Below are 72089 nucleotides of genomic sequence, written 5' to 3' on the forward strand. Positions count from 1 at the left end.
GTCTGTCGTCGCGCGCCGCCGAGGTGACCGCGAGCCGTACCCGAGCCGCCATCCTTGTCCGAGCCGAGCCCCAAGCCGAGCGAGCCGCGAGCCGAGTGAGCCGAGCCGCGAGCCGAGCAAGCCGAGCCGAGCCGAGAACCAAGCCGAGCCGAGCCGAGCCGAGCCGAGCCGAGTCCAAGCCGAGCCGAGCCGAGCCACCTAAGCCTTCCTTCCTCCACTTCGGTTCACGGTGAGTCTTCGATAAGGATTGTTTTGATGAATTCCCTAATGTTACCTCGTCCGATTCGAGTTTGAATGTTGGATTAAGATATGGCCCTACTTTTCTCCCTTGAAGGTAGTACAGAGTTGACGCTTAAGTTCTCGGGTTCCGCGGCAGACCTGGTTGGAGATAGCTTCCTTTCCTTGGGTAAGTCAACGGATAACCTTTTAAAACAACTGCTACTAAAGTCACCAACTAAAACTTTCGTGTTTCGTTAGGTAGATCTGTCGAGCGTGGATTTCGATCGAGGGGCATAACCGAGTTTCAAGTAAGGATTTTCCTACTACTGGACCTCGGGTCGAGGCCGGAAACGTAGTAATCCACAGGGGATTACACGTTAGTGATTATATTGGATAAGTGTATCTATGTTGACTGTTAAGCACTGTTATTATGTTTCTGTCTGATGTAACTGAACCGAAATCGCTAATTATAGATTGAAATTTTAGATTGATGGATGTTGATCATGGGATTAGACGGGGAAGGACAGTGAGTTCAGTTGGTTATTTAGCTGTTTGAGACTTGGGGGCTTTTCCATAATGGTATACGAATAGTTGACGCGTATAGCAACTGAGGGTGTAATGGTTTAAGCTTATACTACCTGGCCAGTAAAGCCCTTAGGGGAAATGTAAATGATTGATGATTGTGGTATGACTGTGGTAGACGATTGAGTATAGACCGAGGGGTAACGGTTAGCTTCATCTATGGGGTAGTGTGCCTTACTTATATGTGCATCCTTCGGGAGCACTAGACTGATGTGTGCATCCTTCGGGAGCACTAGACTGATGTGTGCGTCCTTCGGGAGCACTAGACTGATGTGTGTATCCTTCGGGAGCACTAGACTGAGATGTGCATCCTTCGGGAGCACTAGACTGATATGTGCGTCCTACGGGACCACTAGACTGTTATGTAGGGTACCCCCGAATAGGAAGTTAACTGTTGTCCCCTAACGGGCCCAGTAGTGGGTCCCTTACTGGGTATGTTTATACTCACCCTTTTCTCTTCTAAACTTTTCAGGTAAGGGCACAGCGAGGGGCAGACCGACGAGAGGCAGGAAGGACGCGTGAAGGCCATATGGACGCGTCTGGTTTTCTTATCGCTTCCGCTATGTATTTTGTCAGAATATTTGACTTGTGTTTTTGGAACTGATGACTTGAGTTTTTGTTTGAGACTTTTTATGATTTAATTTTTAATAGGGCCCGAAACTGTCTTTTTGTAATGTTTCTAATGCTTTTAATGAATCGTAACTGGTCCGTTTCAAATTTTATGTGAATGGTCGAGTTTTGGTATTTGGTAGTGACCTCAGCTTAATCCGGAAAGTTGGGTCGTTACAGTTGGTATCAGAGCCTAAGTTTTAGGTTCTGTAGACTGACCTATAATGTGAGTCTGTGTTTTGTGTCCTTATGGCTGAAACGATCCTTGCCGCTCGTCAGGTACGCTCTCATGAAAGTATATGTATAACTCTACATGCATTACCTTACCTAAGTTAACTTGCAAATTCAATTATCATTTACGACTAAAGGAATCGTTTGGTGGTTGTTAGGAAAATGCCACCAAGGAGAGGTGCACGTAGGGGTGGCCGAGGAGGCCGAGGAAGGGGAGCAGGACGCGTTCAGCCTGAGGTGCAGCCTGTAGCCCAAGCCCCTGACCCGGCTGCGCCAGTTACTCATGCGGACCTAGCCGCCATGGAGCAGAGGTTTAGAGATATGATTATGCAGATGCGGGAGCAGCAGAAGCCTGCCTCGCCAACTCCGGCGCCAACTCCAGCGCCAGCTCCAGCACCAGTTCCTGCTCCAGCTCCGGCTCCGGTACCAGTTGCGCCCCAGTTTGTGCCGGATCAGTTGTCAGCAGAGGCTAAGCATCTGAGGGATTTCAGGAAGTATAATCCCACGACATTCGATGGGTCTTTGGAGGACCCCACCAGGGCTCAGATGTGGTTATCGTCCTTGGAGACCATATTCCGTTACATGAAATGCCCTGAGGATCAGAAAGTTCAGTGTGCTGTTTTTATGTTGACTGACAGAGGTACTGCATGGTGGGAGACTACAGAGAGGATGCTAGGTGGTGATGTGAGTCAGATCACGTGGCAGCAGTTTAAGGAGAGTTTCTATGCGAAATTCTTCTCTGCTAGTCTGAGAGACGCCAAGCGGCAGGAGTTCCTGAACTTAGAACAGGGTGACATGACAGTGGAGCAGTACGATGCGGAGTTTGACATGTTGTCCCGCTTCGCTCCCGAGATGATAGCGACCGAGGCGGCCAGAGCTGATAAGTTTGTTAGAGGCCTCCGACTGGACATTCAGGGTTTGGTCCGAGCTTTCCGACCCGCTACTCATGCCGATGCACTGCGCCTGGCAGTGGATCTCAGTTTACAGGAGAGGGCTAACTCGTCTAAGACCGCTGGTAGAGGTTTGACATCGGGACAGAAGAGGAAGGCTGAGCAGCAGCCTGTTCCAGTGCCACAGCGGAATTTCAGATCAGGTGGTGAGTTTCGCCGCTTCCAGCAGAAACCTTTTGAGGCAGGGGAGGCTGCCAGAGGGAAGCCGTTGTGTACCACTTGTGGGAAGCACCATCTGAGCCGTTGCTTATTCGGGACCAGGACTTGCTTTAAGTGCAGGCAAGAGGGTCATACAGCTGATAGATGCCCGTTGAGACTCACGGGGAACGCGCAGAATCAGGGAGCAGGCGCTCCACATCAGGGTAGAGTCTTTGCTACCAACAAGACTGAGGCTGAGAAAGCAGGCACGGTAGTGACAGGTACGCTCCCAGTGTTGGGGCATTACGCCTTAGTTTTGTTTGACTCGGGTTCGTCACATTCTTTTATCTCGTCCACATTTGTGTTGCATGCCCGCTTAGAGGTAGAGCCCTTACACCATGTTCTATCAGTATCTACTCCTTCCGGGGAGTGTATGTTATCGAAGGAAAAGGTGAAAACATGCCAGATTGAGATAGCAGGCCATGTGATTGAGGTAACGCTGTTAGTCCTGGATATGCTCGACTTTGATGTAATCTTGGGTATGGATTGGTTAGCCGCTAACCACGCCAGCATAGATTGTTCCCGTAAGGAGGTAACGTTTAACCCTCCCTCGAGGGCCAGTTTTAAATTTAAGGGAGAAGGGTCAAGGTCGTTGCCTCAGGTAATCTCAGCCATCAGGGCCAGTAAACTGCTCAGTCAGGGTACTTGGGGTATCTTAGCGAGCGTGGTGGATACTAGAGAGGCCGATGTATCCCTGTCATCAGAACCAGTAGTGAGGGACTATCCGGATGTCTTTCCTGAGGAACTTCCAGGGTTACCTCCGCACAGGGAGGTTGAGTTTGCCATAGAGTTGGAGCCGGGCACGGTTCCTATATCCAGGGCCCCTTACAGAATGGCCCCCGCAGAGCTGAAAGAACTGAAGGTGCAGTTGCAAGAATTGCTTGATAAGGGATTCATTCGACCGAGCGTGTCACCTTGGGGTGCGCCAGTTTTATTTGTTAAGAAGAAGGACGGATCGATGCGTCTATGCATTGACTATAGGGAGTTGAACAAGGTAACCGTAAAGAACAGATATCCCTTGCCCAGGATTGACGATCTATTCGACCAGTTACAGGGAGCCACAGTGTTCTCTAAGATTGATCTTCGGTCGGGATATCATCAGCTGAGGATTAAGGATGAGGATGTACCGAAGACAGCATTTCGTTCCAGATACGGACACTACGAGTTTATTGTGATGTCTTTTGGTTTGACGAATGCTCCAGCAGTGTTTATGGACTTGATGAACAGAGTGTTTAGGGAGTTCCTAGATACTTTTGTGATCGTGTTTATCGACGACATCTTGATATACTCCAAGACGGAGGCCGAACACGAGAAGCACTTACGTATGGTTTTGCAAACACTTCGGGATAATAAGTTGTATGCAAAGTTCTCGAAATGTGAGTTTTGGCTGAAGCAGGTGTCCTTTCTGGGTCACGTGGTTTCTAAGGCTGGGGTCTCTGTGGATCCAGCTAAGATAGAGGCAGTCACCGGTTGGACCCGACCTTCCACTGTCAGTGAGGTTCGTAGCTTTCTGGGTTTAGCAGGTTATTATCGACGGTTTGTGGAGAACTTTTCTCGTATAGCTACTCCTCTCACTCAGTTGACCAGGAAGGGAGCTCCTTTTATTTGGAGCAAGGCATGTGAGGACAGCTTCCAGAACCTTAAACAGAAGCTAGTTACCGCACCGGTTCTTACTGTACCTGATGGTTCTGGCAGTTTTGTGATTTATAGTGATGCTTCCAAGAGGGGTTTGGGTTGTGTTTTGATGCAGCAGGGTAAGGTGGTTGCTTATGCGTCTCGTCAGTTGAAGAGTCATGAGCAGAACTACCTTACACATGATCTAGAGTTGGCAGCAGTGGTTTTTGCTTTGAAAATATGGAGGCATTACTTATATGGTGAAAAGATACAGATCTTCACGGACCATAAGAGCCTGAAATACTTCTTTACTCAGAAAGAATTGAATATGAGACAGCGGAGATGGCTTGAGTTAGTGAAGGATTACGATTGTGAGATACTGTATCATCCAGGCAAGGCAAATGTGATAGCTGATGCTCTTAGTAGGAAGGTATCACATTCAGCAGCACTTATTACCCGACAGGCCCCTTTGCATCGGGATCTCGAGCGGGCTGAGATTGCAGTGTCAGTGGGGGCAATTACTATGCAGTTAGCCCAGTTGACAGTACAGCCGACTTTGAGGCAAAGGATCATTGATGCTCAGAGTAACGATCCTTATCTGGTTGAGAAACGTGGCCTAGCAGAAGCAGGGCAAGCGGTTGAGTTCTCATTATCCTCTGATGGTGGACTTTTGTTCGAGAGACGCCTCTGTGTGCCGTCGGATAGTGCGGTTAAGACAGAATTATTATCTGAGGCTCACAGTTCCCCATTTTCCATGCACCCAGGTAGTACGAAGATGTATCAGGACCTGAAGCGGGTTTATTGGTGGCGTAACATGAAGAGGGAAGTAGCAGAATTTGTTAGTAGATGCTTGGTGTGTCAGCAGGTTAAGGCACCAAGGCAGAAACCAGCGGGTTTATTACAACCTTTGAGTATACCGGAATGGAAGTGGGAGAACGTGTCCATGGATTTCATTACAGGACTGCCGAGGACTCTGAGGGGTTTTACAGTGATTTGGGTTGTGGTGGACAGGCTTACCAAGTCAGCACACTTTGTTCCGGGCAAATCCACCTATACTGCTAGTAAGTGGGCACAGTTGTACATGTCCGAGATAGTGAGGTTGCATGGGGTGCCAGTGTCGATTGTTTCTGATAGAGATGCCCGTTTCACTTCCAAATTCTGGAAGGGTTTGCAGACTGCTATAGGCACGAGGTTGGACTTTAGTACGGCTTTCCATCCACAGACTGACGGTCAGACTGAGCGTCTGAACCAGGTTTTAGAGGATATGTTGCGAGCGTGTGCATTGGATTTTCCAGGTAGCTGGGACTCCCACTTACATTTGATGGAATTTGCCTATAATAACAGCTATCAGGCTACCATCGGCATGGCACCATTTGAGGCCTTGTACGGCAAATGTTGTAGATCCCCGGTTTGCTGGGGTGAGGTGGGTGAGCAAAGATTGATGGGTCCTGAGTTAGTTCAGTCTACTAACGAAGCGATACAGAAGATTAGATCACGCATGCATACCGCTCAGAGTAGGCAGAAGAGTTATGCAGATGTGAGGCGGAAGGACCTTGAGTTTGAGGTAGGGGATAAGGTGTTCTTAAAGGTAGCACCTATGAGAGGTGTCGTGCGTTTTGAAAGGAGGGGAAAGCTGAGTCCCCGTTTTGTTGGGCCGTTTGAGATTCTGGAGCGGATTGGCCCCGTAGCCTATCGCTTGGCGTTACCACCATCACTCTCGACAGTTCATGATGTGTTCCATGTCTCCATGTTGAGGAAGTACGTACCAGATCCATCCCATGTAGTGGACTACGAGCCACTGGAGATTGATGAAAACTTGAGCTATGTTGAACAACCCGTTGAGGTGCTTGCTAGAGAGGTGAAGACGTTGAGGAATAAAGAAATTCCCCTGGTTAAAGTCTTATGGCGGAATCACCGGGTAGAAGAGGCTACCTGGGAGCGTGAAGATGACATGAGGTCCCGTTATCCCGAACTGTTCGAGGAATAAAACTTTCGAGGACGAAAGTTCCCTAAGGAGGGAAGAATGTAACGCCCCGAAAATTCGAGGTAAAATTTTCTCGTTTTATGTAAATTATTCGGAAATCTAAAATGTTGGTGTAAGTTGATATAATAATAATATAATATTAATTATATTATTATTATTAATATTTATTTTATTTATTATAATATTAATATTATAATTATTATTATTATTTAATATTATAGTAATATTATTATTTTAAAACAATAAACATTATTATTACATAATATTAAATTATTATTTATTTAATATTAATATTATTAATATATTATTATTATTACTTTATTATTATTATTATTATTATTTATATTTAGTATATATATTATTATTTAATTTAAATTATTAATATTATATAATTATTAAGAATTATATATATATATATATATATATAATAAATGTTTTTTTAAAACAAACCCTAAATTCGCGCCGCCTACCCCCCCCCCCTCGAAATTTTTCTTCTTCTCTTCCGTTTCCTCCTTCCACGCCGCGCCACCGCCCCAAGTTTTTCTTCTCTTTTTCTTTCCGACGGCCTCTCTCCCTCCCTTTTTATTTCCGTTTCAGCGCCACCATCACCACCATCTCTCCTTCTTTTTCTTCTCCTTCTTCTTCTTCTTTACAACCCCTCACCGACGACAGCAGAAGCACGTTCGCCGCGGCCTCCATCCCTTTTCCGTTTCGCTTCCATCGGCCGGCGCTTCTCCACCTCTCTCTCTTCGTTTCTACCACCGCCGGCCGTCTCTATCTCTACCACCAGCAACACCTCCTCCTCCGTGCCGTCCGGTGCAACTCATAAAGTCCGGGGTAAGCCGAAGACCGTCGCCGCCATCGCCGGGTTGTTGTGTCTGTCGTCGCGCGCCGCCGAGGTGACCGCGAGCCGTACCCGAGCCGCCATCCTTGTCCGAGCCGAGCCCCAAGCCGAGCGAGCCGCGAGCCGAGTAAGCCGAGCCGCGAGCCGAGCTGCGAGCCGAGCCGCGAGCCGAGCAAGCCGAGCCGAGCCGAGAACCAAGCCGAGCCGAGCCGAGCCGAGCCGAGTCCAAGCCGAGCCGAGCCGAGCCACCTAAGCCTTCCTTCCTCCACTTCGGTTCACGGTGAGTCTTCGATAAGGATTGTTTTGATGAATTCCCTAATGTTACCTCGTCCGATTCGAGTTTGAATGTTGGATTAAGATATGGCCCTACTTTTCTCCCTTGAAGGTAGTACAGAGTTGACGCTTAAGTTCTCGGGTTCCGCGGCAGACCTGGTTGGAGATAGCTTCCTTTCCTTGGGTAAGTCAACGGATAACCTTTTAAAACAACTGCTACTAAAGTCACCAACTAAAACTTTCGTGTTTCGTTAGGTAGATCTGTCGAGCGTGGATTTCGATTGAGGGGCATAACCGAGTTTCAAGTAAGGGTTTTCCTACTACTGGACCTCGGGTCGAGGCCGGAAACGTAGTAATCCACAGAGGATTACACGTTAGTGATTATACTGGATAAGTGTATCTATGTTGACTGTTAAGCACTGTTATTATGTTTCTGTCTGATGTAACTGAACCGAAATCGCTAATTGTAGATTGAAATTTTAGATTGATGGATGTTGATCATGGGATTAGACGGGGAAGGACAGTGAGTTCAGTTGGTTATTTAGCTGTTTGAGACTTGGGGGCTTTTCCATAATGGTATACGAATAGTTGACGCGTATAGCAACTGAGGGTGTAATGGTTTAAGCTTATACTACCTGGCCAGTAAAGCCCTTAGGGGAAATGTAAATGATTGATGATTGTGGTATGACTGTGGTAGACGATTGAGTATAGACCGAGGGGTAACGGTTAGCTTCATCTATGGGGTAGTGTGCCTTACTTATATGTGCATCCTTCGGGAGCACTAGACTGATGTGTGCATCCTTCGGGAGCACTAGACTGATGTGTGCATCCTTCGGGAGCACTAGACTGATATGTGCGTCCTTCGGGAGCACTAGACTGATGTGTGCATCCTTCGGGAGCACTAGACTGATGTGTGCATCCTTCGGGAGCACTAGACTGATGTGTGCATCCTTCGGAAGCACTAGACTGATATGTGCGTCCTTCGGGAGCACTAGACTGATGTGTGCATCCTTCGGGAGCACTAGACTGAGATGTGCATCCTTCGGGAGCAGTAGACTGATATGTGCGTCCTACGGGACCACTAGACTGTTATGTAGGGTACCCCCGAATAGGAAGTTAACTGTTGTCCCCTAACGGGCCCAGTAGTGGGTCCCTTACTGGGTATGTTTATACTCACCCTTTCTCTTCTAAACTTTTCAGGTAAGGGCACAGCGAGGGGCAGACCGACGAGAGGCAGGAAGGACGCGTGAAGGCCATATGGACGCGTCTGGTTTTCTTATCGCTTCCGCTATGTATTTTGTCAGAATATTTGACTTGTGTTTTTGGAACTGATGACTTGAGTTTTTGTTTGAGACTTTTTATGATTTAATTTTTAATAGGGCCCGAAACTGTCTTTTTGTAATGTTTCTAATGCTTTTAATGAATCGTAACTGGTCCGTTTCAAATTTTATGTGAATGGTCGAGTTTTGGTATTTGGTAGTGACCTCAGCTTAGTCCGGAAAGTTGGGTCGTTACAAAATCTATCCGTGATAGACTTCTATCAGTGTTAGACCAACATTTGCTACATAGTCTATCAGTGATAGACTTTTATCATTGATAGATTTTGACAGATTTTGCTATATTTGCAATCTTTTTAAAATGTTGCTATATACTTAACTATTTGGAATATAATGGCTACATTTGCAACTATCCCAAACAATTAATTATCTTCCACAATAATTAATTATCATTTCTCTTTCTCTAAAATAATTATTCTTTTAAAAATAATTATATTTTCCCAAAATATAAATATTTTCCTTTTTTCCCATGATAAATATCATTTCCTCCAAAATACATATTATCTTGGGGTCTTTTAACAAAATATAAAAAAGCGGAAAAATATTTACACTCTATAGAACAATTCCAAAAACGGGAAAAGCCCAAAGGTCCACTGTGTAAAATACCAAAAATACCCCATCAACTATGCCGTCAATAACGAGCTCGTAATATATTTGCAATCGTTTAGATATGGTTCAATATATAAGCGATCATTTAGATATGGCTACAACGCGATCGTTTAGATATGACTACAATTTATTTTTTCAATTCCATCGTTTAATTTTGTTACACAATCGTAAATAATTTTTTTAAAAAAATTTGGTACACGATTTTTTTAATTCTTTTGATACACGATCATTTAGATTTCTTTACACGATCATTTAGATTTATTTATACGATCGTTTACTTTTTTATACACGTTTGTTTACATTTGGCTACTTCAATCCAAATGATTTTTTTTCAAGATTTTTTATACACGATCGTTTACTTTTTTTTAAACGATCGTTTACATATGATTGTTTTTCAAGATTCTTTATACAAAATCTTTTTTTTTTTACAATTGGCTACTTCAATCTAAATGATTTTTTTTCAAGATTCTTTATACACGATCTTTTAGATTTTGCTATTTTGTTGTATACAGTCTTATACACAGTTGCTTAGATTTGGTTACCCAAATGTAAACGCGTAAAAAAATAAAAGAAAAAAGACGATGGAAAGAAATCGAAGCGAAAAAAACGAAGAGGAAAAGAAGAAAAACGATGGAAAGATTAAACAATATAAATAAAGAATTGAAAAATAAGAAAGATGATGGAAAGAAATCACAGAAAAGAAAAAGAGAAAAGAAGAAAAACGAAATCGTAGAGGAAAACGAGGAAGACGAAATAGCAGGAGGAAGACGAATCGCGAGGAAGAAAAGAAATATGGAAGGGCAAACCGGGAATATTTAAAAAATGGCTAACTTTATGGGCTTTGTTACATGCGCCGTAAATAGTTTACAGTTTTGTTACATTTATGTAAGTTTCCCTATTATCTTTTCCTTAGATAATTATATTTCAACAAATATAATTATCTTTTCTTATCAAATATTTAATTTAATTTAGTTTAATTTCAATAACACCAAAAATCTCCAATTTTACTCAAACCTCATAACATACAATTTAATCAAAGTCTCAACAAACACTACAAGTCAAAACCTCTACTTAATTAAATATTCATCCAACAAATATTTAATTAATTTTGATTTCCACAAAATCGAATAATTCTCATTAAATGAATTCAAAATAACACTCAATAAATTAAATCTAATTAAATAAAACTAAGATAATTAACTCCAAAATTATCTTAATTTACAATCTTCCCTCCTTTAAGAAACTTTCATCCTCAAAAGTTATAATCTTCAAACAACTTAGAATACCGAGCTTTTATGTCTTAATTAATAACGATTTCTACCAAACTCCATAATATTTAATTAAATATAACGATTTCTACCAAACTCCATAATATTTAATTAAATATACACACCCATATATATATATTTAATTAATCCAACACAATACACCAAATAAATTCCTTAACTTCGAATTTTAATTAATTTGACACCAAATAAATTTCATAACTTCCAATTCTACTTAATGTAATACCCATAATAAGTTTCTTAAATTAATTTATGGGGTGTTATTGGATCGAAGAATAGTATGATTTGGTAAGGAACTTAAGGTCGCTTTGTAAACTTTCTACCGTGATTTAGTGATTTTTTTCTTTGTTTGATGAAATCAATTTTATATATATATATATATATATATATATATATATTTATTGATTTGGATTGATGTAGATTATTTCTGTTCTTGTCTAACTTATTCTTATCTTAGAATATGGAATAGTTGAGTTGTTTTGGTCAAGGTGAATGTGGAATTGTTGTAGGTTAATGTAAAATAGTTCAGTTGTTTTTCCTACAACTTTTTCAATTATCTTGTAACATCTCAAAACTTCCAATTTTGAAACTTGGAACACTATAAACTCCTATTTTTCCCACCCTAAATCAAAGTGAGATCATTATAGGTGTTTTAGGAGGCTTTTGCACATGTTTTAGATAGTTCTTTTTTTTTTTTTTTAATCTTATTGCAATCTATTTATGAACTTGGTTGCTCTTAGATACTAAATTGTAACCCATGTTTAACCCTTTCTTATTTTGATTGCTTTTAGGCTCTGTTGGAATAGATGGTTATTGTTTGTGTCTGTTCATGAATAGATGCATCATAAGTGGATGCATCAGTTCATGAAAACTAATAACTGTTTGTATTTTTTCATGAATGGATGTATCATGAGTGGATGCATCACTTCATGAAAACTAATAACTATATTATAGAAAAAGATATGACTTTTCGAATGACCACGAATAAGTCTATAATTAAGGTTGTTTTCTATTTAGTTGTAGAAGAGATCATTTCCATAATCCTTTGTCTTCTTCAAAAAGAATTTCTCTCTATTACCCACAATCTTGACGTTCGGTAGATCCACAAAATTTCGTTCGTTGATTTACTAGACGAGGTACTACTCTTAGAAAAAAGGTATTTTTTCTATTCTGAAAAACAATTACTCTCAAAACTTAAGCACCAAGGTGAGTAAATTTATCTTAAGGAGACAACGTGAATTAATTCGTTGAGCTCAGATCTATAATATATATATATATATATATATATATGATTTTTTGTTTGTTGTGATGATAATTTTGATAATAATCTTAAGACAAATTTAATACATCTTCTTTTGTTAAGAAAAAAGCAAATTGGTTCTGTTTAAATTTTTTTTCTTGAGAAAATTTGTATAGTGTTAATTGAAGGTATTTTTTTTTCAATCACTATGGTTTAATTTAGTTTCATATTAATCACAGTGATTTAATCATAGTGGCAATTAGATTTTTTTTTGTTATATATTTTTCTTTATTTCTTTAATTACGAGTACGTAGTAAGTGTTCACACGAGATTTTCAGAGAAATTTGATTCGTGGAGTTGAACTTGTGTTGGTATTGTGCTTTTGTTGATTTAATGCAATGTGGTTCGATCTCTAAAATTTGATACTCTGATTCTCTCTCGGTTCAATGCCTATGTTTGATTTGGAGTAAGCGGAGCACGTAATATTCTTGAAGTTTGAGTCTTGAAAGAAAGTTTGTATCTTCAAATGAACTTCAATTTTCGAGGACGGTCGACTACAGGAGTTTGCAAGTCTTCTAACTCTTGGGGGAATTTTCTTTAGATTTTGTGAAGTCAAATTTTTTTAAAAAACTCTTCTATTTATAGAGTTACCTAGTGGGCTTTTATGGACTTGCGCATTGTCTAGTCCGACCAGACCTATGGGCTCAATCACATAGATTTTAGTCATATTTAACTTTGGGCTAAATTATGTTTATTTTTTGGCTCAATTGAATTTTAGCCCAAGTAAATAATATTTAATTGAACCAAGTTAATTAATTTGATCCAATTGTAATAATAAAGACATGTGACATCATTAGAATTGGACATTTTGTCTTAAAATTTAATTTGGGACACATGCCAATTTTTAGTTAATCCCAAATGCAATTATTTTAGTATATGACGTGGCAATTTGTGATTGATTCCAAAATTTTTTATTCAACTTTATGCATTTATTTTCATAATCTTTTTTATTTTGATTAGAAGAAAATCTAATAATAATAATAATAATAAAGTTATTTGATTTCTGCTCCCATAAATAAAGTTTTTTAGTTGATATTTTCTTTTAATATTTGTTTCTTTTTATTTTTTCCAACCCTTTATGCGACAAGTGTGTATGCTTCTATATTTTTTTTAAGGATCCATTTATTATATATATATGAAGAGATAAAAAGCCCTTTACAGCGGAAGAATTACAAAGATCCAATTTTAATTTGAACCTTAAAAATACCAATACATTGGCAAAAATTATAAAACTAATTTTTTATGGTTAAACATGCTTTGAAGAAAATATAGAGAAGAAGAGCTTACTATCATTGACAACTCTGAATCTACCAAATACCAACTTGGGGCACCACTACTTGGAAACCTTCCTATTATCTAATTGAGATGGTTTGTGGAAACCAAATTGGATTGCAGAAATTTTTCTTTACAGAGAATTTTTTTTTTCAAAGAGAACAGGAGAGCAACTCAGTATTCGCACAACTCACCCCTCAAAATTTTTGTTAAGCAAAAATTATCTCTTCTTCAGAAGGAAGAAGTGGGAAGTTGAGAGAATATATGGAACGTGGGAAAACCACTCAGGTTCCCTATTAATTTAATAAATAAATATTAAATTAATATATATGAAAATAAATAAATAAATAAATAATTAAATCATATTTAATTAATATTTCATTTAAATCATATCTAAATAAATATCTCTCGCATAACCTATAGTTTAATTTAATTAATTTAATTAAATCAAATTAAACTAAACTATTAATTAATTCTCCAATTAATTAATTTCTAAATTAAATATCTTATATTTAATTTAATCCAAAATTTGAATAATATTCAAATATAAATTTCTCTCATAACCCATAGTTTTAATATGTATCACATACACATTAAATTTTAACCTATAGTTTTAATATGAATCTAATTCACATTAAACTAATATTTGAACTCATTCAAATATTTTATTCTCTCGTAATTTAATTTAATTTTGAATCATATCCAAAATTAAATTTATATAATAAAGTTTAATTAAAATATAAACTTTATATTATAATATATCAATATACATTACATTAATTCCCAAAGTAAATTTGAACATTTCAAATTACAACCAATATAAATAAATCTCATTACTTTTATAAGCTAGGAAGGAGACCTAATGAACCTACAGATCAGAAGCTACAACGATATGAGATTAATTAGCTAAACTCATTAACCACATTAATCAATATTTTATACACTCCACTAAAGACTCACAGTTGAACTCTTCTCACTGTAGATATATTTTTGTGTCCACAGATATAGACCAATACCAGTAAGTTAGTCCTTCACAAGTGTTCGTAACACCAGCTGGGTCAAATTACCGTTACCCCTAGGTTACTTCTAGTCCTTAAATATCAGTGCTTCTCTAATGAACAACCTGTTTATGGTCCAACCACTAAACATAAACCCCTCTCGTGCCATAGAGAGGGTAGGACCCTTTGTTCAAGTGCCGGAGACACCATTTAAGGGAACATTTATCTACTTACCCTAAGGTGGGAATGAGTGAATTCCATCTTGTATGATTATGTTCCCAGCTCCCAACTCGGTCTTATCCCCAAAATGATAAGCATATTGAGTCGACAATTTGGCCACTCTCACCCGTACAAATCAAAGGACAATCCCTCGCAAACAGGAGTTCATAATACACTCAAGATTAAGACCAAGTCACCTAGGTCATCCTAATGAAATAGAAATCCAACTAGTTAACGGAGTTACATCTAGTGTTTACTATTTCGTGGTCCAATCTTATGCAAACTCATTGCATAGGATACCCACACTCGCATGTCGCATACATGAATGCATTGGATCAATGTATTTGTATCAAATACAAAGTGAGTCGTATCCATAATGTTAACAGGATAAGGTACCCAACCTTAACCCTATACTATAGACCCTTTAAGCTGATTTTGATCATTGATCCTCGTATATCTCTACATACTGTTCAAGACTCATCAAACAGCTTAGGATGTTAGTTTATTAGATTTAGGTTATTAAGACAAAACTAATAATATAATCAATAACACTTATTGAAATTATAATAATAAAACACTTTATTAATGACAGTGAATTGATTATTTTTACTATCTACGAGTTTTAGGACATAAAACCCAACAATATATATATATATATATATATATATATATATATATATATATATATATATATATATATATATGCTTAGATTTGTTTACTTTTATTTAATATCACAGGAGCATATTGTTCACACGAGATCTCAGGGGAAATTTAATTCGTGGGATCGAACTTTGTATTGATTTATGTATTGCGGATACAATCTCTAATATTTACTCCTTTGATTCTTTCTCTCGGATACAAAAAGTAAAATTTAAGACTTCGTGGTCTTCGATCTTCAAGAAGTTGTAACTACAAGTCAATTCGAGCTTCGATCTTCTGGAATTCAAGGAAAGTTTGATCTTCCAAGTCTTCGATCTTTCAGAAGGTTGATTTCGAGGTTGATGATAACTTGCACGTCTTGAGAGTCTTCAGAAGTTTTTGTCTTCAATTCTTCAGAACTTCGATTCTTTTCTTTAATCAAAGGTCCTCCCAAATGAATGGTAGATGTCTCTATTTATAGAGAAATTTTATGGGTTTTAAGTGGGCTTGGGCCTATTTGTTTGTTAGGCTTGGGCCTATCTGTCTGTTGGACTTAGGCTTGGCCCATTTGTTTATTGGGCTTGGGCTTGAGCCCACCTGACACTCTGGGCTTAGGCCCATTTGCTTGTTGGGTTCGTGTCCGGGCCCAATTGTTTGACGGGCTTGGTCCATTATTTCTTGCCTTAATTTATATTTAGGGCTTAATTAGATCAGGTACAAGAAAACTTAATTATCCAAACCCAATCAAATTATGATTATCACAATATTTATTGTGATGACATGGCGGAATTTAATTGGCCAAAATTTGTTGCTCAACAAATGCCCCCTTTTCGAGATTCGTACACCTGCATGAGTGGATGAATTTTGAAAACAATAATCTGAGATAAAAAATACAAGCGATTTGTTCTTGATTTTGGCTCCCATCAAAAATGTCAAATTAATCACTATGCATTTGGATATGAGTCATTAAAACACTATGTGAAATTTAATTAATTAATTAATTTATTATTATCATTATTTTTAAATAGTAATTGGAAGATTGAAGCTTAAAAGTAATAAAATTGGAATATTGCCAATTCATGGATGTAAGTTGTTTATTATTATTATTATTATTAACTCTAATGTTAATTTTTTTTTTTTGTGTAAAAGAGAAATGAGAAGGTAAAATTAGTACTTATTTATTTATTTTATTATATTTTCTACATATTCAGAAGAAAAGAGAAGAAAAAAAATAATAATAAAAATAAGAAAGATAAAAATGTGTATATGAATGACGATCATTCTTTTTTTTTTTTTTAATTTAATATATATATGTATATATCTTCCTCTTTTGAATTATTATTATTTGTATAGAATATATAGATACATATTTTCCAGAAAACGGAAGAAAAAGAAGAAAAAGATAAATAAATAAAATCTCAAACTTCTCCGAGATTTTTTAAAAAAAAACTTTTTTAAGATTTAGATGAAGATCTCAACAATTTAAATGTTTTAGATGAAGATCTCAACCATTTAAATGTTAAATCTCACCAATTTAAATATTAAATCTCAACAATTTAAATGTTAAATCTCAACCATCCTAGATATGATTTATTTTTAGTCTCTATAAATACGTGAGCCTATGGTGCAAAGAGGCACAACATTCACATTATTTATTGTCAAAGAGGGAGGAAGAAGAAAAAGGTTTTTCTTTGTTTCTTTTTTTTTTTTTTTTATTTTTTTTTGCTGATTTTTTTTGCTGGCTGTACGCAGGTTAGTCCGCACCGCCGCTCTTTTTTTTTTTTAATTTTTAGAGTAAGTTGAAAGAGGGAGAGAAAAAGAATGGGATGCAAAGAAGAGAGTGAAAAAAAAAATACAGGAGGGATGTAGAGGAGAAGGAAGAAAAAAGAAAAGAGGAAAGGAGAAAGAAAGAGAGGAAGAGAAGAAAAAAAAAAGAGAAGAAAAAAATAGAAAAAGGGGGAAGAAGAAGTGGGGAGAGAAAAGAAAAGAAGGAGAGGGGAGAGAAGAAGGGGGGCGGCGGCGGCGTTCTGTCTTTTTTTTTTTTTAATAATATTTGTTTATAATTATTTTTCCTTTCTTTTTTTGAATTTTTTTTATACATTTTTTTTACCATTTCTAAAAGAAAGATTTTTCTCTCTCTCTCTTTTTTTTCTGTTAATCTCTCTCTTTTTTTTTTAATATATGATTTCTAATTTTCTTTTCTTTTTTAATTTTTATTTTTTTCATAAATGTTTATTGCTATTATTATCATTATTGTTTTAAAATTAGTTTATTCCCCTTTTTTTGTTAACTTTCCACTTGGTTTGCTATATATATATTTTTTTAGTCTATTATTTATTTATTTATAATTCTTTTTCTTTTCTTTTCTTTTTATTTTATTTTTATTTATTTTTTTATTTTTTTTGTTTTCTACACACACACACACACACACACACACACACACACACACACACCACACACACACACACACACACACATATATATATATATATATATATATATATATATATATATATATATATATATATATTTTACCTTTTCTAAAAGAAAGATTTTTTTCCTTTATTTATGTATTTGTTTGTTTGTTAATCTCTTCTTTTTCTTTTTTTTTATCCCTAGCTTACCTAATTTTTTTTCAGGTTCGCACCAACCTGAAGCTCTATCAAAGGTTGGTTCTATTTTTTTTGTTTACTAATAACGAATTTTTTTTCTTCTTTTTTTTTAAAGAAAGAAAAAAAATTGGAGATCCCGTGTGAGTATATATGAAGTTACGATCTGATGCCTCGCTTCTATGACTGTCAACTTTTGGGGTTTGTTCATGATAGACAATGCAACTCTATCATGATGTCCTGCTGCTTCCTCGACGCCTAGGGTTTGTTCGTGATAGACGATGCAACTCTATCATGACGCCCTGTTGCTTCTTCGACGTCTAGGGTTTGTTCGTGATAGACGATGCAACTCTATCATGACGCCCTACTGCTTCTTCGACGCCTAGGGTTTGTTCGTGATAGACGATACAACTCTATCATGACGCCCTACTGATTCCTCGATGCTTGGGGTTTGTTCGTGATAGACGATGCAACTCTATCATGACGCCCTGCTGCTTCCTCGATGCCTGGGGTTTGTTCGTGATAGATGATGTAACTCTATCATGACGCCCTACTGATTCATCAACTCCTGGGGTTTGTTCATGATAGATGATGCAACTCTATCATGACGCCCTGGTGCTTCCTTGACGCTTGGGGTTTGTTCGTGATAGACGATGCAACTCTATCATGACGCCCTGGTGCTTCCTTGACGCCTGGGGTTTGTTCGTGATAGACGATGCAACTCTATCATGACGCCCTACTGATTCGTTAACTTCTGGGGTTTGTTCATGATAGACGATGCAACTCTATCATGATGCCCTGCTGCTTCCTTGACGTCTGAGGTTTGTTCGTGATAGACGATGCAACTCTATCATGACGCCCTGCTGATTCATCAACTCCTGGCGTTTGTTCATGATAGACGATGCAACTTTATCATGACGCCCTGGTGCTTCCTTGACGTCTGGGGTTTGTTTGTGATAGACGATGCAACTCTATCATGACGCCCTGGTGCTTCCTTGACGCCTGAGGTCTGTTCTTGATAGACGATGCAACTCTATCATGGTGTCCTACTGATTCGTCAACTTATGGGGTTTGTTCATGATAGACGATGCAACCCTCTCATGACGCTCTGCTGATTCGTCAACTTTGTTTTCATATACTCTTTGTTCCAAGACAATGTCATCGACACTAACTTGCTTGTGATGATTTTCTTTTACAGACGATGGTTTACTTCACGGAACAATTCTTGTCTGGAGTTCGACATCTCGTAATACTTTCTGACAGAAATCAACCCAGAGAAGATGGACTTAGTCTCATTGTGGAGAATCCATGGGCTGGCGCTTTTGCAGATCATTGGCCACGCTTAAACAACAACTCAGTTCTTCCCAGATTATCCGTGGAGATACCTTTGTCTGAAGGAAAAAGCTCATGGATCTTGCAATCTTCTATCCACAATGAGGCTCCTAATTCTGGCAGAGCTCTCACTCTTGGACAACGTTTAATTGAAGGTCAAACACGTTGGGGTACTGTGACCAAGGTCCCTGGAGAGTTTTACTTTACTGACTGTTATTGGGAGTGGTTGGAGCTTGTAGTTGGTCGAAATACACGACTTCTTTACAGTACTCGTTTATATGGCGCCGTAACAGGTTCTTTGTACACTTATGATCGCAACAGTGATGTTGTTCGAGCATTTTGTGAAGCATGGTGTCCTTCGACTAATACTCTTCATACTATGGCGGGCTAGTTATCCATTTCTTTGTGGGACTTATGGTCCTTTGGAGGTCTTCCCATTAAGGGAGATTTCTACGAGGAAAGGATCCCTTCTTTTAAAGAATTAACCTCCACATCGCGGGACAAGACGAAGTGTCTTCCGACGACCTGCCAATATCTTTTCCAGGCGTATTACTCAATAGTTTGTACACAGAGGAATGATCGCTCGGCATCTTCTAAGAATGACTCCCAAGTAACTATTGGCTCTTGGATTTCGTTCTGGTATCTTGGATCTAGGAGCTATGATAAGCCAACAACACGAAAGCAAAAGAAGGCGTCGCGCTCCAAATCTACTCAAAACCCTGATGGTTCGAAGATCCAAGCTCGTGAGTGGTCTTCTAGGGAGAGCATGTTATTTGCAGAACTTGGAATCAAGGATGATTTGAAGGATGAAACGTATTTAGCTGCCTTCTTATCTTGCTGGTTGTGTCTTTTCATATTTCCTCAGAAAGGATCGTTTCTTCGTCCTGGAGTATTTAGGGCTGCAAGCCTAATGGCCGCTGGCACTATTTATAGTCTTGCAGTTCCAGTTTTGGCGAACATATACCATGGGCTAGGTTTGATAACCAAAGCCTCCAATCCGATTGGATGCATGGATTTTCACTTTCCCATGCATTACGTGCATGGCTGGTTAGCCCATTATTTTGGTACACATTATCCACTTCCCACGGAAGTTCGAGGTCCCAAGATGACTAACTTTTCAGGCGAAGGCGGGTCTATTTATTTTGGCGAATATGAGGCACGCGAATTGATCCATAATGGTGCGAGAATTCAGTGGCACTCTAATCTCCAGAACAGAAGTAAACATGAACGCATGGTTGATACCCATGATTCATCGTTTCTGCAAATGTCATATTTCGTAAGCATGCGTTCTTGCTACTTGTCCTCTCGTTGCGAAAATACCTGGATCATAACATCATACAGTCCATATCGATTTGGACGACAGTTTGGCTTTTACCAGGACCTTCCTAATGATATAGGGGGTATGCCACCTACGATCACGCTGGATAATATATTATATCACTGGAGAATATGTACGAGGCGTAACACTTTAACCGAGCTATACTTGCCCGCCCATTCATTAGAGCCTTGCAAGCATGTGACTCAGCGGTTTACATACTGGTGGACCACGAAGCACGGGACCTATTTTGAGGATAACAGACACCATTTGGTGAGTAGTTCCATTCCTCTCCCTTCACAGCCTAGACTATCGAAGAACCGAGGGAGCAACCTAGGTGGTAAAGAAATTCGATTGGTTGAGGCGATGGCTCTAATCTTGAGGAGGAGGTAAATGAGCATAAATATGAGAGCGATAGCAGCAAAAGTGATCGTCATTGGAAGAGACCTTTGAAGAAAGCGAAGGTATCAGGTGATCATCCCAACGGAAGGGGTTTAAGTGCTTTGGAAGTTCCTGATGTTCCACCACTGGTTTGCACGTTTTCCCTTCTAATTTTTTTTTTGTTTTGTCCATCTTCTTCGTAAGTGACTTATTAATTGTTTACTTCTGCAGTCCCCATTGAACGATCATCTTGAAGGACTTATAGAGCCAGACAGTGATGAATCTTTGACGGGACCTCACGCAGTTGATTCAGCCTTTGAGGAAGTTGGTACCTCGAAAACTCCTGTCAATAAACCGGCTGAACAATTCTTACGTCCATTTGCTCTTCTTGAGGAGATTCGTCGAGGCAAGATGACAGTGGGGGGAAAAGACCTTGAGAGCCCTTCATCCAAAGAAGGTGTCTGTCTTAAAGCATCTTTACAAAAAGTTAGCTCAACACATGCTCTCCTTTCTGAATTACCATTAGGCGCTTTTAATAAACAGATTGCGAGAAGCCCTGAACCTTCTCAGTGGGTTGGTGAAAAGGTGGTTTCAAACTTCTTCCAGAAAACGGCCTTATGTATGTGAGAGGATATTCAAGATAAGATCATGCGAACTCCTTTTGAATATATCCCAAGACTTAGGCCAGAAATAGCGACGGTTCTCTCGGGGATTGAGAAGATCCATGTGGATGGCCCGACTTCTCTTGAAGAGTATCTAAATAGTTACCTTAAGAGGGTAGACAATTTTAACGATGTGCAATCTTCATATTCTGCACAGTTGTTGTCGACGGACAAAGCTCGTCAATTAAATGAGAAGACATCTGCCATCAAGGAAGCTTTGACTTTCGTGAAACAACTACGAGGAGATGCCAAAGTTATTCAGGAAAGAACCGCAGAGTTATCTTTAGAAAGGAAGGAATTGGAGAAGAGACTTCGGAGCATAAATGCTAAGTCTGAACAACTGTCGATTTTATCTTGTGAAAAAGCGGAGGCCATAGACCAACAAGAACTAGAAGTTGCCAAGCTCCAGGATGAAGTCAATACCCTTGAAAGCACCCCTGCTATTACTGAGGAAGCGATTGAGGCACTAGCTACGGTTCGCTAGAGCATGGAAGCTGCACGAGAAGAATTTAAGAACTTCAAGTGGAGGCTTTGATTTATGCCCCCTTCGCCCCTTTTTTTTTTTTTGCTGTGAACCTTGTAGATGTGAAGATTTTTGTTGAATTATAATGCAGAAGGATTTTTTTTTATATATATATATACATTTACATTACCATATTTTCATATGAGCAGACAATGAAACATGACTTTTTTTTTATACATGTGACTGGACTTAAAGTGAACTTTAAGCTGCCTACGTACCCTTTTTATAATATAGGGATCAAGTCATGACGTAGTTCAAAATTTATTTATTTATTTATTTATTTTTTGTTTACATAACTGGATTAGGCATAAAACTTCTTGAGAAATTTGCCGTTGATTGGGCCAATTCGTAATCCATCTTGATCGACGATTTTGTATGCTCCATTCGTGAAAACTTCTTTGACAATGTAGGGTCCGTCCCATTTAGGTGTGAACTTATTTCCCTTATGCCTTGTCGTGATAATAGGTCTTCTTACTGCGAGCACTAAATCACCAACTTGAAATGATCGGGGCCTTACCTGTTTGTCAAAGGCTTTTGACATTCGTGCTTGATAACATTCGAGTGCTTGTTGAGCTTCCAGTCTCTTTTCGTCAAGTGCTTCTAACTCTTGAAGGCGTAATCTAGCATTGTCCTCAGTAGTTAGCCCTTCTTGAATCGCCATTCTCAAGGACGGAATTTCTTTTTCTAGTGGGAGTACTGCTTCAACGCCATAAACTAAGGAATAAGGTGTAACACCCGTAGGAGTACGATGGGTAGTTTTGTAGGCCCACAATGCTTCCCCAATCTTTTCTTGCCAATCTCTTTTTGTCTTGGAGACCACCTTTTTAAGCAGACTGCACAAAGTTTTGTTGAATGCTTCTGCCAATCCATTTGCTGCAGCATTGTACATAGAAGACTTGTACTGTTTGAAGTTAAATTTTTCACATAGCTTGTCCATCAAAGTGTTAGCGAATTGTCTTCCATTATCAGTTACGATACGATGAGGAATACCATATCTGTAAATGATGTGTGTCTGAACGAAATTTACAATGTTTTCCTTCTTTGCTTCTCTTAATGGCACGGCTTCAGCCCATTTGGAAAAATAATCAGTTCCTGCAAGGATGTAAGAATGACCAGCCGATAATTTAGGCGTGATAGGTCCAACCAGGTCGAGTCCCCAAGCTTCAAAAGGCCATGAAGCTATTGTCGGATGGAGCGGCTCTGGTGGTTGATGTATAAAATTTGCATGGAATTGACAAGCCTCACAATACTTCGCAAAGTGCATCGAATCGTGGATCATGGTAGGCCAGTAGTAACCCATTCTCTTCAACTGATATTGGAGCTTTGGACCAGACTGGTGGGCACCACAAATACCTGAATGAGCTTCCTCTAAGGCCTTTGTCGATTCCTCTTTTCCTAGGCATCGCAGCAGAAGTCCCTCATATGAGCGTCTGTAAAGTGTGTCTTTGTAATAAATAAATCGCGCAGCTCTTCTACGTATTTCAGCTCTATGTCGAGGATCGGTGGGAAGTTTTCCATGCTCCAAATAGTCTATAATGGGTTGGCGCCAATCTTCTTCATCAATTGCATATACAGATATCACACCAGCTTCTTCATATTGACTTTCAATTGAAGGCACAATCCATTTTTGACAAAGGGAAATGTTTATTGGTATATCTTCCGAGACTGTTAAAGCAGTGGCCAAATTTGCAAGTGCATCAGCTTTCTTATTTTCTGATCTCGGTATATGCTCCAATATTATGTTGTCGAATCTGTCCATCAATCTTCTAGCATAACTAAAGTAAGGCTTCAAGTTTTGATGCTTTATCTCGTATTGATAAGAGAGCTGATTTATGATTAACTTCGAATCATCGAATATTTCTATGCACTTTATCCCAAATTCTGAAGCCATTTGGAGGCCGATAATAAAGGCTTGGTACTCGACAACGTTATTTGAACACAATTCACCGAGTGTGAAGCTATATGGCAACATATGTTTCTCAGGAGAAATGAAGACAATGCCAACACCAGCTCCACTTCTTCGTGCCGCACCATCAAAGAACATGATCCAAGGCTCCATGCTTTCAACAAACAATACTTCCTCATCAGGTAAGTCGTCACATAACTTCCAATTTGATGGAACTGGATGATCAGCCAAAAAATCTGCCAATGCTTGGCCCTTCACTGCTTTTTGGGGATATATACAATATCATATTGTTGGAGTATAATAGCCCACTTCGCGAGGCGTCCCGAGATGACTGGCCTTGATAAGATATATTTGACAGGATCAGCTTTTGCCACCAAATGTATAGTGAAGGCTTGCATATAATGTCTTAGTTTATCTATTGCAAAGAAGAGGGCGAGACACATTTTCTCAATTGGAGAATAATTTAATTCAGCTCCTGTCAGAGTTCTACTTAGATAGTAGAGTGCACATTCCTTGTCCTTATCATTTTCTTGTGCAAGTAATGCCCTAAGCGAAGTCTCTTGAGCCGCAATATACAATATTAATGGTTTTCCAGCTACAGGCGCACTTAAGACCGGAGGGTTGAGCAGATACTTCTTTATGCTATCAAACGCATTTTGGCATGACTGGTCCCAATCAAAGACTACATCATTCCTCATTAGTCTCTGGAATGGTTGACATCGACCTGCAAGACTAGATATAAACCTTCTAATGTAAGCCAAACGACCTTGCAATCGTCTCAATTCGTGCAGGTTCGTCGGACTTGGCATCTTCTGGATAGCATCAATTTTTGAGTGATCAACTTCGATGCCGCGATGTCTCACTATAAATCCCAAAAACTTCCCTGAAGTTACACCAAATGCACACTTGAGAGGGTTCATTCTTAGTTGATATTTTCTGAGGCGATCAAGTACCAGCTGTAGGTCTTTCAAGTGATCGCATTTCTTCTTGGACTTGACTACGAGATCGTCAACATAACATTCAATGTGTTTATGCAGCATATCATCAAAGATCCTTTGCATAGCGCGCTGGTATGTAGCACCTACATTTTTCAATCCGAAAGGCATTACCTTATAACAGTATATACCTTTTGGAGTTCGAAATGCTGTTTTCTCCTCGTCATCTAGAGCCATTCTAATCTGATTATATCCTGACGACCCATCCATGAAAGATAAAGCTTCATGCCCTGCAGTTGTATCTATCATGATTTCCATGATAGGCAAAGGAAAGTCATCTTTTGGGCATGCGTTATTTAGGTCGCGAAAATCGACACAAACACGTAGTTAGCCATTCTTTTTTCTTACGGGAACAATATTAGCTATCCATGTTGGGTACTTGACTTCACGAATAAATCTAGCCTCAATGAGCTTATTTACCTCTTCCTCGATTTGAGAAATGAGTTCTGGTCGAAATCGTCACTGGGCTTGCTTGACTGGCCGATGCTCTGGTTTGATCGCTAAGCGATGAACGGCCACCTTTGGATCGAGTTCAGGCATTTCCTTATATGACCATGCAAAGACATCTTTATATGCTTTGAGTAGGTTCACATACTCATTTTCATCATTGTCAGAAAGTTGGGTGCTTATGAAGGTTGGACGAGGTTCTTCTTTCGTACCAAGATTGACTTCTTTTAACTCGTCAATTGTTGATTGACCCCCATCCTCAAGCGATAACGGAGCCGCTTCGGCATCCTCTTCAAATATATCATGCTCAGATGTCTCTTCTATTGTAACATGGCAGCAACCTGCCACATCTACTTCCTCTTCTGGTTCATTATCTTCAGGTCGAGTAAAAACAACATCATATCGCTTTACTTTCAATGAACCCTCTGTATTTACTGAGACGAACATCTTTCTTTTCATTCTCGATGGAAATGCACTGCGAATTTCCTCGTCTCTGGTAACTAGGCTAGATTTGTTTGAGACGGATATGGAGGCTTTCTTTTGGCCTCTTGTTACTGACACGCTCAACCTTTTGAAAGCAGATTTTCTTGTGGTCGGAGTTGGGCTTATAGATTGTACTTTCTTTGCATTTGTGTTTAGCCTTTGAAAGGCAGAAAGTCGAGTGAAGCTGCAGGTTGAAACTTGATTACTGTCTTTCGTTATCGATGTACTCACCCTCTGGAAGACTGAAGGACGTATAGCAAAAAAAGCAATGCGATCAAAAACTGAACTTCCTTGACTTCTATCTTTTTTGCCCTCTTTAGAATCTTTGCTTTCTTCAACTGTAATGTGGCATGTATTAGCAACTTTTGTTTTTCCTTTACCAGTTATTCGGACTGGTTCAGAAGACTGATATCCAATTCCAGCTTTGGAATTAGGTATAGAATATCCTTGTTTCTGAAGCTTCTTTTGAGTAGGGGAAAGCTCAGGCCTTTCGTCAAATATTTTCACGCTTTTAAGTTCAGTACGAGTTGTAAAGTCATAACCCGCCTTTGCCATCAACTTATATGCCTTTGGGTCGAATCCCTCCACTATTCGTCTTTCTGGAAGGTATGCTTCTAAGTGCTTTTTCTCAATTTTTTCGCTTCTCCTTTCTCTATCTTGGTAAGCGGCGCGGTGAAATTTTCCTTTAATATCTCGGTATTTTTTACCGTCAGGTTTTTCGAACATTCTGCAAATGGTGATTCTCCCTTCTTACGTCGGGACAAAGGAATATAACGTAAAACAGGGGGATTTGAGACTTCTTTTCGTAAGGTTGCTATCTTTTCAGCCTCTGGCGTCCTTAACTTAGTTTCGGTCGTTGATTCACCATTATGTTGACTATTAAGTGCATCCCCTTTATTTGATTTCTTGCTTGTGATCATTTCTTGCTCGTTCTTAAAAGTGCCCTTAGTCACTGGAACTTCAGTTGATATGATTTCACTCACGTCTTCACTTTTTGTGTAAAATTTTGCATCAGCGAAGTGAGACTCAGCCTTTGTAAATGGCCTAGAGTCAGCATCAACCTTCTTAATTCCCTGTTTATAAAATTTAAAGCATTGATGAAGCGTGGAGGTTACTATTCCATTTTCATGTATCCATGGAAGTCCCAATAACATTTTATAAGTGGTCTTGGAATCGATCACATGGAATATTGTGCTTGCCTGCAAATCCCCTATGACGATTTCCAAACGAACAGTACCTATTGCCCATTGTGCTCCTTGATTAAAGCCTTGAATTACTAGTTTACTATTTGATAACTCTTCCACTGAGATACCTAATTGATTCATTGTTGACTTTGGTAGAATGTTGACGGCGGAACCGTTATCTATGAGAATTTGATTAAGCTTTTGCTCCCGAATGTATCCTGACACATATAAAGGTCTATTATGAAGCTTTGACCCAAGTAGCAAATCTTCATCACTGAATGATATCGACATACAAGAGGAATCATACGCCATCGTTGGTGATGTAACAATAGTCGAGACATCATCATTTTTTAATATCTCGATGATTGTATCCTTAACTTCTCGCGATAGTGTCAACAAATCATTTATGCCTAAAGGAAGTAAATCCTCTGGCTTGGGTGTCTCCTCCATCGCATTTGATGGGAAAGCGTCCTCCTCTGTCGTACTGGTAGTATGACACAAGACTATTTCCATTGGAAAGTTTTTAGGGAAGAAGTCCTTTAGAATTATCAATCGTCGTGGTCGAGAAAGCCCCTCACTTTCTTCAATAATCGGTAGAAACTTTCTCAGGTTCTTTCTTGTGTTTCTTCTCTGGGACTTACCCTTGCTCCTGTACGTTCGGTATGAGCCAGATTCTTTTTGGGAAAAACTTTGCTTGTGCTTCTTTCGACGCGTTACCAGCATCCATCCTTCCTCAACATTATCTACTTGTTTTTCAACGGGATGGCTGATGACCCGATGATATTTGCAGTAATTGGGATCGTTTACTCTTCCCATTTCTGCAGGTCGTTTACATTCGGGGAGTTGAATGAGTTGTTTTTTCAGTAGTTGGTCTAACATGTCAGGTAAGTCAGAGTCTGGAAAAGGATAAATTTTTTCTTGCCTCTCTTTTAATGTTGGACGTCTTTTTTCGCCTTCGTCTTGGTGTTTTTCCATTTTCTTTTCCTTTGAGACAAGCTTCAAAGGGGTCGTACTGACGACCATAGCCTCCTTGGTAGCACCCTTCAATACCTTCTGGGTGCTCTTCACTTCTTTCTTTTCTTTTCTAACTTCTATGACTAAAAGATCATTGTTTCCTCTATTAGCAATACTTAGCTCCATATCATGAGCTCTGGTTGCTAACTCTTCAAAGGTACGGGGTTTTATTCCCTGCAAGATGTACATGAGTCCCCAATGCATTCCTTGAGTGCACATTTCAACAGCTGATAGTTCGGTTAATCTATCTTTGCAGTCAAGGCTTAATGCTCTCCAGCGATTAATATAGTCAATGACTGGCTCACCTTTTCGCTGCTTGGTTGCAGTTAACTCTATCATGCTAACAATACGTCGGGTACTGTAGAAACGGTTGAGAAAGTCTCTTTCAAGCTGCTCCCAACTATCAATGGATTCAGGCTCCAAGTCGGTGTACCAGTCGAAGGCGTTTCCTTTGAGGGTTCGAACAAACTGCTTGACTAACAAATCTCCTCGTGTACCAGCAGTTTCACAAGTTTCGATGAAATGAGCAACATGTTGTTTTGGATTGCCCTTTCCATCGAACTGTTGAAACTTGGGTGGCTGGTATTCATGTGGCATTCTCATATTGTCAATCCTTTTTGTATATGGCTTGGAATATAAAGAGAACGTTTGAACAGGTCCGCCGTATTGAGTTTTGATGGAGTTTGCAATCATCTCTTGCAGCTGTTGGACAGACAATGATGCGATCGAGGTGGAATTTTGTGGTTGACTTTCTTGCATAATCGCTTTCCCTTTGTTAGCATTTTTTATAGTGTGTGTGTGACTTGATTCAGCAGCGTCACGACTTTCGATGTGATTCTTCAACAATGCGATCTCAAAATCCCTTTCTTCAACCGCCTTCATGTGCATATTAACCTTTTTTTCGAGATCTGCCATTCTGTCTTCGCTTGTATCAACATCAGTTACCATAACTGACATTATATTTGGCTGTGGAACCTCCTCGTTTGAGCGCTCAGACAACGAGTTGTGTTCGTCAATCGCAGGATTCTCTTTGATTACAATTCCACCTTTTGGTGGCTTAGAGATTTGCTCCCAAATATTCTTTGCAACTTCAAAAGGAGGCATATCTTCAGATGACTGAATCTCCCTTGAGCGGCTACGAGTGTTTGGCCGTTTGTCGATGTCACTGAGAGCTTTGGAAGTATTGCCTTGAGATGTCATGATTTTCTTTGGATGTGCTTCAAAAAGAGAAAGAGATGAAAGGTAGAGATTGTCCCACTAGGCGTGCCAAATTGTTCACACGAGATATCAGGAGAAATTTAATTCGTGGGATCGAACTTTGTATTGATTTATGTATTGCAAATACAATCTCTAATATTTACTCCTTTGATTCTTTCTCTCGGATACAAAAAGTAAAATTTAAGACTTCGTGGTCTTCGATCTTCAAGAAGTTGTAACTACAAGTCAATTCGAGCTTCGATCTTCTAGAATTCAAGGAAAGTTTGATCTTCCAAGTCTTCGATCTTTCAGAAGTTTGATTTCGAGGTTGATGATAACTTGCACGTCTTGAGAGTCTTCAGAAGTTTTTGTCTTCAATTCTTCAGAACTTCGATTCTTCTCTTCAATCAAAGGTCCTCCCAAATGAATGGTAGATGTCTCTATTTATAGAGAAATTTTATGGGTTTTAAGTGGGCTTAGGCCTATTTGTTTGTTAGGCTTGGGCCTATCTGTCTGTTGGACATAGGCTTGGCCCATTTGTTTATTGGGCTTGGGCTTGAGCCCACCTGACACTCTGGGCTTGGGCTTGAGCCCACCTGACACTTTGGGCTTGGGCCCATTTGCTTGTTGGGTTCGTGTCCGGGCCCAATTGTTTGACGGGCTTGGTTCATTATTTCTTGCCTTAATTTATATTTAGGGCTTAATTAGATCAGGTACAAGAAAACTTAATTATCCAAACCCAATCAAATTATGATTATCACAATATTTATTGTGATGACATGGCGGAATTTAATTGGCCAAAATTTATTGCTCAACACATATATTCATTGAGTGTTTTAAATAATGTTTTTTCTCTAGATTAGTTTGTATGTGAGTTTTTCTTTAATTATTTGTTTACATTTATCTTGTTTTGAAAATATGACTTCGACAAACTTTAATTTAGTTCCTGTTAGTGATGTTGCCCATGGGAAGAAACCTAAAAAATTTTGTGGTGTTGATTTCAACCATTAACAACAAAAAATGTTGTTCTATCTCACAACTTTAAATTTGGCAAAGTTTCTCGTAGAGGATGCTCTCATTTTACGTGAGGGAGAAACTGACAAAGAAAAGCAACTTGTAGTTGATGCATGGAAACAAGTAAAATATCTTTGCAAGAATTACATTTTGAATGGGTTGGACAACACACTGTATAATGTATATGGTAGGTGTTAATTCAGCTAAAAATCTCTAGAATTCATTAGAGAAAAAGTACAAAACAGAAGTTGGTGCAAAGAAATGATTGTTGGAAAATTTCTGGATTACAAAATGGTGAACTCCAAAATTATAATCAGTCATGTTTAGGAAATCCAGGTAATTCTACATGATATACATGTAGAGAATATGACTTGAGTGAGTCTTTTCAGGTAGCATCAATAATTGAAAAATTGTCACTCTCATAAATGGACTTCAAAAATTATCTCGAGTATAAACGCAAAGAGATAAAACTTGAGGAACTTGTGGTCTGACTTGGGATTGAAGAGAATAATAGATAGGCAGAAAAATGTACTATGGATAGTACAATAGATCACAAGGCCAACATGGTGGAAAATAGACCACAAAGTAACATGGAAAAGAAGTTTTTTTGGTAAAGGTTCAAATGAAAAATCGTGATTCACAAAAAAGTTCAATGGCAAGTGCCACAACGGCAACAAAATGGGACATCAATCTACGGATTGTTGTAAGCCAAAGAACTTTAAGAAAAACATGCTCAAGTTGATATCATAGAAGTTGATGAAGTAGCAGATGTTGTTGCAAATATTGACCTTTGTGCAGTCATTTCAGAATGCAATATAGTGGGCAATTCCAAGGAATTGTGGGTAGACACTAGGGATGCTCGTCATATTTGTGCCAACAAGAATATGTTCACATCATATGTGCTAGTCTCTAATGGAGAACAATTATTTATGGGTAAATCCTCTATTTCAAAGGTTGAGGGACAAGGAAAAGTGATTCTTAAAATGACCTCTGGCAAGGAACTCACTCTCAACAATGTGCTTCATGTTCATGACATTCACAAGAACTTAGTTTCTAGTTAATTGTTTAGCAATGAATGACTTCAAGTTGATCTTTGTATCTGATAAGTTTGTACTTTCCAAGAATGAGATTTGAGATGTATGTTAGAAAGGGTTATTTGAGTGATGGTTTGTTTAAATTAAATGTACTCATAGTTGTATCCAAAAGTATTATTAATAATAAAGTATCTACTTTTGCTTATATTGTTGAGTCATTTGTTTGGCATGGCAGACCATGACATGTTAATTTCAATTCTTTGTATAGGTTAATTAATATGAACTTGATTCCAAAATTCACTTTTGACACAAATCATAGATGTGAGATGTGTGTGGAATAAAAAATGACCAAAGCACCTTTAGATTCAATTAAGAGAATTACCAAACTTTTAGAGTTAATTCATAGTGATATTTGTAACTTGAAATCTGTGTAAACTAGAGGTGGGAAAAAGTATTTTATTACTTTTATAGATGATTGTACAAGATATTGTTACGTTTGTTGAAAAGCAAAGATGAGGCAATTGAAGCATTTAATTAGCTTTATCAAAAGAGGTTGAAAATCAACTTAGTACAAAAATTAAGGCAATAATAAGAGATCGAGGTGGTGAATATGGTCCTCCTTTTGAATAATTTTGTTTAGAACACGACATTATTCACCAAACCACTGCTCCTTAATTACTCATCTCAATCCAATGAAATTGTTGAACGAAAAAACTGAACACTTAAGGAAATGATGAATGCAATTGCTTATAAGTTCTGGTTTATCGCAAAATTTGTGGGGAGAAGCTTTGTTGACAGCAAATTACTTATTAAACAGAATACCTCATAATAAGTCACAAAATGTTCCTTATGAAAAATGGAAAGAAAGAAAACCTTCATACAAATTCTTAAAAGTGTGGGGGTGCTAGCAAAGGTTGCAGTGCCTAAACCTAAAATGGTTAAAATATGACCAAAAACTGTTGATTACATATTCATTAGTTATGCTAGCAACAGTTGTGCATATAGATTTCTAGTTCATAAATCAGATATATTTAAGATATACATGTTAATACGATCATGGAATCAAGGAATGTAACATTTTTTAAGAATTTTTTTCCACACAAAATGTCTCGTGAAGCAATGTTAAAAAAAATGTTTGTGTTGATGCTATAACAAGTGAATCTTACAATAGATCTAATGCTGAGTTAAACAAGGATGAGGAACTTAGACGAAGTAAAAGAATGAGGGTTTCAAGATCATTTGGGCCTAATTCTTTAGCATTCTTGTTAGAAAACAAACCTCAAACATTTAAAGAGTCCATGTCCTCTCCAAAAGCTTCATATTGGAAAGAGGCTCTGAATAGTGAAATTGAGTCCATTATGCATAATCATACTTGAGAACTAGTTGATCTTTTATTAGAGAGTAAACCACTTGGTTGCAAATGGATTTTCAAATGAAAAATGAAGATCGATGGGTCAATAGATAAATATAAGGCAAGACTTGTTGTCAAATGTTACAAACAACAAGAAGGACTCGACTATTTTGATACATATTCTCCAGTTACTATAATTACTTCCATCCACATGCTCATAGCAATATCAACTTTACATGGATTTGAAATACATCAGATGGATGTCAAAATGACATTTTTAAACGGTGAGTTAGATGAAGAGATCTACATGCAACAACTTGAAGGGTTTGTTTCCCCCGGTCAAGAAAAGAAAGTTTGCAAATTAATTAGGTCTCTTTATGGACTAAAACAAGCACCAAAACAATGACATAAAAAATTTGACAGTGTAATGATGACCAATGAGTTTAAAATCAATGAATGTGACAAATGTGTATATGTCAAAAGCAATGATAATGACCATGTCATTGTGTGCCTATATGTTGACGATATGCTAATTATAGGTAGCAATAGCAACATTATTAAGGCTACCAAAAAAATGTTGGCTAATAAATTTGAGATGAAAGACATGAGTGTTGCAAATGCTATTCTAGAAATTAAAATTTCTAAAATCCCACAAGGGTTAGTGCTGTCTCAATCACATTATATTGATAAAATGCTGAATAAATATAAAAATCATGGCATTGTAATTGCAAAGACCCCAATTGATGCTAGTCTCCATTTAGGTAAAAATAATGGAGATAATATAGCACAATTAGAATACTCTCGCATCATTGGTAGTTTAATGTACATCATGAGTTGTACATGTCCTGATATAGCGTTTGTTGTAAGCAAACTAAGTCGCTATACAAGTAATCCAAGTCAAGATCATTGGAAAGTTATCTTTAGAATTTTGGGATACTCAAAACATACTAAAAGTTATGGTTGACTTTAAACTCGATATCCTGTTGTACTTGAAGGTTATAGTGATGCCAACTGGATATCGAGCACTAAAGACTCCAAATCTACAAGTGGTTACATTTTTACCCTTGAGGTGGTCGTTGTATCTTGGAAATCTTCCAAACAAACATGTATAGCACGATCCATGATGGAATATGAATTTATATATAGCTTTAGATAAGGTTGGAGAAGAAGCAGAACGACTTCAATTTTTTTTGAAGATATTCCCGACTAGTCTAAATCGGTGCCTGCAAAATGTATACATAGTGATAGCCAAGCAGCTATTGGAAGGGCATGGAATATCATGTATAATGGTAAGTCTTGACATATACAACGAAAACATAATACAATCAGACAACTATTCTCTAGTGGAAATATCCCAATTGACTTTGTGAGGTCAAAAGATAATATTGTGGATCCACTTATTAAAGGCCTAATTAGGGAGCTGGTTGAAAGTACATAAAAAAGAATGGGATTAAAGCCTATAATATGAAGTTACTCAGAGAGGCAACCTAACCTATAGTTGAATAGAAATTCCAAGATCTAGGCTTAACGAAAAAACCGATCTCTAGATAACATAATGATCACTACATTGAAATCTTTCACCCATTCTACGTATGATGAGGTTATGCTAGTGTGGTTTCAGGATAAGCATTATGCTTTCAATGATTTTTGAAAGTGGTAATTATTAATAAAAGAGCATATACGATGTTCTGTACAGGAATCACCTATGTGAGTGTGAATGGGTCGTTTCTGTGAGAATTCTAAGACGAATTCTCTAAAACACTCATGAGATCAGGCAGTGTTCAAGGCCAAAACAACCACAATCATGACAACAAACTTAATTATAACGAGAAACTATGTGATATCTATTTTTTTAGTTTACTCTAGAACGGTTGACAGTTTAAGGCATCATGTCCACTAATTAACCAAGTAAACATGATTAATGTTCACTTAGGAAAGTTCAAAGTTTATACTACTTATCCTAATGTAGGTCCTCCATTGGAAAATACCGAACGCATATTTTTCTTCCATTTTTCAACTTACCATTTATGGAGGAGATTGTTGGAATAAATGATTATTGTTTATGTTTCTTCATGAATGGATGTTGTTGGAATTTGTGTCCTAAAACTTGTACTTTGTTATTTGATTCAATAAAATTTATTATTGAATGCTATAACCTTAAAACCAATAAGTTACGGTCTTGAGGCTATTTTAATGAGTTTGTCGAATACACTTGAACTTTATGTATAGACATAAACATGGATTAAGTTCGAGTTAATAGACCAAATAGTCTATAGTGTATGAATAAGGTTGGTCGCCTTATTCTAGATGAACACTATAGATGCGGCCCGCTCCTTAGTTAGTACAAACGATGTAATCTTGAATCGTTCATGTAGAGACATGGGAGTGGGGGACATCCTATATAAATGGTTTGTATAAGACTGGAACCACAAAATAGTCACTTTTTGTTATAACACCGTAAACTATAAACTGGTTATTTCATTTATGATGATCTAGGTAACTTGATCTTAATCCTGAGATAACTATGAACTTCTGTTCATTCGGTAGCATCCTTAGATCTATATAGGTGAGGGCAACTCAACATCACTGGTCCAATAAGCCTCCCATTTCAGGGGTAAGACCGAGTGGATAGCTGGGGACATAGGGTGCAAGATGGAATTCACTCATACCCACTTCTGGGATAGTAGATGGGTTGTTCCCTTAAGGACTGAATCCAAGTCTTGAACAATGGGCCCCACCTTCTCATTGACCCGAGAAGGATTCAGGTTTTTAGGTTGGACCTTAAACCAATTGTTCAATAGTGGATCAATGGGTCTTAAGGAATAAATTGTAATCTCGGGGGTAAAACGATATTTTGATCCAGTCAAGATTACAAACAACCTGTGAAGGATCGACTTACCCATCATGGTTATATCAGGTGGACAGAAATATATTTATAGTGAGGGGAGTGCAACTAAGAGTCTTAAGTGGAATGACTCTTTAGTTAACGAATGTTGATTAAGCTTGATCTAAAAGAGTTTAGTCAGTTAATCTCCAATCGTTGGAGCCCATGATCTATAGGTCCATTAGGTTCCCCTACTAGCTCATATGGATTCAACTAAGAACAAGTATGATGAAGTAATTCGAATTGTTCGAATAAAGATTAGAGAGAGAAACCGACAAATATATAAGATATAAGTCGACAGAAATAAACTTTAAGTTTTGTGTTTAAATATGATTTAAATAATATGAATATAGATTCATGTTTAAAAGCTAAAAAGTTTAGATACGGTCAAAGTTGTAATAGTCAACATGTTGACTTTTAACTTTGAACTTTGATCAGATTTATATTCAAATATAATTTAAAATTTAGAGAAATGAATACGGATTCATACTCCGGAGGTTAGAATTAGTCAAGACGGAAAAATTAGTAAAAAGTCAAAAAGTTGACTTTTGACTAAGAAAAGTCAAAGTTTGAATTTGACTTAATTGGTCAAATGACCAAAATGTCCCTTTGACTAATTACTTTATTAATTAACGGTTAATGGGAAATGTGACAGATTATTGTGAATTTAAAGCTACTAATTTTGATTAAAGAGTTAATGATTTGATTAGGTGTTGATTATATATGAAATAATTTACATGCAAATTGAATGTATATTTCGTATAAAACTTTTCATTATCGAATGAGAAAAGGAGAACGTTTTCTTTCAAAAAGAACACCTAAACGATACGCTCCCATCTCTCTCTATATTTCACTTTACAAAACCGAGTCCCACAACTCCGTTCTTGGTCCTGAGCATAGTAGGTCAACTTGGTGGTTGTCCTTGCTCGTGATTTTCAGGCATAGAAGAAGCTTTGGATCGAAGAAGAAGTTGAGAACTACAAAGGTAAGTACATCGTTTACCTTCCAAACTTTTCGTTTAGGTCCATCCCATAGCATGTGCATGTTAGCTTCTAAATCGTTTAGATGCATATAGAGTAAAGCATGATCTATATCTTCCGCTGCAGCATGCCTCTAGTTTTTTTTTTTCCATTAGATGCATCATGAATAGATGCATCACTTCATGAAAACTAATAACTATATTATAGAAAAAGATACGACTTTTCGAATAACCACGAATAAGTCTATAAATAAGGTTCTTTTTTATTTGGTTGTAGAAGATATCATTTCCATAATCCTTTGTCCTCTTCAAAAAGAATTTCTCTCCATTATCCACAATCTTGACGTTCGATAGATCCAAGTTTGTTGATCTTCTAGATGGGGTGCTACTTTTAGAAGAAAGATGATATGTTCTATCTCATGAGACAATTACTCTAAAAAGTCAAGCATTAGGGTGAGTAAATTTGACTTAAAGAGACAACGTGAATTCGTTAGGCTCAGATCTATAATACATATATGATTTTCTATTTGTTGTGATGATAATTTTGATAACACGCTCAAATGAGACGTATAAGGGGACCTCCAATGGATTTTCACTAAGAATATAAAACTTCAAAGCATGATCATTGCTTAACTCAAATGGAGGAGCTTAATTTTCCACTTTTATCTCATATATTCATCTTAACTTTATGTCGAACTTTGAAGGGTCAACTTCTGCAAGATCGTATAATTCAATCAGTAAATCTTTGTGTGTTAATTCTTTACTAACAACAATGCCTTTTAACATGCATCCTTCATATTTTCTTCGTCCCTCATCTCATACACCATCGTAATGCACTAAAATCCGAACATGTGTCATGCTTAAACCACCTCATACTTTTTAGTCCTTGCAAAAATTAATTGGAAGTTGAAGTAGACATATTGCATAAAACAAGTATATAACTTATTTGGGATTAGGCATATGAAGTTTGAAAGTTGCATGATACATGCGAGATACAAATAGGTAGGTAAAACTTTCTAAAACATGTGTAGAAGCACCCTAAATCACATCAAACAAATATACAATTAATTTGGGATTATACATACATTACAAGTTTAGAGGTTACAAGATATTTGTGAGATTAAAAACCAGTAGCTAAAAATAGAATAAAACATGCATAGTTGCATCTTAAACAAGTAAATGACTAATTCGACATTGGACATTTAAAGTTTAGAAGTTGCGAAATGTTTTCGAAATGCAAAAAACAATAGCTAAAAACTCCCTAAACATGTATAGAAGCATCCTGAATCACCCAAGAACAAGTATATAGTTCATTTGAGATTAAACATTTGAACTTAAGAATCTACGAGATGCTTGCGAGATATTTGCAAGATGAAAAAAAAAATAACAAAAAACTTGCTACTAAGTTTGAAACGACCCTAAATCAACTTGGAACAATTAAAAAATAGATTAGGTTTATAAATTTAAGATTTAAAGGTTCTACCAAGAGAGGAGGACAAAAAATAACCATTGGATAAGAAAATTTTCATTAAAGGCAAAATTGACTTTTACCTCTCATTCGATTCTAAAACTCTATTTTTTTTTCAAACTCGATCCTAAAATTCATCACACTTCCAAAATTGGCCTATTATTGTCGATTTCTCCTCATCAAACATATCATATCTAACCATTTTGCTTACATACAAAGGGACGACATGTTTGATTGAACTATTGTGCTTTTCAACCTTGACGGTGGATTATCCTCACGATGGTGTAACCCAACATTTTCCACACACTCTTACTCGCGATAGGAAGACCTATCCCAATTCGATGCCATCTCCAAAGCCTAGCTCCATTTCAAGACCATTCCACCTTTAGAAAGGTCCATGTGAGCCCCGATGTGATCTCTATGGATGAAAGGATTCATTTGGAAAATAACACTTCTTAAGTTATTATTGAACATATACAACTCATTCTCTTTTAAACAAAATTTGTAAATGTGTTTCAAGATTTTGTAATTTTAAAAAATTATTGTGTGTTTTAGACCGACAAACCAAGTAAATTTTAGTGAGATTTGAGTTCATGGAAAGGATCTAACTCATAGATATATTGCACATTCTTCACCTTATTAGAAAATAAAAAAAACACACACACACTATATATTTTCTACTACAACTACCATTTATTAGTCCATATATTTGAGATGCTACAGTCGTAGTTTATTAATGATAAGTTAGACATACTATATTCAAATTCAAAATGACATAAGAATCTCTCGAGTCGTATTGCTTCTATTATGGTTGGAAATGCCACAAACTTAGCTTATATTATAGATAAGCTTATATAAAGGATTAAGTATAGAATTTGTTTTTAACAGCGTTATATGTTGCTCATTTGTTATGTAATTAACATAATCTTTGTAAAGTTTAAAACTATTCAACCAATTCATTTCAAAGAATAACTACGAAGAACTAACATTTTATTAAAAATTTAAGAATTGAATTTGAACCATTAATGACATTTTTAGCGAATGATGAACATAATCAAGGCCATTAGAAAGATATTTCAATTTGAAGAATATGCAATAACATAATTACATATCTAAGTTACTCAACATTCCAACTAACTTTTAACTAATCCTTATTAAGGGGAAAAAAATTACATACAATATACATGGAAGTTTCTTAGTTCCTTGAACCATTTCTCAGCCACCTGATCCGATCATATGAACACCTCCAAAATAGAAGCAAGCAGTTTATTTATACCTCAGCTTCTCTTTTAGGTCGATTTCGAGTTCGTGGAAGAGTTGGTTTTTCTTCAAAAGATATTTCTGTACCATCTTTTTCGTAATCCTCATCTTCCTCCATGATGGCTTGATTAAGAGCAAGCTGTTTCACAAACAAAATGCAACAGAAGGCTCAGTGCCGATTCCCCAATTATAGGAATCAATTTCCCTGAAGAAACAGTTCCCCATACATAAAAATGAAACATGTTATGTGTTTTTTTCAGCTCTTTTATAATAAGAATGTGGAATTTATGTGAAGCTCCATGAAAACACATCCATGATGGTGTTTGCCATCTTCTTCCTCTCCCTATTCTAATGCTTCCAAAATATTCCTGCTTTAAGCAAGGTCAGCAGGTCTACAAGGTGATCAAGGTGGGAATAACTTGAGATGCCTTCAAAGTCCTAATTTAGGCTTTTAACACATGGCAAACCTATAAGTTATGAACATTAGGCCTATGGGGTGTCCAAGGTGGGAAGAACTGGGTTTTTGAAAACCAAGCTTATAAATATTACTTTCACATCTCATTTTGTTTTTTCTGCTATCTACTTTTTAAGTTTTAAAGTCCAAGTTAATTTTTGAAAAACATGTTTTGGTTTTGAAAGTCGGCTATAATAACTCAAATATTTCTCTAGGAAGGATAAAGACAAAAAAGTTGTGACAAAAAAAGCATAGTTCTCAAAAACTAAATGGTTAATAAACCATGGCCTAGTCATTTAACATCCTTGTGGTCTTTCAGAACTGGCCTTAAGGTACCCTCTCTCGAGCTCAGTGGTAGTGGTAATTGGCGGGAACTGAGGACATATGAGGCCCTCTCTCGAGCTTACTGATACTAGATTATCCAATTCAATTGGGAGATCATCTAATCAAATGGCCATGAATCAACAAAAACAAGCTTTTGAGCACTGATGAACAAAGGGGGCAGCTTTAGCGTGGGTGGGGCCGTGGGGGTATCACTCCTTTTTCTGATCCCATTGAACTTGAAAGTGTGGTTAACAAATTAAAGCAATCACCCCCATGGATAAGGAAGTAAAATCAGTTCTTGCAGAGCTAGCTTGAATGCATCTTGGTAACAATGTCTCAATCCTGTAATATTTGACCTCAATAAACTCATAAAACACTGCACAATCCTAGTTTAGGTGCTACCATGTTAGAAGGCAAGCCATGTCTCCATTGACTAAAACCATAAAACAAAACAACCATACATATTGTAACAGTAAAACATAAGCAAATGTGACATTCCTCAACAGTTGACAGTAGCCTTAATTAAATCAAACACAAACCTCAGTACAATAAAAGTCTCATTTCAAAGCTCAAGTAAACTTATTTAAACCAAACTTGAACGGCAAACCACCAGAATCTCACCAAAATCCAGTTCCACAAACAAAATGAAGCGAAATTAGATGAATGGAAGTTACCTCCTCAAGAAACTTCTTGTCAAGGTTATCGCCGATTTTAAGGGCGGTGAGGACAGTGATGAGAATAAGAGATAAAGGGATGGAGAAGGCGAAGATGTAACTGCTGGTGCTGGCGCCGGCACGAGTCTTCACCACTCGTAAGGTCCTGGAGGGCGATGGGTGGGCGGAGAATCTGACCGGCGGGGAAAAAGTGAAGGGTCTGAAGAATGCCCGTGGGGGAGCAAGGGGGAGAGAGGAAAAGGGGAAGGGTCGGGTGGAGATAAGGAACCTGGCCATGGGTATTGGAAGTTGATGGAATTGGAATGGACATTGTTGGAGGTTTGAAGTTGTTACTATGTAAATGGGTGTGATGATAATGGATGGCCCAACTCCAATTCAATGGGCCTCTTCACAATTACCCATTTGAAACATATAGTAACATTTTTTAAAAATAAAAAAATATAGCCAAATCAATCGGGGGCGAGAGAAGTTTATCAGAGTTAAATTTTGCTATATTTACAATTTTTTAAAAATGTTGCTATGTACTTCATTATTATTCCTAAAATTGCAACCAATCATAATTACCCTCTAGAATATATGTATTTCAATAAGTTCCAAAATTGATCTTTTAAGATACATACGATGGTGGTACTTGACTCCTTGGTTGTTTCTGTTTGGGAATTCTTACCATCTAAGTAACTTATGGTTCTTTAGGTTATGGAGCTTAATTGTATTTGTTACTTTAGACTGATTGTTAGCCAAAATGTTAAGTTTGGAGAGTTACTTGGTATATTGTTATCATGCTGGGTGTGAGTGTAATATGTGTGTTTATGGTGCTACTTCGTGCCCTATCCAAGTGATTAGTCAGGTTGTTCAGTCTGACATTTTTATTTGTCATTCCTTTGGTTGGTGCTTCTTTGATATGGATTCACCTTTTTCTCTTGAGTTATTTGTGCTTCCTTTTTTTTTTTTTTTTTTTGTTGGTCTATCTCTGGCCTTGACCTTGTACCATGAGGTCCTTTTTCCTTTGCAATATCTATAAATACTATTTATTATTGTTATAATTGGTAGCACCTTTAGGGTAATAAATAAGTTTATACTAACCTTTTAAAATAAATTTAAAATATTTTAAAATCTATAAGTGATATATTTTTATTATCTAAATTTTGTTATATTTGCAAATTTTTTTACATTATACTATATTTGCAAATACTTAGATTTTGATTGATATATTTGCATTGACCCTTTTTTAGAAGTTTGAAGTTAACTTTGTTTTGATTGGAAAAATCTTCTTTTATTATTAGCTTGCTACTTTTTTCCTAGGTGAGACCTTCCTAATTGTATTTTCCTAATGTTGTGGGATTTGTCCCTTATGTTGCTATAATGTATGGTTATTGTTCTTTCCTTTTATGAGTGGAATATATCTACTGTGCTTTGTGGGTGTGTTGTGTGTGACAAAAAGTTAACCTAGTTGTACTCTTGTTGGTGAGATAATTTTTAAGAACCTCTCTAACTCGAAGAACAATAAGCATATTTGGTTCCGATGATTGTTTGATTTTGACATATTGCTTAACATTGGGTGAGAAGTTGAAGTATAATTGTTAGGAGAGCCTAATCTTGTTGGAGATTATTGATTCAAAGGAGTCTCACCTCATAAAGACAGTAAACCAAATATCAACGTACTTAGAGGAAGCCTAAGCTAAGTGATCTTCTAGTGTGATCTTTTCGTAACTCAAGATGGTATGTCGAAAAGATAAGTTGTGTACTTTTAATTCTTTTAAACCTTAGTGAACATTTCTTCTCCATTGGGCATATCCCCCAAACCTAGGTGTTACATCAAATTGGGTTAACAAGTTGTTTGTGTCAATTCTTCTTTAATTTACTATATCTTTACTTTGTTAGTCACTGTGTTTTGACTTTTGGTTCAACATTGTTCCCTTGAATAATCCTCCTTGTTTTGCGGTCAAATTTGATAAACTAAAATAGAAAATAATAAATTTTATTTGAAAAACAATGTGAATATTTTTTTTATTCAGATCTGATAGAAGAAATGCAAACACGTGCTTTTTTTTTGGGGGGGGGGGGGGGGTAGGTGCAAAAAAAATACAAGGTATATACAAAAAAGCTCATTCATATCTTGGATGTATCACTAGAAAAGTATCTTGAAGGAAAAAAAAAAGGAATGCCTTGTTGAAAAAAAAAAGAAACGTGTAAAATAAATATAACAAAAATCAAATGAGAAATATATTTAACCTACAAAATTCTTAGAAGGAAGGGATGCATATATTTTATAAATCAATAATCTATATATATATAATGATGGAGGTGGAGAAATTTTCTAGCCCCATTTTACCCTTTCATTATAACTTTCTTTTTGTTTTGTTTTAGTGACAATTTTGTCATTCACATATTTTTAATATTTATGGCCATTTTCACATCAACCAGATAGAAGTTATATTTCCTTAGCTCTTCATCTTCTTATTATAACTTTTTTCAAAATTTAAAAATTTTCTCTCCAATTAATTATGTCATCTAAATTTATCAAAAGAAATTTAAATTCCTCTCTATCCTTTTATCATCTATCTCCCAACTATTCACATTCTCTTATCTCATATTAACTCTTTCTTATCTCTTTCAACCTTTCAAATTCTTTATTTTCAAATCTTTGGGTATAAATATCTCATTCTTTGTTTTTATTTTCACTTATGTTTACAAGTCACAATAAAATGCTAGGAGTGAAGAAGAAAAACAAATCAAATTACATTTTTTCTTCTCTCTTTTTTTTTTTTTAATTTTGTCTATTTTTTATATAGAAGTATGCTTGTATATATTCCTTCATTTATAGCTTTCTTTTTAGTACACAACAAAAGCTGGGGAAACTTGAACTACCAACTTTGTGCTTGATATGTAGATATATTTATGCTCTTTATGTTTAAATTATGTAATATTGAGAATAGTTTTTAATGTAACCTTGGGAATCTTGCTCATGTTTTTTTCTTCATTTAATTTTTTTATTAAAGCTATTATAAATTTTGAGATAGTATATTATGATATTTCTAGATTTATTATTCATTTTCCATGCATTATGATGTGAATGTAAAAATGATAAATTTATGAAAATATTGAAATGATTGTTCTACTTTTATAAAGTTAAGTTAAAACTATAATTTTTTTGTGTGTGATTTCACGTGCATTGTGTCACAATCGTAACTCTTCATACACGATTATGCGGTACTTGTTCTGCTTGGTCAACAAGTTAGTCGTTTAAAATTTGTAATCCACGGACAAACTCGCTATATTAAGTAGCCTCCCTTCACGTTCTTGAGAAAATTGTTTTATAAAACGTGAGAGAGAAAATAAATTGTTGAAAACATCATAAAAGAGAACATTGAAGACTGTTAAATGCAAAGAAAAGGCTTAGTTTGCAAAGAGTGCGACAAGGCTTGGGCGAGGGTTCAACTACTATGGTACCCCCTATAGTACATATTGAGATTTTTTGCCTTGGCAAACTTGCATATGAAAATGTCGAAATGTCACACTCTAGCTCGGCAACACGAAAATGAAAGCAATAGACTAAACTACTTACAAGACATAAAGACAAAGCGATTTGGGGGTATTTGGGCATACGACCATAAACAAACAGCGCCTTGGAAAAGTATGCCCGTGACATTCTCCCCCACCTAAACGGTTGATGTCCCTGCCAACTTAATCAAAACTATAATTTTTTCGTGTGTGATTTCAACTCAAGGGGGCATCGCTTTTGATCCACCCTTTCCTCCATCGGTCTTGAAGCTTTTTCTAGGCACACTCGAGTGATGTCAGCCATTTGTTCCCATTCCTTTTCAACTCTGTGAACTTGAGGGTTGTTGTAACGTCCCAACACAAAAACTCAGTACTAAGACTCGACCACAAAACACAAAAACTCATAAAGGACCGGTTACGATTCATTAAAAACGTTAGAAATATTACAAAAGCAGTTTCGGGTCCTAGTTTAAATCACAGTCACGAGAGTTTCAAATACAATACTCAAGTCATCAAACTCAAAATCACAAAACCAAATATTCTAACAAAATATATCGGCGGAAGCATAAAGAAAACCAGACGCGTCCATATGGCCTTCACGCATCCTTTCTGCCTCTCGTCGGTCTGCCCCTCGCTGTACCCTTACCTGAAAAGTTAAAGAAGAGAAAGGGTGAGTATAAATATACCCAGTAAGGGACCCACTACTGGGCCCGTTAGGGAACAACAGTTAACTTCTTATGTAGGGGTACCCTACGTAAACAGTTTAGTGGTTCCGTAGAACGCACACATCAGTCTCGTGATCCCGAAGGATGCACGTATCAGTCTAGTGACCCCGAAGGATACACCTATCAGTCTAGTGATCCCGAAGGATGCACATATCAGTCTAGTGATCTCGAAGGATGCACATATCAGTCTAGTGATCCCGAAGGATGCACGTATCAGTCCAGTGATCCCGAAGGATACACCTATCCGTAAGGTACACTACCCCATAGATGAAGCTAACCGTTACCCCTCAGTCCATACTACACCGTCTACAACAGTCACACTTTGACAACATTCATAATACAAATTCGCCATAGGCTTTGCCAGCCAGATAGTATAGGTTTAGACAACTACATCCTCAGTTGCTATATGCGTTTCCAATTTACACACCATTGTGATATTCCTTAGATCCAGTCAACTAGTCAAATCAGGATCGGACTCATAGTCCTTCCACGACAACACTCCATGATCAACATTCAGACAATAGACTACCACGCACCTAACCTTAAGATTGTAAAGTCCATCAGCATACAATTTCAGTCCACAACGTAGCCCATTAACATAACTACAATATACAGAACATCCGGGCATCGGTGTCTATCCGTAAACAACTCCTTACACCCGATGGCACACAAGCTACAAATAGCGGTCACGTTACCTTTACATCAGACAAAAGCATAACAGCGATACTTAATAGTCAAACATGCATCCATTCATTCCGTACAGTTACTAACGTGTAATCCCCTGTGGATTACTACGTTTCCAGCCTCGATCCGAGGTCCAGTAGTAGGAAATCCCTTACCTGATACTTGGTTATGCCCCTCGATCGAGTCCACGCTCAACAGATCCACCTAAACGAAATCACAAGGGTTTAAACGACGACACTAATAAAAGTCACCTTTTTAAATCATTCGAGACAATAATGTCGGCTTACCCGAGTAAAGGGAGCTATACCCAAATGAACTTGCCGTGGGACCCAAGAACTTGAGCGTCAAACCCTACTACCTTCAAGGAATGAAAGATAGGACTTAGTCTTACTCTAATATTCAAACTCGAAACGGTTATAGCCACATTGGGTAAATTACCAAAACAATCCTTACCGAAGACTCACCATGACCCGAAGTGGAAGAAGGAAGGCTTAGGTGGCTTAGTGAACAGGGAGCTCGGCTTGGCTCGGAGGTGATCGGCTCGGCTCGGCTCGGCTTGGTTCAGCTTGGATCTCGGCTCGTGGCTCGCGGCTCACGGCTCACGGCTCAGCTCGGTTTGGCTCGGCTTAGTTCAGCTTGGCTCACGGCTCGCGGCTCACGGCTCACGGATCAGCTCGACTTGGCTCGGCTCAACTCGACTCGCGGCTCACAACTCGGCTCGGTCTTCGGCTCGACTCGGCTCGCAGCTCGCGGCTCAACTCGCGGCTTGCGGCTCACTCGATTCGGATTCGTGGCTCGGGTCAGCTTCGCTTTGCGGCTCGGGTTCAAATCCTTTCTCCTTCCGACAACGACGGCGGTAGAAGGCAGCTCCCTTGGTATTCTGTCTGCGTCGGAAACACGAGATGAGGAGGGAGATCCGTCGGCGGTGGCGAAGACGAAAAGAGAGAGAGACGTCGGCCGCAGACGGTTGGACGCCGATTCGGAGATTCCGTCGGAGATGTGCGGGTACGAAGACGGCGGTCGACGAAGACGCGTGGATGGCGGTTGCGTTCGTGTCGACCAGAAAAGAAAGAGAAGAAGTGATGGCGTGCACGAAAGAGAGATGGTGGGAGGCGGCGACGGTACTCGTTGGGTGAAGAAGGAGGAAGAAGAAGATGAAGTCGATGAAGGTGGGGGAAACGCGCGCGCGGCTAGGGTTGTTTTAAAAAAAATCTTATTATATATATATATATATTAAATATTAATAATAATAATAATAATAATATTAATAAATAATAATAATAATATAATTAATATCATATTATTATTATAGCAATTTACAAAACATTAAATTTAAAGAAAATCGTATCCCCACAAAATGATAAAATTTACCTCGAAAATTCGGGGCGTTACAGTTGTTCCCTACATAAGGGTTATCAGCGAACAACGACAATACATAATGCCTACTACCATTAATCTCAAACTGAATTCTCCTGATCAACGAATCTGTTCGAGCACTGTGACCGAACTGGGCTATATTCAGCAGCTGAACCCAATTCCTTTGTCTACCATCAACAAAAGGATGCAGATATTCTCCGAGCATACAGTTAATTGCTCGACCTTATCTTTGGAAGGCTTGGTCGCATCAACAACCCCAAGACTTGGCCCCTCAATCAGGCTTGCTTCAAACCATCAAAGGCGACCTGCCACTCGGGGTTCCCACCCCACGGAATGTCTTTTTTCAACAACTCAGTCAGCGAGCTTGCTCTTTTTAAGAATCCTTCCGCGAACTGCCTCTTGTTATTAGTCAATCTGGGGATGAGCGTAACTTTGCGACTGATTTAGGTATTTTCCAATCACACGTTGCGACAATCTTCCTTTTTCCCACATTAATTTGGTAAAACTCCACTACATGACCCCGCACGTCTATTTGTCCTTACACAAAGCAACATCTTCCTCCCTTGGCAATTGATTGGATTTCCTTTAGTTTCGAAAATCCTTTTGAAGGTGGTCTTAAAGATCTGGTTTATCGGTACACAGAAGGTTGCAGTGGCATCAGTAAGATTAAATTACACTATGGCAAACTCATACGCTCCATGTTCTGTGACACAAGTCGTCTCAAGTCCCCTTGCCTTCGTTGCTCTTACTCGACAGTACATCGGTCGGATGTCTGACTTCGAGAAATACTTCACCCCACGTGAGCGGTTAAATGATTTGGTAAGTATGGGAAGTGGATATTTGCGGCAAACTGTACACTTATTCGAGATATGACGGTCAATACACCATCGTAGGTTACTGTCCTTCTTCTTTAGGGAAAGGACTGAGGTTCCATACGGAGCTTGTACAGGTCTACTAAATCCTGTACCCAACAATTTCTTCGACTGTTTTTTAAGTTTGGCTAACTTTGGTGGCGTTATACGATAAGCATTCTCCGCAGGCGCCTTTCCCTCTGGCAGCAATTCTGTCCCATAGTCAATCATCCTTCGCATCGACGAGGATTTGCGCCAACTATTTGGCATCAACCACGGCACTTCTCTGGGATACACAGAGTGTCTTTGGGGATTGTCTCCCCCAATTTTCTCAACGCCCCAAGAAGGATCGCCACAGATGGTGGTTCCTCTTGGGCGGAACTCTTATCTAGTTGCATGATCGATATCATTTTAAACCCGTTAGGCTGACAAATATCTGCTTGCACGACGGTAGAGAAAGATCCAGTAATCACTAGACATTTGGCTGAGGGCATTGATATGACATGATGTTCAAGGGGAACTCCATTCCCAGTACTACATCGAAGTCATCCATTATTATAACCACAAAGTTTACAGGGTCTTTCCATCCTCCCTATTTCATCATCGTCTGTTTCACTAGTCTGACGATAGGTAAAGCAACGGAATTCATGGGCTTCATTTTTTCTGAATCCCTCTCCTAACGAAGTCTTAGACGTCTAGCTTCTACCTCTGTTATAAAGTTGTGAGTTGCACTGAAATCAACCATAGTGCTCTTAGTCTGTTTTTAATTTATCCACGTGTCAATATACAATAAGCCTTTTTCCGCTAGTACACTTCTCTCCCTTGCCTTTTTCTGGAGAGACGACAGGTATTTTAAGGCCTCTATTCTAGGCTTCTCGCATCCTTCTATCTGGTCCACTTCACCTTTGGCCTGATCTGATTTATCATCTAAATCTAGAGTTAATGAGGTCTTAAAAGCATAGAAGTCAGTTCTATTCGGGCATTCTTTTGGCAAATAATGTGGCCTCTCACATATGAAACAATTGAAGGAACGCTTGGGTGAGCTTCGATTATTCGACCTTCGCCATGTGTTCTCTGTGTTTGATTGGTAAGGCCTACGGTCTCTACTAGAATGTTTGTCTCCCCCAACAGCTTTAGGAGAGCTGGGGCGACTATTCTTATTCGTTCTAGGTGAAGAACTTTAGGGACGTCTCACATCTTGAGAGTCACTGGTCAGATCGAACAATTGTTCAGCAGCTGCATACACTGACGTGAGGTCTTGGACCCTTTGTTCGTATAATTTGGTCTTTGCCCACGGTTTCAGCCCTTCGAAAAAATAGAAAACTTTGTCTTTCTCTAACATATCTTGAATGTCAAACATCAACCCCGCGAAGTGTTTCACGTACTCTCAAATGTTACCGGTGTGTTTCAGCTCACACAATTTTTGTCGATTCAGGATTTCTACATTCTCGAAGAAGAACTGCGAGCGGAGTTCTTTCTTCAAAGCGTCCCAAGTGTCTATTGTGCAACGCCCTTCCTGTATGTCAATGTATCGGGACCTCCACCATAATTTGGCATCCTCAGACAGATGCCTCATCGCCAATGTCACGTTGGCTTCCTCGGTGACTGTGTTTGTGGCTTTGAAGTACTATTCGAGAACAAATATGAAGTTCTCCAAGACCTTTGCATCCCTTGCCCCACAGAAGAGCTTGGGTTCCGGAATCTTCACCTTACTAACGGGAATTGCCCCTCCAACTAGAGCTTGGTTTGCTATTACTCGCATTGTGAGATTCAGTCTTGTGTTTACATCTGCGACTTCGTTCTTAACGACATCGAGGGTAGCTCAAAAATCCTTCGACATGTCGTTTATCATTTCTAAGAGTGTCTTCTGAGAGTTATCTAGCTCATTGACACGTTCCTCCATGTGGGCAACAAAGCCCGACGAACTGTCCCTCAGCTCGTAGTTACCAGTTCTTCCAACATTCACTTCTAGAGTGTCGACTCTTACTAACAACTCCTGTATCGGTAATCCTTTGACACGACCAGCTACTGCATCGATTGTATCAACTTTCTCAGAAATTTCTTCGAGACGAGACTCCAAGTAGCGGATAGAGTCAGAAACTTCGACTAGGTAGAGCATCTGCTCTTCTAGCTCTACTAGTCGGTCTTTCTGAGCCTTGCCTGATTAATTTGTCGTCGACATGTTTCTCTCTTAACTGTCGATAAGCCAACTTGGCTCTGATACCACTTGTCACAATCGTAACTTTTCAAACACGATTGTGTGACACTTGTTTTGCTCGATCAACAAGTCAGCCGTTCAAAATTCGTAATCTGCGGACAAACATCGCGATATGATATAACCTCCCTTCACGTTCTTGAGAAAATTATTTTATAAAACGTGAGAGAGTAAATAGATTGTTGAAAATATCATAAAAGAGAGCATTGAAGACTGTCAATTGCAAAGAAAATGCTTAGTTTGCAAAGAGTGTGACAAGGCTCGGGCGTGGGTTCAACTACTATGGTACCCCTTATAGTACATATTGAGATTTTTGGCCTTGACAAACTTGCATATGAAAATGCCGAAATGTCACACTCTAGCTTGGTGACACGAAAATGAAGGCAATAGACTAAACTACTTACAAGACATAAAGTCAAAGCGGTTTGGGGGTATTTGGGCATATGACCATAAGCAAACAGCGCCTTAGACAAGTATGCCCGTGACACATTGCACGTTGTTTACTAGTATATAATTATGCTTGGAAAGATTTATCAAAGATCTAGAAGAAGGAATTTATTCCTAACTTCAAGATTTCGAACTCTCCATAATCTAATTGATCAGACTAGATTGAAAGTCCTAAACATGCATTATAACACAAGAATACAAAGAAAAGCATAGAACTTGAAAGAAAACACTCTATGAGAAATTTATTCAAATTCAAGTTGTGTCCAAAACGTGGAAACTACAACCCTATTTATACTAATTAAAAATATTATGTGAAATGACGCAACATTTAATTTGATGCTCTTTCTACTACTATAATAAATGAAAATACATAACATTAAATAAGTACATAATGCATTAAAGACGATGTGAATAAATATGAATTTTTAGATTTATTATGACTCCTGAAGTTCCAAAAGAATCTTGACGTTTCAGTTATTGTAACTCTTCATTAAAGACTGAAAATTTAGCTTGTAAATAACTAAACTTGCATTTAATCCATATTGAAGTCTTTTAGCTCTAGCTTTTGTCATTGAGCCTTGAAACATATTAATTGTCTCTGGATTGGTTTGACTTGGAAAATTCTTCTATGAATTTCCAGCGTATGCTTCATTTGAGCTAGGCCGAACATGGTAAGCTTCATTTTCCTCTTCATTTGAGTTAGTGTGAGCTTGTTGTGAGTGTCATTTTCAACCTCATATTATGTTTTGTTGTTCAACATCTTATCAGATATCAAATTAGGTTATTAGTATAGGAGCCCTTGAATAATAATCCAACTCAATTCGACTGTGAAACATTTGAGTTTGGGTTAAGTTGGCGCTCGGGTTAGTCAGGTTGCTTAAATTCTTATTTAAAATTAAGAAAAATTTCAATATGTAAAATTTGTAACTCAATCTCAATTTACATAGTGAAAATCTTAATTCCAAATTTAAATTGTTTATAGGAGTTGGAGAATAAATTATTAAGAAAATCATAAAATAAAAATAAGTTAAAGACAAGTATATGTATATATAATAGTATCATAAGTGGAAAAAATATATTTTGTAAAATTTAAAATTAGTTGGTGTTGGTTTGAGTTGTTTTGTATGAACTTATATATTAACCAAACTTAAGCCATAAAATTTTGTTTCTTTAAACCAACAAATTTCAAATGAGCTTGATAATGATAACCTAACCCAAATCTTAGAATTAAGCTTGCTTCATCCAATTTTTTCAATGGCTATTTAAAAATAAAGTGTTAGTAAAGATGTTAAACCATAAGAGAATACTGGCGGGATGGTCCAACAATCTTTGTTAAAAGGGAAAAGAAAAGGGAGAAAGATACAAAAGTTGGTAGAAGCTTTCGAAGTGTTAGCTTCGACCTTTTTTTTTTTTTTTCTTTTTAATTAACTTAGCTCTAAGCTTTTCTAAAGTTATTTTATTTAACAAAAATAATAATAACAATAACACATTACTAAACAAAATAAATTCTTAAAAATATGAAGAAAAAAAAAAGAATGCAAAAGAAAAAACCAAAATGTGGGTATAAACCACCGATGGAAGAATTAAATAAAAAAAAAAAACTAAACATTTCTTTTTGCTGTCAATTGAAAAAATGTCTGGTTTTTGCAAATGCAAGCTCTGGCAAGAAACATGACAAAACACAGAGAAAAACAGCAATAGCTACCATTGATCATGTGATGAAGAAGGCAATGGAAGAAGGTGAACGACAACCATGGGGATTAAAGTAAAGTTGATGTAACTTTTAGTTTGGTATAGAAAGAAGATGAAAAAATTTATGAAATTTTAGTTTTTTATTTATTTTATTTTATTTTTCTGCTTTTAGATTAGGTAGCACTAGCATCAAAGACTGAGGTAAAGATTTAAACATGAATTTGCTACTGAAAAAACAATACATACTATGATTATCAAGTTAATTTAGCAATCTAAATAAAATCCAATGAGAGACATGAAATTCTCATAAATGGCAAACTAAAAAACCCAAATCAACTTTCAAACTCTCAAAATGTATTCACAATTCAATAGAACAATCTAATCAAACAAGAAGCAAAAAATCCATTTCCTTCAAATCCTAAAACAGAGCATAAAAATTAAGCACCGGCTTTCCTTCTGTGAGGAACAGAAAACAGAGCCTCAAGATTAGGTAGCTGAAAATAGCCATGTTTCTACTACAAGAAATTCCATTTTTAGTGGCACACAGAAAACGTCACTAATGGTTAACAACGCATCACTAATAGTTTTAGCGACAAAAAGGCCTTCGTCACTAAGACTGTCGCAGATTCCGTATCGGTTAAAGTTTTAGCAACGCAAGTGTTCGCGCCACAAAAGAGAAACTTTTAGTGACGTTTGTGCGTTACTAAATGTTTACTTTTAGTAACATAATTTGTGTCACTATGTATTTTCTATAGTGATGTTTTGAACATGTCACTAAAGGCGTTGTTTTAGTGACAAATTGTATTGTTGCTGAAAGTTACTTTAAGACCATTACAAATAGCTTTTGCAATGTATTGAAGTGTGCCACTAAAAAGTCCTACAGTTTTTTTTTATAAAAATCAATGCTTTTGCACGTTATTGAAAGTGCCAGTAAAAGAATTTTATTGAATAAAAAAATAATATCTGATTGATTAATTATATAAACCTGTTATAAGATGTCAAACATAATAATTTTAAAAACTTATCACTAAGCAACATGCAATAACACCAACTTCATCACAAGAAATATGTATATCAAGAAACTTCAATATCTTCATAAATAGTTCTAAGTAATGTCAAAATAAGTTATAAGCACTAAGTTACATCTAGTTAGTTCAAAGCTATAACCAAGAAGTTACACCTACAAACCAAAAGTATCGTGCACAACAAAATATTTCTACTTGGACCAAAAGTATGTGCATAACAAAAAATTATAAGATACGAACCAAACTCTTTTCATATTCATCAGAAGTCCATTTGTGCATCAAATCTGAAAAGCAATATAACAACATAAATAAGTAAAACATGTAAGCAAAAAATGAAGCTTAGGCACTTTAGATATAACATACTCAAATGGATAAAACTCAAACTTTATAAAAAAGAATGAGAATGAAGGAGGACATGTCTAAAGCAACAAATTCATTACCATCAAACTCAATAAACGGCTTCAAAGCATTATGACACTACTCAAACAAACGAAACCCAAACATTCTAAAACAATGAGAGGGGTGATGTCTACATCAAGGACCAAAATCATCACAAGAACGAATATATCATATTCGCATATGCTACTCTAATCCGACACTTCATATCAAACTAATTAAGTTGAAAGAATGGGAGGAGGGGAGGGGGGACATGTCTACATCTAAAACAACAAATTCATTACCATTGAACTCAATAAACGGTTTCAAAGCATTATGACACTAATCAAACGGATGAAAACCAAACATTCTGAAACAATGTGGGGGGGGGGGGGCAAGTCTACATCAAAGACCAAAATCATCACAAGAATGAATATATCATATTCGCATATGCTACTCTAATCCAACACTTTATATCAAACTAATTAAGTTGAAAGAATGAGGGGGGGGGGGGAGGGGCTTAGGCACTTTAAATATGTCATACTCAAATGGATAAAACTCAAACTTTCTAAAAAATAATGAGAAGGGAGGAGGCATGTCTAAAGCAACCAATTCATTACAATTAAACTCAACAAACGGCTTCAAAGCATTATGACACTAATCAAACGGATTAAACTAATTAAGTCGAAAGCAACAAATTCAAGACCAAAATCATCAGAAGAACGAATCTATGACTACCATAACTGCACGATAGTCATATCGTGTAACACCCCATAAATTTAGGGAAATTATTATGGGTATTACATTAAGTGGAATTCAAAGTTAAGGAATGTATTCGGTTGTTTTGTGTTGGATTAATTAAATATATATACATGGGTGTGTATATTTAATTAAAGATTATGGAGTTTGATAGAAAGACATGAGAACCTTGTATCCCAAGTTGTTCAAAGATTAAAACTTTCGAGGACGAAAGTTTCTTAAAAGAGGGAAGGTTGTAACGCCCCAAAATTTATCTTAATTTTGTTTAATTAGAATTAATTTATTGGACGTTATTTTGAATTCGTTTGATGAGAATTATTTGATTTATGTGGGAATTGAAATTAATTAAATATTTCTTGGATGAATATTTAATTAATTAGGGGTTTTGGCATGTGGTGTTTGTTGAGTTTTTGATTAAATGGTATGTTATGAGGATTAAGTAAAGTTGTGGATTTTTAGTGTTGTTGGAGTTGAATTAAATTAAATAATTATGGATGTTATTTAATTAAATTGTGGGGTGGAAAGTTTGTTGGAGATTTGATAATTATATGTATATGTGGAAATATATATATAATTATTATGTGAAAGGAAAAGATATTTGTTGAAATATAGTTATTTAAAGTAAAGATAATTGTATTTTGGAGAAATGATATTTATTAAGGGAGAAAAAGTAAAATAATTATATTTTGGAAAAATATAATTATTTGTAAAAAGATAATTATTTTGGAGAAAGATAAATAATAATTAATTATTGTGGAAGATAATTAATTATTTTAGAAAAAGATAAATAATAATTAATTATTGTGGAAGATAATTAATTATTTTAGATAAAGATAAATAATAACTAATTATTGTGGAAGATAATTAATTATTTTAAATAAAGATAAATAATAATTAATTATTGTGGAAGATAATTAATTATTTTACAGAAGGATAAATAATAATTAATTATTGTGGAAGATAATTAATTATTCTGTAAAAAAATAAATCTTGATTATGGAGTGGAGTTGTTATGGTTGGTTGGGTTAATATAATTCATGTTGGAAGTTATAAGTGGTTTACTGAAAAAGATTTGATTGATTAAATTAATTGAGAATTTAAGTTAATTTGAGATTTTGGAGGAAAAAGTTGATTGAGGTGAAATTGGATTTAATTGAGTATATATATATATGGATATATACATTTAATTAATAATTTAGATTTTGTGTGGATTACGATATTAATTATTTGGTTTTTTCTAAATAATTAATATGGAAAAATATTTGTTTGGAAAAGAAGATAATCTATGAAGAGAGAGATTGTTGATTTGATTGGACAAGAAAAAATATATAAATACGATGGTCTAAATAAATATATGTTTATTATAGATTTTGGTGAGAGAAAAATAATATAATAAAGAAGTATTATTATTATTATTAATGGTTATAAATGCCTAAGATTTTGTGCATTTAAGGCAAATTTATGAAAGATAATGGAAATAAAGATATATGTATATTTTTGTCATTATTTGGGTCTATAAATAGCATTGAAATGCTTAAGTTGAAAAGAAAAGAAAAAAGAAAAAGGTTCTTCATCTTTTTCTCTAGAACCTTTTTCTCTAGGATAACCCTCTACCGCTACCTCCTCACCAATTTTAGTTAAGATTAGTCTCTTTAGAAAGCTTGAGGATTTGAAGTGATGAATTTTCCCATCAAGGATAAGAGAATTTTTCAACCTCCATTTGAGTAACCTTGGTAAGCTAATGAATTAATAATTTATTAATTTAATTTTATACCTTTTTGGGTTTCTTTAAAGGTTCAATTGGCTAATTCTTGAAGATTTAAATCTTGGATTTTTACCAATCAAGGTTGAATTGGTTTCAACCCCAATTTTGTAGAAAGTTAATTAGTTTGGGAAATTTTTTTGATGATAGCCAATTGCTATTTTTTTATTAATTAAGATACTGAAATTTCTTTTTATGATTAGGATCAAGTTAATTGGAGAATTTTTTTGTCAGCTAGGGAGTATCTTGGTTATGCATTGATGGTAGCTAGATCTTCGAACTGAAGTTAAGAGACTGCATGTAATTATGGTTATGCATTGATGGTAGCAAAAATGCATAACTTGATGCTATTGATAATGATTGTAATTATATTGGTGATTGATGATGATGACTAATGTCATGTTATGACTGGTAGTATGTTGATGAAGACGACTGCGTTATGCTTATGATTACGATATTTGGTTAAGTATGCTAGATTGTTATGATATACCATGTTTATGGTGATGTTATGTTATGATACATGCTATGGATAGGTTGTTCTGTTAACTTTGTCTATTAGAGTCGTACCCACATGGGTATCCCTCGGGATCATCACCTTTTTTATGACTGTGTAGTCCGACGGAATTACCAGTCCATTATGACATTGACATTAACATAGACATGATTACGAGTGATTCGACGGGGTCACTCACAGCCCGATTGTCTTAGTGTTTCCTTCGGGTACACTAGATTGTCTTAGGTGTTCCTTAGGTTCACCGAAGACCAGATTTGTTCCTACAGGATCACAGATTGCACATGTTCGAGAACTTGCCAGTTTAGAGGTACTTCTTTACAGGACTCTAATGGGAAGTTAACAGACACCTAGCAGAACTAGTATTAGGTCCCTTACTGAGTATATGTTTATACTCACTCTTTCTATGTTTAATATTTCAGGCAAAGGTAAAGGTAGAGGAAAGCTGGCGAGCGACAGAGAAGGATCCGTGACATATCATATGGGGACTCAGTTTTGCTTCTGCGTCTATGTATCAGTGTTTCAGTATTCCGTTTTTAATGAAAATTTAGTCTTCCCTCTTTTCAAGAAAGTGTCTATTGTTATTGTTTCTTTTTAGTAATGACCTCAGCTTAGTATAAAGAGTTAGGTCGTTACATATCAATTCACACTATAGCATGTTTCTATATACTATTCTAATCCGACACTTCATATCAAACTAATTAAGTTGAAAAAATTACATGTTGACTATCATTTGATTATTCTGAACTTCGTTTCATGTTGGAGGTAGCTTCTTGACAGGATAATCTTCTTAAAATTGCTTCAATTGTAGCTTGTTGTGATTCAACAATACTTTGCATGTGAGCAATATGTGCATTTGTTTCTTTTGTGTTGTGTTGAATTGTTTCATTTCTAGCATTCTTGAGTCTTGGTCCCCAACCTTGTCCTTTCACATGCCCCGACCGCTTACCCAATACTCGTTCACATATTTCCCTTTCTAGAAGAGGTTCACTCCCTTCTTGTGATGAAGTTGTTTTTAATTCCACCATCTCATCCTACACTATATTTACATAATAGTATCAATCCATTATAGGTTAAGAAAAATTTCAACAATGAACATACAACTTTACTTACATATTTCGCTTTTGCCTTATTCACCCACCCCTTCTTCTCATTGGAACACGTGAGTTGAAATAATTCAATCTCACTTCTTCTCATGCTGGATGCAAAACCATCTGGAAACTTCACAGACTTCAAGAACGTACAAAAGTCAACTTTTTCAGCAGTAGTTAACGTGTAGGAAGCATGAGACTTTACACGTTTATTTTCAATCTCTTGTATGTGAAGCTCCTTTCTTATTTTTAAGTTAGCTAGATCCTCACGAGCTTTAATGGTGTCTTTAGTCTTTCCATCAATGTTCAATATCGTACCTACCAAGTTATCACAAATATTTTTCTCAATATGCATCACATCTAGATTATGACATAGTTTATGGTTTTGCCAATAAGGAAGATTGAAAAAAAATATACTTTTTTTAGTCCAATTGTGCTCACAATTTGACCTTTTTCGTTTGATATCACGTCTTGTAGGATTCTTGCTCAACATCGAAAAACTTATAGAATTCAATTGATTTACTATATCTTGTTCAGATAAAATATTTGGAGTTGCTTGTAATTCTTGTTTTCCATCATGTTGCCTACTTTTACGCCATGCATGTGTTAGAGGTAGATATCTACGATGTCCCATATAACAAATTTTGCTCTTTAGTCCCATTGAGCTTGTATCAACATTGCAAACCAGCATGCTTTATAACCTTTTGTCCTCCAACCAGATAAATCACCATAAGTTGGAAAATCATTTATTGTCCACAACAGTGCAGCACGAAGTTGGAAGAAAGAAGCATTGAAACTATCGTATGTTTGAATACCATCCACCTACAACTCATTTAACTCATCTATCAATGGTTATAAGTAAATAACAATTTCTTTGCCAGGAGACATTGGACTAAGGATGAGTAAAGATAGAAAAGTGAATGGTGCTTTCATACACTTCCAAGGAGGCAAGTTGTATAGAATGAGTATAATTGGCCTCATGCTGTATGTTGTGCTCATGTTTCCAAATGAATTAAATCCATCAAAAGAAAGTGCTAATATGACATTTCGAGCGTTTGAAACAAAACAAGGATATTGTTCATCAAAATGTTTCCAACCCTCAGCATCAGCAGGATGTCGAAGTATGCCTTCAATTTCACACCTCTTATCTTTGTGCCACCTCATATCCTCTACGTTATGTTTTGAAAGAAATAATCTTTGCAACCTTGCCTTTAGTGAAAAATATCTTAGCACCTTATGTGGAATTTATTTCCCCTTTCTATCATTCAACCTATATCTAGACTCTTCACAATGTGGACATTTGTCAAGTGATGCATAATCTTTCCAAAATAAAGCACAATCAAATTTTCACACATGAATTGATTCATATCCCATCCCTAGGACACGTAGTCTTTTCTTAGCTTCATAGTAGGAGGCAGATAGCTTCACACAGTTCGGAAAGGCTTCATTTAATAGTTCAAGCAACATATCAAAGGATTTGTTGCTCCAACGATTAAGTACCTTAATGTGCATAAGTTTCACTAAAAAATTAAATGAAGTGAACTTTAGACATCCCGGATATAACTTCTCTTCTATTTTAGGAAACATTCCACTTATTTTATCAGACTCATCTTGCTCGTCTAATTCTCTTCTACATTCTTCAAACATTGGCCCGTGTAGATCATGAATCATCTCTACCATCTCATCATCCATAGTATCTCTAACTCCAATGTTTTCTCTAAGATTTACATTCTCTTCTCTACATTCATTTACATTGAAAAATGTTGCACCTAAAAACCTCGAATTAAACCTTAAAAATGGAGAAAGATCAACAATATCTTCGTGAAATATTCATCGCTTATAAGTCAGGGACATACCATATTTATACAAATGACGTTCTATGACGTCTAATCTATTCCAATTGACATTCAAACAATTTGAACAAGGACATCTTGTTCTTTCCTCTTTGTCTAAATGATTAGTTGCAATTTTGATAAAGTTAGTAACACCATCAGAATATTCACTAGAAGCTCGATCTTTTAAATTTATCCAACTTCGATCCATAATAAGTACAACACTTAAAGTACCTAAGTTAGAAATCCATGTGTTAGAATTAAAGCCATATGTAAATTACTTAATAATAAAGTATACAATCACACATTCGAAAGAACAACAATTACACTTACAAAGAGAAAGAGCAATCAAAACAACAACTCTCAAAACCTAAAATCAAGATCTTCGTATTAAGTCAATAAAAATTATATTGTTGTTGTTCTATTAACAACAACAATCTAAACTTACAACTTCATTCCTAGAAGTGAAAACACAATAACAAAACAAATATTTAACGAGACATTACTTAAATCTAATTAACAAAACAAATATTCAACAAGACATTACTTAAATCTAAACATTAATCAAGACTATGCAAACACTACAAGGATAAAACTCAATCTTATAACTAATTAAGAGAATAAATATTCAACAAATCAAAATCAAATACACTGCCCTAAAAATTTTAAAAATTAAGAATCTCACCGGAATATTAAGAATCTTGTCGGAAGTGTTCAAGGAAGTTCGGGCAGAATCGTGGTGAGAAGAAGCTTTCGAAATCGTTCGAGGTTGGTGGTCATCGGGTAGTTTGTGCAGTTGGTCGTCGGAGTGGTTCGTGCAGTTGGCCGCCAGCGTGGCTTGTGCAGTTGGTCGTCAGCGTGGTTCGTGCAGTTGGCCGTCAGTGTGCTTCACGAGTTCGTTCACCCTGGTTCAGCGTGGTTCATTCAGCCTGGTTCAACGTGGTTCGTTCTGCCTGGTTCAGCGTGGTTCGTTTGCCGTGGCCGTAAAAGCGTCGTCGTCGTCGTCGCACAGATTCGTCGTCGACCGCCTCAGTTCGTGCAGATGGGTAGTTCAGCCGTGGAGGAGAGGAGGTGGAGATGGAAAGATTTTCGAGTTGGGTAATGGGTAGAGGGAAAGGTATTTTTTTTTAATTAAAATTGTCTAATGAAAAAAAGATGAAGGAGATAAGGGGGAAATTTTTTTTAGACTTTTAGCAACATCTATTTTTGTGGCTAAAGATATCACATTTTTAGTGACATTATTATTGTGTTGCTAATTCTTTTAGTGACGCAAATTTAAAATGTGTCGCTAACAATAATCTTTTGTGACATATTTTTTTGCGTCGCTATAAATGACCTTTTACGGACAAAAAATTGTTATGTCACTAAAAATTTGTCACTAAATAACAATTTTCTTGTAGTGTTCTGTGGTTCCCGCTTCTTCCCATAAGTTCCATTCTTCTTCTTCGACGGTGGTTCCTACAACTCCCTAAACCGAAACGTTTTAGAGGTAACGCTGTCGGAGCACTGCCTTCAACAAAACGAGATCGACTTTTGGAGAGTGAGAGAGACAGCAGAAAGAGATGTAGAGATGAATTCAGAGTCACGAAGGAAAGGAGGTTTTCGATGGAAAGGGGATGGATTTTTCGTGCTAAAAAATGAAATGGATTATTAGTGGTTCTGATGGTGAAGAAAAGGAAGGAGATGGAGATTACGACGTGGAGAAAGCTTTTCTGGAGTCGTTGGATTCGATTAATGATGATGATGATTCGATTGATCTGAGGGCGAATGAAAGTTCTATGCGGATATGAAAATGGAGAGGCTAGCATCCATTTGAAAAATCGAGGAAGGAAGAAGGGAGGAAACACAGGTTGAGGAGACCTTAAACATAGGTTGAAGGAGAGAAAGAAGAAGAGAAATCGACAAATTGAGGAAAGGAGATTAAGGGATAAAACGGGTATTATGGAAACCCTAAAACTAGGATTTCCATAAACCCCGGCCAAAACAAAGGTTAGGGTTAAAAAAGCCCAACACCACAGTAAATATACTAACCCCAAACAACTTGATAATGTGTGTCTAGTGTGCTTTTAAGTTTTAAAACATGCTTATTGCCTATTATTATTATTATTTGTCTTAAACTTTTGGATGGTGTGTTTACATTCTCATTTTTTAAAATGCCTTCTAAATATCATCAATCATAGAAATTTGTATATGGTAGTATAAATGTTTTACATCTTTTAATAAATTTGGAGATTTCTTAGATTAACTTTTTAAATAAAAAAACTTATAGGTTCTATTTAAAGTTCAAATTAAAGATCAATTATATCTAGAAAATTGAAGGTGTGCTTTTACCTATTATATACATACTTTTTAAAAGTTGAAAGTGTTTAATACCCTTATATATATATATATATCAACAACAAGTATTTAGAACTAGTTTACGTACACTCAATTGATTTTATGAACATCATGTTCGATCCTACAATATTTGAGTGGTAAAAAAAAAACTCCTAGGATATTAACTTCTATTCAATAACCTATTCCTTCTTAGCTAATCTTTTTATCAAACTCATGTTCATTATTTACCAATAGATCCAACTAGGATGGTTGAAAAAATTTATCTTTGTAAAATTAAAATTTTCTAGCATGCAAAGTAGTTTGTGGGCCAAGTATTCCTTGGTGAAGAAAAATTAATTATCATCATCTCACATGCTTCTTTTCAAATAATTTGCTTTATTTTCTAACTTTGAGATTCAAAATGTGTTCATCAACCACCGTAAAACTCAAAATATAGGAACTAATTCTCAAACACTAGTTAATTTAAAAAGATAGAGGAAACAAAATGAATAATTAAGCTAATTGTATTATGCTATTTTCCACCACCTATATGTGTTGCTCCCCGTACAAACCTATATTAACTCATCGTAATAGACATATTTAACATTTCCATATATATATGTTCGATGTACATCAAACAACCAATTACAAGAAAAAAAAAATCATAAATGAAGTAAATATATCCAAAAGTTGTGTGTCGAGGGAAAATAGCTTCAAATGACAATTTTTTTTTTTAAAAAAAATCAGTGCTAAAATGTAATTATTAGATTTATCAGATAATTCTCAAAGGGTCATTCATTTTTAAAAAATTTATTTATGCAATTTAGAAAATGACCAAAAGTTGAGGTATGAGAGAGAGTGTTTGAAAATTCTAAAGTCCTCAAAAGGCAATTTGTTTGGCTAAGGACCACTATGGGTTTGAAAACAATGGTCCAATATCATATCCTTAAACATCAAGACTCTAATCAAAGTTTGTTCCATCAAATATTATTTATTAATAATACTACTTTTCCTTTCACTTATTTTTTCTTTAAGAAATTTTTTTTTTTCCAATTTGGCTTTCGGTGGTTAGTTATTGTATTTCAAATTCAGCGCTCCCCCACTTTTGGTTTGCCCTTTGTTGACCGTATTCACCTCAACTTCAATTCATCATCAAAATTGTATATTCAAACCTACATTTATTTTTAAAGTTATTTGTTCTTTTCAACATGTTGTTATAGGTAGATTGAGTTAATATGGTTCATACACAAAAGGATGTTCATAGGACCAATAATCTTATCGACCCATGAGAGAGTTTAAGGTGAACTTAAATGCGAACTTAGAGTACACTAGAAGAATTTTGGCCTTTAATGTCGGTTAAACCGACATTAAAGGACTTTAATTTCACTTGGCAACCGACATCTTTGTGAGCGTTATTAAAGGCCTTTAATGTCGGTTGGGCTTTAATGTCGGTTTAAAAACGACATTAAAGGCCTCTTTAATGTCGGGTTAAAAACGACATTAAAGGCCTTTAATGTCAGTTTTCAACCGACATCTTTGATGGTGTTATTGATGCCCTTTAATGTCGGTTGGGCTTTAATGTCGGTTTAAAAACGACATTAAAGGCCTCTTTAATGTCGGTTTGTCAGTTTTCAACCGACATCTTTGATAGTGTTATTGAAGCCCTTTAATTTCGGTTGAACTTTGATGTCGGTTTAAAACCGACATTAAAGCCTAGTTTTTGGATTCATTTTTACAAATTTATTTTTATTTAATTGTCACATTATTGTCCTATAGACCGACATTGGATCAATGTAGATAAATATGTTTTTCACACGCCAACAAATCAATGAAATTCATATTATGTTAGAAACTATAATATTTGTCTTTTACATTGAATACACAAAATAAAATCTTAATATTATGTATATACATTCTACAATAGTACATGAAAAAAGATTCTAATACAAGAATTAAATAATTAAAAATCCTAAATGTCTTCTCAGTCTTCAATTTTCAACGGTCGCTTGGCAATCTCTGCACAATCGCTTAGCTTTCAACCAGATATAACTTCAATTATCTACAAACAATATCCAAATAAACCATTTATATAGAATAACCATACAGTTTGCATTTGAGAGAGAATACCCATTTGCATGTCAAGGTAAATGTCATCTATTGGGCCCATCCCATCATAAACAAAATTAAACTTGATAGAATTAGGTTGGAAAGTAAACAGTACCACGGGTTTAAGTAGTTCTTCTATAATTTCTTGTGTCTGTCTCAGCCTGATATCAATGATATTGGCTGGTAAATCAGCCTCAATTAGGACATGTAGTGGTTCGTTCAGATGTTCATAACCAAGTCTTCCTCGGAGTTTCTCTTCCTTGAGAATTTAAAACAGTCATAGATAAAGAAATAAATAACCAGATAGCCCAATATTAAACATACGCAGATACTGATATGACTATCAAACACAATAAGAAACACCCAATGGAAAAAATTTTAAGTGATCACTTAGAGTGAGCAATTTACTCAAGTGTTTCATCCAAGCAATTTCACCTAAAATACCTTCTCTGGATCTTTAATTGACCCCTTTCCTCTGATATACACACGACATCCTGTAGTAGCTTCTACCCGCTTCAGAGAATTGCCTCTCGATCCAAGAAGCCGTCCAACAAAATTGAACTGCCATCCAAGGAACAAGACAAATTAAAGTGTTAAATAATCCACATTCTGAAAGGATTTCAGAAACCGCATACAGAGACACTTCTTTATTGAATTTACATTCGGATATGTGTCCACTGGAATTTCCAAACGCAAAATCCTCTTTACAGTAAATGAACTAGGGCTTGCAGGAGCACCTTGCCAGTCCATTGTCATTCCAGGATTTCCACTTAACCTTGGCTGTGAAAAGGAAAAAATGAAAGTAACATTAGTGGTCATATTGATTTTTTTTTCTCTGTTTTTTTTCTTTCAAAATAATAAGTTTGTCTAAGGCATAAAAGTTAAAAAAAATTGGGTTATAGGCATCCTATATAGCAAAAGGGAAACTTCTGGAAAGCTTACAAGTCAAGGTAAATGTTACAGACATGATGGAAGTTTCTATTACCTTCCCACGATCCCAAGATAACAATTTCATATTAAGTTCAAACAACTTTTCTGATTATGGAGAGAAATAATAAGCATACTGCATCAAAATATGGAATTAAAGAATTAAAATGATATAAGTTTCCCAACTCCACATCACTGTGAAACCTGTGGTATTTTGGAACTTGAAATAACTGCTGCGAAATTGAACCATTTGAGATATATATACCTAGCTAATCAAAGTCCTCCTAACTAACAATATTCTCTTGAGGCCAAAAAAGCAAGTTCCAATTATGAAATTTTAACTACAAATACTTGCAACACAAAATTCTTTCTCTCGAACAAAAAGAAGTTTCTATCAACCTTAAGGAAGTCTAAGCACCTGGTTTGAAGAAATATCAGAACTAATTACTTTCACAGTATTTTAGTTGGAGAAGAGAGCTCGTCGATTTCGTTACTGTCAGATCTTGACAGTCATTGTGACTTGCTGAAGCAACTAAACCAGTAGCATTTGATGCAGCCAAGTCAGGCTGGTACCAACTTCTTATGAACTTTCAATGTTCTTGTCTTGTTTTCTGTCGTGTCCCAAAGCTTCGGTGACTGAAAACCAACAATTCCATTTAACACAGAACAATCTCAATGTTAAAACTTTGCTGCTAAATAATATCAGAAGACAGAAAGTGTGCAAAATCAATTGCAGTTATATCAAGTAATCTTATCCAATAAGAGCATTTGTTAAGTCATCTTATTATCACATCATTAAATGTTTCTAACTGTTCAGGTGGATTAGTAATTGCAAACAACAATTATAGAACTTAAACAACAATTATGAATGCAGTCTCCTTTGCTACCAGAACCAAATTTCCATACTTAAGCTACATCGTCATTCGTAGATGCTATGAAATGTTTCAGAGCCAATAATGAGATTTGAGTGCAAAAAACCAGAAATATATAAATGTCTTTTTAGCATAAGAATCTAACGAGGGACCAAAGATCACCTAGTAGAACACTTTCACACCGTTTGCATCATACCAAACTTGGATTTAAGAGCAGACAAAGTAAGATAAATTTCAATGATAGCATGAAAATATGTGAATAACAAATATTCATAATGAGCAAATATTCAACGACTTCATTATATTCAAGAGAATCGTATGACTACATGAGGCATCAATAACTTTGACTCTAGAGTCCTCACTAAGCATTAATGATTTCCAAATTCATTAAGATATTGGTTGCCTTAGGTTAAACATAGCTTTCTAAATTTTATAATAACTAACAAATAATAATAATCAGAACTTTACCCTTTGGTTGCGCTACTTGTATACAACTTGGTGTGGGATGAATAGCCTTGTTCATAAGCCACAAGCACAACTCATCACCTGAGATTATACCTGGACCTCCAACCTTTGGTTAATTTTCCAAGTAAATTTTACACAGTTGTACAGAACCTATCCTATAGAACAAATCACGTTCTTATCCAATGATGTATTGATTAATATTGCATTGCAAATAAGCCTATGGTAGATGTCATAGAATAAATTGTATTTCAAGTATCAGGCACCAAAGCCACCTCTCTAAAGTTTATGTTCGTTAATATGTACTTAAAGAGTAAAAAATAATAGAGTTAGTATTTTGATTAAGTTCTAAGAGTTTTGAAATTTTTCTCTTGACATAGCAAGCTCGAAGTCTCCAACAATGTAGCCTCTGCAACACAGTTTTTGTGATTTCTTCCTCTGACAACCCCATCTATATCAAGTTCAACCACATCTATATCAAGTTCAACCTCTGCAAACAGGACTACTTATTTTTAGAGAGTAATTAGAACCTTCTTATTCAATCCTTCTCTTAACCTAATTCATACTCAATTTTGGTACCAAGAAATGGCAACATTAGCAATAACAAAGTTACCACTAGTACTCCTAGTCTGCATTGCCATTTTAGCATCATCTGTAACAGCTCGTCCAACAATAGTAGCAGAAAAAATCCAAAAGAAAAAACACAACCCAGTATTGAGTACCATTTAGTTAGATTATATAACGAAGTTGGTTTTTTGTGGAATATAAGACTAACGCTCCCTTTCAATGAGAAAACAAGCATTTTTCCACATAATGGATGCACACACAAACAGAAAAAATCCAAAAGAAAAAACACAACCCAGTATGCATAATCAACCACAAATAGACTGATGTTCCAAATTTCACAAGTCGAGCCTAAGTACAAATTTGAATCCAGAATGCTTCAAATGACATAACACAACACATTATTACCAAAACTTTAACTCATTTGACCATAGTAATTGAGCTTTTGGACTGTACTAAAAGTTAAATAAAGCTGGAAAAATTCCATTCGAAGTACAAATTGAAGCAAAGGAAACTAACAAACTTCTAAGCTCAAAGTTCATTACTGATAAAGAACGTCAGAAATCATTTTTCTGTTTAATGAGAATTAGAGAAAAGAACACAAATAATACTAACCTTTGCAAATGTGCATTTTCCAGAACCATTCTTTCCCATGATGGCGTGAACCTACTAGGGTCAGAAAAATAATTCCAAATGAAAAAAAGATCAATGAAAAATTCAAAATGTGAGAATCCGCTCCTAAAACAATAGTAAAGCTTACCCATATTTCTTCCAACGAAGACAACACATATAGAGAAAAAGCTTACCCATAGACATCCGCAAACCTAAAAAACACATGATCAAATAATAATGAAGTTCAGTACTCAACTAAAGATATAGAGAAAAGACTAACCCATAATTCTTCAAAATTATCAATCAAGACATGTAGATAAAGCATGACATTACAGTAAAACTCAACAAAGAATTAACGTACTATACAATGGCTCACCAAATAAAACTTCTAATAGGCTTATGAAACCTACCAAGGTTTAAAAACTCCTCAATCCAAATAAGTACTTGACCAAGCAAGGTGAGCAACATAGATGTCTCGATTTTACACTAATTAGGAGAGAAATGAAAGAGATTTGAAATGAAGCTGTAGCATCTCCAGTTTTTAGGGAAAAAAAATGTAAACACAACCAACAAAAAAAGGTCAACCTAAACAAGATGAATTTGAATAATAGAAAACATCAATATCAAAGCACCCTGAGTTGAACTTATTAATGATTATCACCATGACCTCATAAATAATATAAACTATGTTCATTGTGCATCACAAATAAAATTCCTCATATCTTCATTCTAACATAAACGGTTAAAAGGCAAAGCTGAGCAAAGAAACTTTGAAAATTGAAATCATGGAACCTTCTCCTTCCTCTAGACCAGTTTCAGCCAACTTCAGTTTGAGACATCGTGTGGCTTTTCTTTCTTTCTTTCTTTTTTTCTTTTTGCATTTTGATGAAGCATTTTACCATTACTAAAGACAAGAGGGAAAAAGCAAGAAACAACAACACTAAGGATAATGGAAATTGTTAAATCTTCTCCTTTACCGGCCAATTATAGCAACATCAAAAGTTGACCCATGTTCAATTCCTCACTAGAAATACAGTGTAGCCATACCGAGTCAATCAATCTAAACAAATAATAATAAAGGATTTGAAAACCAAACAAAATCAGACAGTCGAGTACAAGAATCCAACACCCAATTAAATTGAAAAAGAAAATGAATAGAAATCTAGTTGACAAATTTGCAGCTGCAGAAATGAATCCAATCCAAACATCAATGAATCAATATCTCCAGTATTGTAGATTATGTTTACAATTCGAAAAAGAAAACGCGAAACACCGAAATCATGGTAAAGGATAACGAAGAAGTGAAAGAAAAATCCACAACTAACTGACCAACAAATAGGAGTGATTGTGAAGATATGAAGAGATAAGAGAGAAAGAGGATGAACCTGGTGAGGGTCTGAAGAGACAACAGGAGCGTTCCTCCATTTCCATTTCCATTTCGGCCATTTCCATTCCGCAAGAGTACTTGGTTCCAAGATCGATTCCGATCGCCGGACCTTCTCCTTTACCGGCCATAGTAAATCTTCAAATCGTCGATGGAAAAAATAATCTACGAGGATAGGAAATGAAAGCAAGAAAATTTGATTGGTGGGTTTAGGGTTAGAAGATTTCAAAGTTAAAGAAGAGAGGAGGAGGAGAATTTATATAGAAATTTTAAGGAAAAAGAAAAGGTAAAGTAAGAGAGAGAAAAACTTGATTTTTTACCAAATTAAAAAAATTAAAAAAAAATTACAAAGGGGCTTTAATGTCGTTTTTCAAAAGGCGGATGTTTAATGTCGGTTTTAAACCGACATTAAAGCTCCTTCTTTAATGTCGATTTAAAACCGACATTAAACATCCGCCTTTTGAAAACCGACATTAAAGCCCATTTTTCATTTTTTCCACCGACATTAAAGGCCAGATTTGTTGTAGTGAGTGAGTTCTAAAATTTATTGAAGTGTCTAGAATGAGTTAAGAATTGTCGGAGCTTAGAGAAAGTTCAAAGAACTCATGAAGAACCATTATAGTAGTTTGAGGGTTCATGAGAAAGCTTAAAGGTAGTTTAGAGAAACTTATAGAGAGGATCTCAATATAGTATATCTATGGAGAACGTTGGAGGATGACTCATGCATGTAAGAACTTTGTAGGATATACATTGGAGGACTTAGAAGTCATATGGGGAACCTTGGAGGATCCATTGAAGAACTCGTAGAGGATCTCGTAGTAATTGAGTTTGAAATCATCCAAATTCTTAACGAAAAATTAATAATCCATAAAAGAGAAAAATGTGTTGAAGAATTGACTGAGTGATGCATGCACTTAAGCATAAATTACAACATCAAGCGGTGGTAGTGTATAACCACTCAACAAGTATTAACTTAGAGGTTTCAAAAAATTGTGAAGATCAACAATTACGAGCCTAAACATCAGTTACTCATTAAAATTCTATATAAATGAAAAAAAAAAAACAATAGTTGAAGATATGCCCATAAAATTGTCTACTATTTTCTACAATCAAGTTGCTAACAAACCTAAGACTGACTTGAGCCTAAAAGTGTATATGGTTCGACACCACTCCAAGACTCTTTTTAATTTTTTCGTCTTAAAGACACTTTGCCTTTTTTCCTTCCACGGTACAAATTAAGAAAACTTTTAGCACTATTTTCAAATATAATAAAATAAACCAAAATATTTATTAAATATAACAAAATATCACATATAGATTAAACTTTTACTAATATTATAATTATTTATGTAACAACCCAACTCTTTATACTAAGTTGAGGTCATTAATTAAAAGAAACAATAACATGAGACACTTTTTTGAAAATAGGAAGACTAAATTTTCATTTAAAAACAGAATACTAAAATATTGATACATAGACGCAGAAGCAAAATTGAGTCCCCATATGGCATGTCACGGATTCTTCTCTGTCGCTCACCAGCTTTCCTCTACCCTTACCTTTGCTTGAAATATTAAACATAGAAAGAGTGAGTATAAATATATACTCAGTAAAGGACCCACTACTAGTCCCTCTAGGTGTCTACTAACTTTCCATTAGAGTCCTGTAGAGTAATACCCCTAAACTGGAACGTTCCCGAACACGTGCAATCTGTAATCTTCTAGGAACATCTCTGGTCTTCGATGAACCCAAAGGAATACCTAGGAAAAACTGGTCTTTAGTGGACCCAAAGAAAACACTAAGACAATTGGGTTGTGAGTGACCCCGTCAAGTCACTCATAAACATATCATCTCATATTGAACTAGTGGTCCCGTCGGACTACGCAATCATAAAAAGGTAGTGATCCCGAGGGGCACCCATGTGAGTACGACTCTAATAGACAGTTAACAGAGCACCCTATCCACAGCATGCAATGCATCATAACATCATAAACATGGCATGAGTATTAATCATAACGAATCATGTGATTAATATACCATGCATCATCATCAATGTAAATCAGTCATTATCATCAACATAAATCAGTCATAAACATAGTATCAATCATCATCATCAATCATCAACATCAACACATTATGCATCTTAGCTACATCAATGCATAATGGAAAATTACATGCAAGCTCTTATCAAGCTTGGATATTTTAGCCAAATAAGGTACTCCCTAGCTGACAATAAAAATTTTCCAATTAATTTGATCCTAATCATAAAAGGAAATTTCAGTATCTTAGTTAATAAAATTAGCAATTGGCTATCATTTAAAATTTCTCCCAAATTAATTAATTTCCAAAAAAATGAGGTTGAAACCAATTCAACCTTTCTTGGGAAAAATCCAAGATTTAAATCTTCAAAAATTAGCTAATTGAACTTTTAAAGAAACCCCAAATAGATCCAAAATTAAATTAACAAAATATTAATTTAATTTCATTGGCTTACCAACGTTACCAAAATGGAAGTTGAAAAATTCTCTTATCCTTGATGGAAAAATTAATCACTTTAAATCTTCAAGCTTTGCCAAAGAGACTAATCTTAACTAAAACTCGTGAGACAGCGGCAACAGAGGGTTATCTTAGGGTGTGTTTGGATTGGTTTTTGAAGTGTTTAATTTTTAAAATAATTCATTTTAAGATAAATTGAGGTGTTTGGCATTCATTTGAAATAATTTTTGAAAAAAATAAATTATGAAATAAATCATTTTATAGTAAACACATGCAACCAAATTTTAGAATAAATATTTATTTAATGTTTAATAAAAAATCCCTTCCAAATATCTATTTTTCTTCATTTATTTTTTCTATTCCTTTTTACTATCTATTTTTTACTCTATCGTTCTTTTTGTTTTTTTTTTTTTATTTTTAAATACTTTGAATATTTGTTTTCAATGTATATGAACACACATTTAAATATAGAGATTAGCAAATGTGTCTCTCTCAGTTAAATCTATTTCGACTTAACATCTGTGAAAGAAATCATGAGGACGTCAGTAAAGAACATGATCGTTCAATTCGTAAAATAAAGATGAATGAAGAACGTGATCAAATTGCACATCTTTTTGTCTAATTGATATTATATTGTCTAAAAAACATTATTTATCTTATTTATATTTTGTTGATGGAAACCAAGTTTTGTTTTATGATTATATAATTACATTTTACGATATTTATGCTTTTAAAATTGAATTTTTCAAAAAAAATTAATACAAAAAATGAAAGTAATGTTTAGTTTCAAGTAACTAAAAAATTAATAATTTCAAGATAATGTACAATTAACTTTCAAATATATTTATGA

At 36.1% G+C, this 72089-nt stretch overlaps 2 protein-coding genes and 1 long non-coding RNA gene across 3 annotated transcripts; all 3 read right to left on the bottom strand.

The window, feature by feature from the left end:
* Positions 1–38988: 38988 nt before the first annotated feature.
* On the bottom strand, positions 38989–40984 carry LOC103503402 (uncharacterized). The gene is made up of 2 exons (XM_008467588.3): positions 40656–40984; positions 38989–39342 (listed from the first exon to the last, which is right to left on the bottom strand). The coding sequence occupies exons 1-2, from the start codon at positions 40929–40931 to the stop codon at positions 39214–39216; spliced, it is 405 nt and encodes a 134-aa protein (XP_008465810.1). The 5' UTR covers positions 40932–40984; the 3' UTR covers positions 38989–39213.
* Positions 40985–44576: 3592 nt separating this feature from the next.
* On the bottom strand, positions 44577–53602 carry LOC127151041 (uncharacterized). The gene is made up of 3 exons (XR_007823735.1): positions 53536–53602; positions 53413–53456; positions 44577–44802 (listed from the first exon to the last, which is right to left on the bottom strand). It is a non-coding gene; the product is annotated as an uncharacterized LOC127151041 (long non-coding RNA).
* A 10251-nt stretch (positions 53603–63853) lies between these two features.
* LOC127150871 (KH domain-containing protein At2g38610-like) lies at positions 63854–65041 on the bottom strand. The gene is made up of 4 exons (XM_051089564.1): positions 64585–65041; positions 64369–64485; positions 63923–64183; positions 63854–63877 (listed from the first exon to the last, which is right to left on the bottom strand). The coding sequence occupies exons 1-4, from the start codon at positions 64741–64743 to the stop codon at positions 63854–63856; spliced, it is 561 nt and encodes a 186-aa protein (XP_050945521.1). The 5' UTR covers positions 64744–65041.
* Positions 65042–72089: the final 7048 nt, after the last annotated feature.

The sequence above is a fragment of the Cucumis melo genome, chromosome 9 (genome assembly GCF_025177605.1).
Source record: "Cucumis melo cultivar AY chromosome 9, USDA_Cmelo_AY_1.0, whole genome shotgun sequence".
In the NCBI taxonomy this organism is placed as follows: domain Eukaryota; kingdom Viridiplantae; phylum Streptophyta; class Magnoliopsida; order Cucurbitales; family Cucurbitaceae; genus Cucumis; species Cucumis melo.

Coding starts and splice junctions, on each gene's coding strand:
- LOC127150871 (XM_051089564.1), bottom strand. CDS start 64,743: ATGACCACTAATGTTACTTTCATTTTTTCCTTTTCACAGCCAAGGTTA. Junction 64,486..64,584: donor CAGTGGACACATATCCGAAT/GTAAATTCAATA, acceptor CTTGGATGGCAG/TTCAATTTTGTTGGACGGCT. Junction 64,184..64,368: donor CAATTAAAGATCCAGAGAAG/GTATTTTAGGTG, acceptor TAAATTCTCAAG/GAAGAGAAACTCCGAGGAAG.
- LOC103503402 (XM_008467588.3), bottom strand. CDS start 40,931: ATGGCCAGGTTCCTTATCTCCACCCGACCCTTCCCCTTTTCCTCTCTC. Junction 39,343..40,655: donor ACAAGAAGTTTCTTGAGGAG/GTAACTTCCATT, acceptor TTTGTGAAACAG/CTTGCTCTTAATCAAGCCAT.